The 72089-nt window shown below is 39.7% G+C and overlaps 1 protein-coding gene across 1 annotated transcript; it reads right to left on the reverse strand.

Moving 5' to 3' along the window:
• Positions 1-5972: 5972 nt before the first annotated feature.
• Positions 5973-49099, reverse strand: LOC115359546 (sodium- and chloride-dependent taurine transporter-like). Its single transcript, XM_030052087.1, has 15 exons — positions 48886-49099; positions 33059-33288; positions 32499-32633; positions 27797-27885; positions 25654-25799; positions 24782-24914; positions 22236-22370; positions 21499-21602; positions 21244-21368; positions 18077-18189; positions 15969-16106; positions 12729-12831; positions 11427-11527; positions 10951-11121; positions 5973-10559 (listed from the first exon to the last, which is right to left on the reverse strand). Exons 2-15 carry the CDS (start codon positions 33285-33287, stop codon positions 10401-10403), a joined length of 1881 nt encoding a protein of 626 aa, XP_029907947.1. The 5' UTR covers position 33288; positions 48886-49099; the 3' UTR covers positions 5973-10400.
• Between the last annotated feature and the right edge of the window lie 22990 nt (positions 49100-72089).

A 72089-nucleotide genomic window follows, 5' to 3' on the forward strand; every position in this document is an offset into this window, starting at 1 on the left:
AGACGACGGTGCTTCAAAGACATTAGAAGACATTAACCTCACCTCTCATCACAATCTAACAGTACACTCCAATAAAAATCAATTTGTTTCAGTTCTCCAAGTGCCATTGTCTTAATACTAATGGAGTGATGAGTCTTATTTTGCCTTGCTTCAAAATGTCGAAACAGGCTGATAAATAATTGTCAGCATGAAACAAGTGAAACTGCATGGGAAAACACAGATTATGCCACAGACAAACTTTTTCACTGTCATTGTGATGAATACTCTAAGACTACGGCCAGCACTGGCAGGGATGCTTGGGCTTTGGGTATCTGAAGAGGGAAGAAAGTTAGGGGTTGGAAACATTCCCATTGCTACAACTTGCAAGTGTTTGCATCAGCTGGAAAGTTGAGCAGGAAAGTCCAGAAAGTCAGTGTCACAATTCTTCAAATCTATAACTAACTAACTAAATGAATAAATAAGGAAATTGTTTTTATTAGCAATGCTGGTTTTAAAGGAGCAGGGATGTGCAGAGACATTTTGAGGGACAGGGGCTCAAGCAAAAAAAAAAAAGGGCACTCATGCCACACTTATGTTGCCACACCACCATTTATAATGACACAATATTCATAATGCGCCATGTTCAAACACTTAATTCGTTGAATAAACCACAGAGTTGGTATGTTTTCATGAAAGTCTTTCACTGTTCAGTTGTTTAGATTGCAATTGTTTCTTCCAGACAGGAATATTAGGAAGGATGCAATTTAAAGGCATCCAAACAGATTTCTAGTATGCAATAGAGCCTGACTAATTTGTAGTATTTTTTTTTTTTTTATTATTTAATTTGTTTATTTTATCATCTACCGTACCGTACTGTCATCTGCCGCTTATCCGGGGCCGGGTCGCGGGGGCAGCAGTCTGAGCAGAGACACCCAGACTTCCCTCTCCCCAGACACTTCCGCCAGCTCCTCGGGAGGGACACCAAGGCGTTCCCAGGCCAGCTGAGAGACACAGTCCCTCCAGCATGTCCTGGGTCTTCCCCGGGGCCTCCTCCTGGTGGGGCATGCCTGGAACACCTCCCCCGGGAGGTGTCCAGGGGGCATCCGAAACAGATGCCCGAGCCACCTCAACTGGTTCCTCTCAATGTGGAGGAGCAGCGGCTCTACTCCGAGCTCCTCCCGAGTGACCGAACTCCTCACCCTATCTCTAAGGGGGTGCCCGGCCACCTTGCAAAGGAAACTCATTTTGGCCGCTTGTATCCGTGATCTTGTCCTTTCGGTCATTACCCAAAACTCATGACCATAGGTGAGGGTAGGAACGTAGATCGACTGGTAAATCGAGAGCTTCGCCTTTCGGCTCATCTCCTTCTTCACCACGATGGATCGGTGCACCGACCGCATCACTGCAGAGGCTGCACCGATCCGCCTGTCAATCTCACGCTCCATCCTTCCCTCACTTGTGAACAAGACCCCGAGATACTTAAACTCCTCCACTTGAGGCAGGACTTCTCCATCAACCCACAGAGGGCATGCCACCCTTTTCTGGTCGAGAACCATGGTCTCAGACTTGGAGGTGCTGATTCTCATCCTAACCGCTTCACACTCGGCTGCAAACCGCCCCAGTGCCTGCTGAAGGTCCCGTTTCGAAGGAGCCAACAGGACAATATCATCCGTAAAAAGCAGAAATGAAATCCTGTGACTCCCAAACAGGACTCCCTCCTGCCCCCGGCCGTGCCTAGAAATTCTGTCCATAAAGATTATGAACAGAAACGGTTATAAAGGGCACCCCTGCACTGGGAACAGGTCTGACTTAATGCCGGCAATGCGAACCAAGCTCCTGCTCCGGTCGTACAGGGACCGAACAGCCCTTAGCAAAGGGCCTTGGACCCCATACACTCCCCACAGGGTACCACGAGGGACACGGTCGAATGCGCTCTCCAGATCCACAAAACACATGTGGACTGGTTGGGCAAACTCCCATGAACCCTTGAGCACCCTCTGGAGGGTATAGAGCTGGTCCAGTGTTCCGCAGCCGGGACGAAAACTGCATTGTTCCTCCTGAATCCGAGGTTCAACTATCGGCCGAATCCTCCTCTCCAGTACCCTGGCATAGACCTTCCCAGGTAGGCTGAGAAGTGTGATCCCGCTGTAGTTGGAACACACCCTCCGGTCCCCCTTTTTAAAAAGAGGAACCACCACCCTGGTCTGCCACTCCAGAGGTACCGTTCCCAACCGCCACGCGATGTTGCAGAGGCGTGTCAGCCAAGACAGCCCCACAACATCCAGAGACTTGAGATACTCAGGGTGGATCTCACCCACTCCCGCTGCCCTGCGACTGAGGAGCTTACGAACCACCCCAGTGACCCCGGCTTGGGTGATGGGTGGGTTTATTTATCTATTTTCAGGCAAATTTGAGCCAAATTTTAGAGAACAGTTCACCTGTTTGACATATGGGGGCCTCTCCTGTCTGTACATTGCACTGCCATCAGCAGATGATCAAAATGAATAACTGATATGTTTGGTAAGGTGCTCGTCTCTAACACAAATGAAAAGCCTAAGCTTGGACCAAAATTCCAACAGAGCTTTTATTATGCACATTATCCATATCCATCTATGTATCTTTAGGGTGTACAAATACGAGGTCAGTATGCTCCTCTCAAGTTTTTTCACAACCTTCAACCTTTCATGACTTCCTGCTTCTGGAGATGGTAAGAGCTGGGTGTTTTCCATGCATAATAATGCTGATGTCATATTTTGGAGGGCTATTGTTCATATAGTAACAGCAAAGTTGCAACAAGTTTTGTAGCATAGTATAGCATAATCCGTAAGTAATTGGCATTAAATTAATTATATCCTTTAAGTAAACTATGCAAATGAAGACAAGCACTCAAAATAAAGTCACCAGGTGCTTCTCTAGTTGTAATGGTGGTTGAAGGCATCTTAACTGGCAAAGGAATGACTGACACTTGCAGCTGCGTTAGGGTTAGTGTTTGGAAAAGTGGCTTCTAATCGTCGACTCAAGTCTTGGAACAAATTTTGGTGGGTAGGAATCAAACCTGCCGGTCAGGCCAGAAAAACTATACCAAAGGGCCAAATGGTGGCGCTATTACAAGTAACAGTATGTTTGAGCCAAGAACTCCTGAACTAGAATCAAGAGCCACCTCTTGGCTCAAACCGATTGCACTACAGAGGATTCAGGTATCATTTGTTTGGTCCTTCAGACACACTGGTGGCTCAGTGTACTAGGAGGCAGTCCTGCAGCGACACAGAAAAAAACAACTGAGGCCACATGGACAGCAAACAATAAACTAAGTAGAAACGTCTGCAAAAAAGATGATTTAATTAGAGGTGATGAAAGGATGAGAGGAAAAGAAGAAAACATGACAATGTAGTTTAGTTTGTTGCTTAAAAAAATCTAGATTACTAGTTATTCAAAGCAGCAACACTGGAGTGCCATGTGCACAGTTGTGTGTGCATGTGTGTGTGTCTGGACGGTACTGTTGCCATGGTATTTACAGTCATATCATAACATCAGCTCATGACGCTAAACAACCATTCAGAACACAAAACAACAGAGATCTCATTTTCCGAAGACAAATTTTTTTATTAAGAAATAAAAAAGTTTTACATTTTTGTAAAACCAGTTTAAATACACATCATTATTTTTGTAGCTTACAGGTTAGCCATAGAAATAAAAAATAAAACCTTTCAAATTCTTTTTTAAAAATGTTTTTTTTTCTTCTCCAAGAATTAAAAACATTTCCCCTTGTACATTCTCAAAAAGGAAGGGGTGGTATGCGGCATAATGCAGGACTGAGAGATGCGTTGTCATTGGAGAGCAGGACTACAAAGGGTCTGTCAACAGAAAGATGGGGAGGATGAGCAGGACTCCATTTCTTAGAAGCCTTAGCGCTGACATCACAAGACCGAGTGGAAGAAAAGATTCCTAAATTACTCATAACTTCTCGGTTTTCCAAAAGTTCTTAGTTCAATTTTTTTTGTAAATATGGCCAAGACAGTTTATAATTATAGACCTTCACAGCACCAGGACAGTTCATTTTTGTTAACTTCTTTGGAAATAACACTTACTGAAGGTAATCATAATTTATAGCAAAGAAATCAATCAGAAATAGGGCTGTCTTACTGCTGGTGTGCTAACATACCAGGCTTTTGGGGGTAAAAATCTCATAACTGAATGGAATTTCTGTTGGCTTCTAAATTCCGCTTATTGCATGGCATTGGAAATGTCCACCAGCCTCTGTTTCATAGCAAATATTTTTCCTCTCTAAAAAACTTTGTTAGCCACAGGTTAACAGGAGCGTTAGGTTACCATGTAACCATGGTTCCCAGAGAGACAAATAAACTCTACCAAAGAACAAAAATCATCGTCAGGCTAAGGATGATTCTGAGAAACGGAGCCCCAGTTCTCTGCCTTCACAGCCAGGCTACTGGTGACTCCAGTGCTAAAACTGACACATCACCTCTACATAGCCTATAAGTCACATCTGAGTGGTCTAATGCTGCCTCTATAGCTACATTTACATAGGAACAGACAATCTGATCCTGAATCACACAGATATGATGGGTAAGTAGATGTAAAACAGCAATGACAAGAAGTACAACAAATAAGGGCAACAGAGAGTTAAAAATCAGGTTTTCTGTTCCTGTATAGATGCAGTTTGTCATTTGGTTTTCAGGTTCTTTGATAAAGCACTAGGAGGATTAGAAACTTAAGGTTGCAGGGTTGAGTAGGATGGGATCATAGATTCCTTACACAGAAACGTCTGAATAAGTGAGGCATGGAATTGCATACGAGATTTTAAAAGAAGGCCCACAGTTGATATGGTGTAATCTGGTAGATCTACTGCTTTGGTTGTTCGGGGCAGGCTTCCCAAAAGCAGCCTACATTATTGCAAAGTGTTTGTTCCATCACCAGCAAATGTTGAGAGGTGATCTAAATTTAATCCAGACTTATTCATGTGTTTCACTGATGTCACTCATTTGTTGTAGGCACCATAATCAAGGCCAATGCTATGGTGATGTGGTGGTTGCCGCAATCACGTTGAACTTGACATTGTTAGATTCAGCAGAAGATGCTGAACGTTTTTATATTTAGCGTGTATGTCTGATTGAAACTGTGGGAATGAACGCAGAAATAAAGAGCCATTCAAAGCTGGTTTCTGCTGGGAAAGCCCGTCTTGGACATGGCGGATTTTCAAAAGAGAAGACATCACATTGCTTTGAAGCCGACCCAGTTAGATTCAGCAGAAGATGCTGAATGGTTTGATGTACAATATGTGAACATTTGCCACATATTTGTTATTCTCTCTGGGTTTTGGGGGGATATTTCCCACTGGTATTAGCTACATGCGTCATCACAGTCGGTCCCTAAGATGGCGCTGTGTAGACACAGTGACATCAAGAGCAACACATGAATAGGTCTTCGAAGTTATTGAACAGATACTGCAGATTTTGTTTAGGTGTTGTGCTAATGTAAAGCGCAAACTTGGGCAATGACTTGCTTTTGGAAAACGAGGCCCTGACTAATTTTAACAACACAGCAGTAGACAGGCAGGCAGGTAGGCAGTTAGGAACAGCTAGGTAGAAAGACAGTGGGCCTCGTGGCAGTGTTACTATGTCCCATACCCCTCGCAATCTAACAACTTAGCAGTCTATCACAAAAAACAAAACATCCATTTACTTAGCTATCAAATTCCGTACATTTCATGAAAATGTTCTATCATTGTTTTATTCTCAGTGCATTTCAAATCACAAGATCTTCAATGAAATAGCGGTGTCTGAACAGAACAGCTTGGTTTGGTTTCAAACTGCAAAGCATTTTGGGGTGGCTTTTAATTCAAATTTCCCCTAAAATATTTTTTTTTTCTATTTTAAGAATTCACAGGCTATTTTCTTAGTTCCAAAGGTGGTACTACCTCTTGGAAAAACAGCATGAAAAAAATACTTATCGTACTACAAAGTATTGCACATTACAAATTGCAGCTTTTTTTTTCATTCTTTTTTTTTTTTTGATTGACAGTTGTACATGATACTCCAATGAAAGAGGTTCAAATACACTATATTTGGAATACAAAAGGCAAATGTGATTGACAAACAATCAAAAATAAAATAAAATGAGAAACTGTTGAATTTAATAAAACTTCAAGAACGCTAAAACAAAAAGAGACTAATACCCCACCCCCCACCCCCCCACCCAAAAAAATAAAAAAATTAAAAAAAAATAAATCTTCAGAAACCTTTGCATTTACCCTAGGGCAATTTCACATTTTGACATTCCTCGGTAAAAACTTTAGCTGTGGATCGTTAATGCTTAGACTTCTTGAAAATTTGTCTCTGAAAAAAAAAACGTGTTTTCTTTAAAAACAAAAAATAGGCTAACAGATTTGAACAGGAAGCTTTAAGTAGGCTGACTTGATGGGGAGTGTGAGAAGGCAGAGGGAGTGGATCATTGATACACAGATATACATAGATAGGCAGAATAAATCAACACACGACTGAATCGGTTACTGTCTCTGATCAACGATTCCCCACCAAAAAAATAGCATCTTAGCACAATGGAATATTGTTATTAGATTATGAGCTCAGTTGTATTTACATGGTTACAAACTTGAGTTTAACATTATGTGACAAGAGAGTTAATTTTATATGGCTATTGACAGCTATTCCCCCTGGATTAAGCACCTAAATAATGTGGCTTCTCGCAAACACAAACCAGCAACCCTCAGACACTGAACACGTTGAAAACCTGGGTGAACCGCCAAAGCTGAATTGGAGATAAATGAGACATATGTACATGTGTCAACATTTGAAATAAACACCGAAATTTCTAATTTTTCAGTTTCAAATTTGGCAATGCGTGACCAACTCCTGCGTGACCAACTCCTGCACGTCACCAAACTTTTGCCTAGAAAGAGTTAAAAGTCTAATCTGTCCTATCAGCATTAATCCTGTTTTCCACGCTAAGGTTAAGATTGGTGCAAAGGTGCTTTGGGGGGAATCGAGGGCCAGAACTGTACAAAAGTTAAAGAACAAATCAGACTGTATATATGTATATATGTAAAATAGGCAGAGTCTGCAATTGGAGGTTAGCTGTATGAAGACTGGTTACCCACAGTATGACGAGTTTGTTGCTGTTTGAACATATATGTCTGGTCTAGATTTGGCTTCCCAAATCCAGTTCGATGATATGATCATCTTTATTCTACTGAAAGCAATGCAACGGGATAATATCATAATTGCAAAAAAATGAGGTCCTGGTCTGATGTGGTGTAAACATTAATTTGCCATGTCCTATATCGTGACTTTATGAAAACTCAAACTGTATGTTAAGTATGATTGAATGAAATCCTGCATTATATTAGTATATATTTTGGAGACGTGCTGTATATGGTTTGAGGATCTATTTATCTATTTGAATATGTTGGGCAAAACAAATGCACTTACAGCTAATACATTTAGTGTTGTTAACTGCCTTCTAGTTTTAAAAAGGTGTGGGCCAAAGACCCACAACCAAAAGCTGGCAGTGTTGTTTTTTGTTGTTGTTTGTTTGTTTATTTGTTTGTTTGTTTGTGTTAATTTCTTTCTTTTTTTGGCAGATAAATTGTGTGTTCACTCTGTGGCAAAGATCTGAACCCTAGTTACACAGACACATTAAAATGATTGTAGAGGTGTTCTAATCATTATCATTATGCCTATGAAAAAAGCCTGATAGTTTTGGATACTGGTTCACATTGCTGTCATTATGGCCCTCTGCAATCATGAAGAATGTAAAGTGGCCACAGTTTAACATATCGAGAGTGTTGATATATTGTAGGGCATATTTCAAATCATATTTATCAAGCCATTGATTAAAGAGTTTGGGTGCGGTCTTTTCAATAGCAGCCATATTTGCATGTCACTGTGATGAAGCAATGGTTGGCATTCTTGTAAAATTTGCAGCAAACACTCGGGGAGATTTAGTCCAACAAAAACTACTGATTTGGGTGATCAAACCAGAACATCACCAGAATCTGTAATCTGTGTTAGTAAGTCTAATATACAGGAAATCCAGGTTGCCATGAGTTATCAGTTAGCCAAGTCAGCCAAGGACTTAAGTTACTTGATTTCAGGTTCTTAAAACTCTTAAAAAAAATCTGAAAAAAGCTAAATGAAAGGCTTTGAAATTTATTAAAACGTCTTAAATACAGGTATAACAGGTCTCCAGTTTCACAACTTTTATTAGCTATCAATCCGAAATAGGCTGGTTTTGTCAGTTTTGTTTATTAATTAATTTATTTTTATTTATTTTGGTCTAAGGCTTAAATTCAAATTAAAGAAGCAGTGTGAGAGATTCTTAAAAGAGGCCTACATGTCATGTAATGAATCCTGAAACCTGGTTTTAAATCTAACATAATTTGTTTGGATTTTGTGCTATCAGTCATTTGTTTTAAAAGGTGGACATACATTTTTGGAATGATACTCTTAACCAATTACTTCTGATGAGGACAAAGTAACGCATGTCCAAACAATGTTGGTGACATCTAGGCCAGTGTACTGCATGATATGTCCGTCTGACATGTGGCTGCTTGGTCGATGAAATGTCATCCAACCATGCTGAACCTTGGTTGAAGACATGTCATTTAACACTTGGCTACAGTTGGCTGCAGTTCACATGAATTACAATACAGTCCCTGCGATATCTACAAAAGCGCTGTAGACAAGTCAAAAGCCCAGATGCCTACAAACTTACAGATGAAGCCATTGTAGAAGTCCCATGACAAAATATTTGGAAAAATCAGGTTTTGCTCTTTTTTAGCTGTTAAGGGTTTGTTGATGGATTCATTCTTTTCTTTCTTTTTATAACATATTACTTTGGCTCTCCTGTACGATGTTCCAGAAAGAACTGTCTAGTGCTGTATAAACACATGATGGCGAAGTACTACAATGGCTGCCGCTGTAATTGTAAGATTTTGTGTATGTATAACAGCCTATTATTTTTACCAAATGAAAAAAATCTTCTATTTAAAACTACAGCAATTATCATCAATAGTGAATACCAATAACAATATAGTCTTAATAAAAAAACATTATAAACATTGACAGAGAAAAAAGAAAACAATAACAATGTAACTTACTCTGTAGGAAATTAATCAAATCCAAAACCATAAGCCAAGAGCGCCTAGTGCTGTCACTAATATAAACTGGTCTAGGACAGAGAAAGATAGATAGATAGATAGACTGATTAGCTACTACTGTACAGTACGCCACAGACAACAGACCTCAAGGGTTCAACCTCCACACTTCAAATCCTTTCAGATACCTCTCACACTGTGCAGGGAAAGCCTTCCCCTACAACTGTCTTTGTCCCATACTTAGTCAACAGAAGACCAACAGGTATTTTTGTTTTGTTTTGTTTGTGCTAAGGTGCAGTATGCCAGTTTGATGAAAATTGTAGGTAGTGGATACTGAGGGGGTATGATAGATGAGAAGCGGTACCATCAGCAAACCAAAGAGTCTGGTTTATGATGCTTTCTACCGAAGAGACGGGAGAGGACAAGATCTTACATTGGACATAGCACTGCTCACTGTTTCTATTTCACTATGAAGTTCTGATTCATTGCTTCCTGAAGCAATGAAGCTGACACCAGAATTCAGTTTGTGCAAACAGGATAAATGTACAGGATTTCAACTGTAGTGGATTGGGTGTTCTCCTCTGTCACGGCCATATTTATAATTTAAGATGAACAGCTTTAATAGCATGCAGCATGCTTTTCAGATTTTCTGCAGGCCGTGCCTCCCTCCCACTTGAACTGTGGTATTTTTTTAGGATCATCTAAGTTATTCAAGTTGTGCCAAAACCATCCTCTATGGCACTGACCCACCTCAGGTGACTCTATTCACTGTATCCTATTCAATCACCACATGGCCGTCTTCTGTGTGCATTTCAACATTAGCCACAAAAGTAAGGTTATTGTAGTGATCCAACAAGCTGACAACAAGTTGATTAATTCCAAGATTCAACAACCACTGCTGCTGAATCTGGATGACAAAGTGGCTGATGGAGCACATACACTTACTTTTAATAAAATCTACCAGCATTTGTCCAGTAGCTGGTGATAATTTCACACTCCGTCTTGAATCAAGACATTTAAGTATGTAGTCTGAAGAATATTACAAATTGCAGAACAGCTTGCAAGTAATTCAGAAACAGATTTAAAATAGTTAATCTCAACAGAAAACTAGCATCAACAGATTTCCTTCCAAACTTCCTTGCAAAGATTTGAAATGGGAAAGGTTTTCCTTATCGGCCCACCAGACAGACAGTATAACATATAGATAGACAGAAAGCTAGCTAGCTTGTAGAAGTGTTTTGTGAGGAAAAGAGAGGAAAGCGATCTCATGGAGAGCATCCACCTCCTTCCTTTACATCATGGTTTCTACTATGGTGTGGGTGGGACCCTTCATCAGCAGGCCCTTGTTCCCATTGGGGTCCAGAGGGTAGGAAAGCTCCTTGGGGCTGCGGTGGTCTGCTGGCCGGGAACTGGCCCCGCCGCGAACCGGGGCCGCCACTGCCTTAATCCTCTGCAGCAGAGAGGAAGCAAGGAATTAAGGAGGGAGAGAGGGGGAATATGAAAGGGAGAAAGGGTAAAAGAGAAGATTAAAAAATATACAAAATCAAGAACAATTACATAAAAGCAAGCTGACAAAAACATTTTTTTTTTAATTTATTTTATTTTTTTTTTTAACAAGTGATTTAAGAATTTCTTGAAGGAATACATAGACTCTTAGATCACCAACATCTCCACCAACCATCAGCGAGCAGTGCATCAGTAACATTGATAGTGACTACAAAACTACATTAAAACATGAGACCATGCATTGCTAGACCATGAGTAAGCCTATTTTACAGAACCAACTGGCATAGGCCAATGTTTTTCACAAGACAGGTACAAGACAGCATATTGCTACCTACCTCAATGAGTGGTCCATCAGACTGGATGATCTTGATGACAACCACCATGGGGATGCAGATCATGGAGGCTAGGGCCAGGGTCCAGCCCACTCCGATGGACCAATCAGGATACTCGTAGACCTTGTTGTACGTCAACGGCTTGTATTTTACCAATGAGAAAACAAAGCAGCCCTGGAGAGGAAGGGGAAAACATATATGAATAAAGGTTTCCATAGAAATTCTTATCAGGGAATAATTTATTTAAATTTTAGTTGGTCATTTGGCTTAATCATTAAGGGGGTTGCAAAATATAAAATTCAATTTCAAGAGCAATAGAGCACAGCAGAGGGATTTTTACGACAGCTCTACAAGTTTCAGGAAGCAGAAAACCTACTTAATAACATGAAGTAGAGGTTGAACTCTAGGTCAAACTGTTTGCTGGTAGAAAACAAACAAGTTGTTGGTGAATTATGTTGTCAGTGAAAGTGAGACCTTACCATGCACAGAAACGGAGTGACAATAGTCCAGCTCCATTTCATCCAAGGATTTGGTCTGTAGCCAATCATGTCCTCAATCGCATCATAGAAATTATCAGCGCCTGAAGGAGTTGAAAGGAGAGTAAAATGTCTTCTGACTGCCTGCTCTTTAATCTCATTCCAGTTAAAATGCAATGCACCATCTGTTTATTTCATTGCCATGACCCAACATGCATACAGACTAGGGCTGAATGATTAAGTGCATTAGCGATAATATAGCGATATGAAAGAGATTTTCTTTTCTATTAAGAGAAAGATGGTGCTCACATTCACACAATTGCATCAGGCTAATCAGTTTAAAGTTGGTAGACGCAGTGCTGATGTGAATGTGCTATCTGGGTTGTGGTGTGGGGGCCAAATTAGTAGTTAATATGAGTTAGTATGAGCTAATCAGATACTAAGATTAGCAGGCATGATCAAAACACAAAATCAGTCAGAAGTGTCGTTGATAAACTGATCATTTCCCAGTCAATAACAACACAGAAATTGACCATGTGTTTTAAAGTCTTCTGAGAGGTTGTAGAAATTCAACCACACATTGGTACTCAAAACTGAGGACCTCCTACACAGCCGCCAGAGGAGCGTTACATCACCTGAGAGAGCCTCTACAGGTTGATGGCTGATAACAATCACATATTTTATACACTCTCTCCAGCACTTGTGTATATAGCAATTAGACAAACATGTTAACAGGTCTTTTTTGCTAATAAATTCTAGGAAATGTTTGCTAATATTAGTGCTATTTTAGGCTCTAAATGTGTAACACTTTAGACTCCTTGTTGGTTTTTCTATCATATCTTTTCCCCTGGAACTAATAATGCACCTTACATATACATACACACACAATTTGAGACTGGGCCTTCACTGGGAGTTTTACAATCTAACTACTATACAGTGCATGAACAACAACACTTTATGGAGCTTTCCACTGACCCATTTTTACAAGTGCAAAGGAACACCAGTTAAGTCAGCGCTCAAAGATGGAGCTGTAACCAGCCTATGATCATTGACTCTCACATGCAAGTCATTTGATGTCAGTGGACAGATCAAAGTTCTTGCAGGAATCCATGTCACTTTAAACAGAGTGCATTCAGCTTGGAGTTGGGAAGTTCCAACTCAGAAGTCAGAATATCCATCTGTCAGGGGAAAGCTCCATTATATCCAGTGCAAAGGGACAGACTTACATAACAGATCTGACATGTCATGGACAAGTCACACAACAAAGCTGACAAATGCATGTATATTTGGTCATTTGGTACTCACCATAAACCCAGGCTACAGCTATACATTCAAAGAATGCCACCCACAGGAGGCACACACCACTGGCTGCATAGTAATCAAACAGCTGGAAAACATACATGCCACCCTGCAGAGGGACAGAGAGAGAGGAAGGGAAAGGAAAAGAGAGAGAGGGTATTTTTAGACTGACTATTACCATATGTGAACAGCGGATGTATTTCTTGTGAGCATACCATTATGCATGACTGTGCACATGTGATTGTGTGTGTGTGTGTGTGTGTGTGTGTGTGTGTGTGCCCAGTGTGAGAACCCTTCAATATCTCAGGGAATCCTAAAGTTGAACCAGGCCATTGCAGCCATAAAAAGGCATTATCACGGGAACAACAGAGAACGAGAGACAAAGATGAGAGGAAAAATAGAATGAGTGCGAAGGTCAAATGCTAAAACAAAAGGTGGAGCAGGGAAAAGGGCGGGTGTGGTGTGAGAATAAAAAGACAGAGGGAGCAGAGTAGAGGAGAGAGTGGGAGGGTTTGAGCAAGTTGATATAAGTATAAGAAAAAGCTGATATAAGTATAAGAAATGAATCACTGATGCTAATTTTCAAAATTGCATGGGTTTATTGAGGCAATAGTTTTAAAATAATGGTTATTTTGCTGGCTGATATAACAAAACACTGATTCAACCAATAGACGGTCAAACTTTAACATCTGCTGTTCTAAACAGTCACTGTCTAGGAGCTTTTTCCTGGGAAAATGCATTTTACATGAATTTTACATTTTAAGAGGAACTTCTTAGTTAGTGTCACCCCAGAAATATGATTTTGGATTCTTCCAGAACATTATGTGTTTGGTTTAACAGTCAACTAATCTCCACGGATGGACTAATGCATACACATACACACCTAAAATGCATAATCCATATTGTATGCCATCACGTTATGATGACAATGTCAGTTTTAAGGACTAACAACTCTAAAACTCATCTTCCCTTCCTTCACATTCCCTAACTAACTCGCTCACACACATCATTCTTGAAGCCTCAGCTACGTGAAGCTTTGACAGGGTCATGAATTATCTGATGTAGAACTACATACCTTCTTCTCAACTCACAGTACGTGTCTCTCTCCCCCTTAATGAGTATCTTAATTACTAAAAATGCCTAAATTGTATAAAAATATATATTTTGACTTGCCTAATGATTGTTAACCTTTGCTAGGTTTCAAAATCAGTTAGCTGCTTGGATTTATAGAGGAAATTAGAGCTCATATTAAATCGCTCTATCTTTCATGGAGTCATACTGCCATCTAGTGACAGTTTTAGGTAACAATGTTAAAGACCGTCTATGCTTTAATGCCTTGAGCTGCTGTAATATTTAACCATTATTTAGCTATGACTTATTAGATTACTGGAATCATGTAGGAATTGAATATATTTCAATGTCAACTTAATTCTTGACTACGGAATACATTACAGAAGTTTTATAGATTTTATATGTGTTCTTGTCTGCTCTTATGCAAATTCTAAGTGGTTGACCATAGAGAACTACATGCTGTGTCTGTATTATCAACAAGAATAAGTGAATATCTAATTAGAAGCATGTAGCCTTAAAATATTTCCCCTTTAAAAAGGATGAAATCATTCTTGTTCACTTGAAGGCAAAGACAGTTTTCCCTCTTCACAAGGAAATTTATTAGTAAATGTAGGCATTCCTTCCAAAACCCACCAAGTCCATAAAGCCCTTCTTTCAAACTATAAATGTTTCCACCCTAATTTCTTGGGCTTTTTGCATTGCCAAGAGCCTTGCACTCCATGTCCAGGGTTTGTGCTAATCCCCTAGCTTTAGACTTTCTAATTTTCTGCCGTGCCCTTGGTTCCGTACCAAGTGTTCAAAGACCGCAAAGAAAGCCAAAACATCAATCTTGCTTGTTGTTTGCCACATATTTTGTAACCTTCTATATTATTACCTTCTAGTTATTTTTGCATTGTATGCACACAAGACAGTTTATTTTATAGTTAATTGGAGTTTTGTCTCCCAGTCTAACAAAACTGGTTCAAAACCTTTTCAGTAACTTTTTGTAGTCAGAGTAGAGCTCCTTGCATCAAATTCTGCTGCCTGCTTGTGGACTGACCGGACTTCAAAGTGCGTGTTCCTTACAGTGCCACCTACAGAAACTCAACTCCATCAACAGAGAATCCAGGTCCCACCCACAATGTCTGACTGACAGGTGATCTCTGGGAACTGCAGTACAGAAAACACCACAGCAATGAGTGTTTAGCCCCAAAGACTGAGACAAAACATTTCGTGGGCAAAACATGTTTCACCTGTTAATAGGTAGGGAGAGGGAAGGAAGGATGGAAGAAAGGAGGGAGGGAAGGAAAGAAGTAAGTAAGTAAGGAAGGAAGGAACAAAGGAAAGAAGTAAGGAAGGAGGGAAGGAATGGAGGAGGGAAGGAAAGAAGGAACAAAGGCAAAAGAGAAAAAAAAAGCCAGGAGAAACCAGAAAGAGATATAAGGACAACAAAATAGAGAAGGGTTGAGGTGGAAGCAAATGAGAGGGAAAGGAGGAAGAATTACAAGAGGAAAGAGGGAAGAGGGAAGAGGGAAGAGAAGGGGAGAGTCAAGGGAACAGCAGACATAAGACGGAAAAAACAGAGGAGGGATTTAGCGAAGCTAAGTCAGTCCTGCTATTAATATCACCGGAGGGAAGGGAAGTTCTCATGACTTGACAGTATAAATAGACCGTTGTCATTTTCCCCAGGGACTGACAGTAATAGCTATCTGCAAATTGTCTGCACATTACATTCCTGGTTTATTAAACTATGGGCTTAAATCCCAAATTAGGGCAAAGGCTTGCTTGTATACATGTATATGCTATCACCTGAGGTTTATCCTTCTATATTTCTGGAAAAGTTAGTATTTTGTCAATCAAGAATTTAAAATAACCCATACTGAAAACTACAAAAATGTACTGTTCCAAATTGTTTGTGATCTTAAAAGCAGCTTCAGGAAAATCACTCTTTGAGCCGAGGTACGTGGAACATAAAACCACTGCAATGTTTGTTGTGTAGGGTGGCCATGGTTAAAGGGGTAGTTCACCAATTTTGAAAAATATGATATAATTTCACTTTTCCCTTAGTTGTTATGTAGGACAGCAGTGGTGGACTAACTGTGAAGCTATGAAGTGGCTATCTTCTTCTTTTCCTCCACTACCTTCTATTATGCATGTTAGCTTTTAGACAATCTGCAGTAAATACAGTATTGTTACCTTGGTAACCATGGTGAGGCCCAGCAGGTAGCTGATGCAGCAGATGACAGCGATGAAGACCTCCCTGCGGTAACCCTTCCTTAGGAAGGACGGATACAGATCCACCAACGATGTGATCTGCCCTTCCACCTCCACAAACTGGAGAGGGAGAGAGAAAGAGAGACATTATTTAGCTGGTATTTGGATTGTTGAAGTATTGATTCCCACCAAGAACATGATCTGCTCTCCTATCCCCACAAACTAGCCTATATGAAACAGGTTAAAAGACTTTCAAGCACTAAGATTGTTAAGCCATGGATTTTGCTAAAAATAATCCTATCAAAATTTGTATGAACCATTATCTGAATGTAAGTTTGACTTTCTCTAATGTAAAGCTTCACAACGCAAGAGTTCTATTTAAAAATCCGGCCATCTTATCAGCTTAAATTGTTAAGTACAACATAGGCATCCCTTCACCAGTGACTGAGACCCTTTAGATTAGATTAGACTGGGCCAAATGAAATTTGATGGCAGATATGGACACCACTCTGGAAGTGATAATTCAAAATTTATAAAAACATGTAAAGCAGTGGCAACACTGACATGGCCAATGAGTGAGTGGGAATCATGGCCAAAGAGCAAGTCTTCAGTGTGGTGAATGTACAGGCCAGTTGCACAGAGCTGCTCATGGATGAGACATTTTCTGTTAATGGTTCAAGTACACTGGTTTGTGACATACTTTGTTAAAGTTTGAGAATTTGCTGCTGTTTGCCAATGTCACAAAATCAATTTTCTCCAAACAGAAATAGCTACAGTTTTGGAAACAGTCTCTGTGAGGCATGTGATTAATGGATCTTTCCACTGACTGTCCGATGTTCCAACTTCCAAGTTGAAACTTCCCTCCTCTGTACTGGATGTTCCATTGCAACCGACACGGACGCCCGCAAGAGGACAGAAAAACTTTGATCTGTTCACTAATAGCAAATGACTCGTTAACCAGAGTCAATGATAGGTAACATTAGCTAGGCTAGCTACAGCTGGCCATCTACAGTGCACGTGCTAGTTCTGTTCATCAAATGAACAGAACTATAAATCTATACCATCATAAAATAGACTAGAGAATGCTAGAATGAAAAATCCAGTCTTTTTGCTTGTTAGTTAGTTTGTTTATCGTTGACTGTGTTTGCCATTTTGTAGTGACACCATATAGATATTTTGGCAAACTCTGACCTCTCAGATCCTCTCTGTAATTCTGACTTGAAGGCAGCCTCAATGCACGTGTGAAAATTGCGTGGCTTGTCAGTGATGTGTCAAATCTGTTATGTAAGTCTGTCCCTTTGCACTGATTATAATGGAGCTTTCCACTGACAGTCGGATGTTCTGATTTCCAAGTTGGAAATTCCCATCTCAGTGCTTCCGTTGAAAGTGACATGGATGTCCGCAAGAACGTTGATCTGTCCATTGACAGCGTATGACTCACTAATGAGACTTCCATGTAGGAAGTTGTATTTATCCCACTTTCAAGTTCAATGGAAAGCTAAGTAAGACATTGATTTGATCTTACAATAAGACCAGCTACCACCATCATGGTTCCACAACTCATGTGGCCAATTATTATTTTTCAGCACAGGACAATATGATATACAACACCAATGTGGCTTGATTTTTCATCCTTGAACACACACATTTTCTTTATAAGAGGGAGATATGTGAAATTATGTCAAACTGACATCACAACCTCATCCTCACTGTGAGATGAGTCAAGCTATTAGTCGCATTTTGCAGCATTTGAAGCTTGTGGACTGGGACAACTACAGGACATACCATTCAGGGTGTCTTTGCTTGTCCTTGCTAACCAACTAGTTACCACACATTTGCACAAAACAAGTCTGTAGGGTGTGTAAAACTTTTGTCACCACACATTCAAGACATTTTGAATGAGTAAATGATACATATTATATAGTTTTCAAGTTTTTAAGTGTCTTGCTTAAGGGCATGGCAGTGACTACTGAGAGGGTGTGACCATGCTTAAGGTAACATGCCCTCCTTTACAAACCTCTTGGCTGCTGCCGCCCACTAGCAGCCCTACATGTGTGAATGGCAAGGTTTGTGTGCACACATCTACTAACCTGACTGTCGAGGCCAAGCAGCAGCAGCATAATAAAGAAGAGGATTGCCCAGAAGGTAGGAAGAGGCATCATGGATACAGCCTTGGGGTAGGCAATGAACGCCAGGCCTGGACCTACATATGGAGGAGGAGGAGGGGTGTGGGGGATGGGGCAAAAACAGACAGAGAGGTAGGGGGGAAGGAAAGGCACATTAGTATTGTACAGTTGGCTCATCTGATCAGCATCCCTGTCGGGCAAAAGGCCCCAATCAAAGGAGACGCAAGATCAGACATGAATGCATGAAGAAACTGCACTACCAGGAATGGACGTGTGTGTGTGTGTGTGTGTGTGTGTGTGTGAGAGAGAGAGAGAGAGATAAGTTTGTGTTTATATCAAGCTTGCAGTTTGTCTGTTATACATTATTACTTACTTGTTACTTCCTCACAGTTGCTATATGCAACTATGTCTTATGATTAACAATAATCCATAACTTGAAAAACATAAACTAAAATGTACCTAGTACGGTAGTGTTTCAGTAAGTCATGGTAGAAATCATACTGTATACTATAAAGGGATATCAACTGGATCCTAACTACTAAATGTGTTGTGCTGAGGAAAGTTACCGTAAGGCAGTAGGCCACTGTGAACATTACAATCCTAGGCAAAAATATATTTGGAAATTATTTCAAACATTTCACCAGCATAAGGCGTGCTTGATTGTCTTAGCCAGGCAGGTGAGAAGCCTCAAACCTGGAGGCAATCAACTGCAAGATAAGGTAAATCAAGTGCATATTTGTTTCTCAAATAATTCAAATATGTCATTTTTTTTTTCTTTCACTCGAGCCATTTTGCATCCCTGAGTGAATTCCACATGATCTTTTACTAGAAGGGACGCAAAATGGCCAGTGCAAAACAGCAGCAGATACAAATATCAGCACTTCAGGCAAAAACAAAGGATTCAAGACCCAATTTGACATTACTGCTACGTTGTAACCTGTTCACAACAAAAGTCAAGAAACACAGAAACAGTTGAAACAGCAAAACAGCATTGCGACTGATACCCAAATAGGTAGACATTCAGTTTATGTTGTGAATTATGACAAGGCATCCAACCAAACACCACGTTGACTCAGAAAATAACCCTGGGAAAATACAATCCAGTTCCCTGAGAGAAGAGATGCTAGCAACATGTCAAATGCTAACTACATTAAAAAAACAAGTCTACAGTGCAACTTAACCCACATATGATATTCCAGGTATTAGTGTGATATATTGTGACCTGGCTGCACAAAACATTAAATATTACATTGCAAACAATTCCATTTTTCTATATATAAATATATATATATATATATATATATATATATATATATATATATATATATTTTTTTTTTTTTTTTTTTTTTTTTTTAAGCAAATATAAGCAACAGAGGCCATTCTGTTGCTTCTTACAATACACTGTCAAAACCACATGGCACCCTTTATGAGTATTCACTCATGAAATGTGCTGCAGAATACATTCATTTATCTTAGAGCTTTACAATCAAGCAGTTACAGTTAAGGCAGACAACTTTTCAGTTTCCCAAAGTGTTTCTTCTCTTCTCTTTTTTTTTTTTTTTTTTTTTAACAACCCACGTAGCATGGACAGCACCTGAAACTAGTGTTTAGCTAATTTCACTTCTTTGAATCTCTCTGGTCTTGGAGCGAAAGATGAAGCCTGGGATTCAGAAAAACAGAGACAGCATACTATATTTTTGCTTACAATAGCTTTGTTCTTATTATGGAACAAACCAGGATCAAATTTAAATTAATCTGAATTCTTTGTGCCATATTGTTTCAAACCAGCTGAATTGCAACTGCATCTATATAGGGCCATGAGCCTTATTTATAGGTATGTAGTGTATCTTCCCAAAACAGGACAATCAGATTTTCCACATTACTCCAGAAGGTAGCTCTGGAGAATAAGCAAAGAATGTTTCATGATAATACAGACCCATATCTAGAACAACCTTTTCACTGTTTTGGGAAAACACACATAAATGAAAACTTTTTGTGTGAGTCTTTTGAACAGCCAGACACGAAATCAACCTGAACTTGTACTGACTTGGTCTCCTAACAAAAAGACATTGATTTTGTAACTTCACAGAATGACTGTACATTGTAGCAAGGAGCCATTGATATAATATACATTACTTCACATGATAATGCACATTACATATATAATTGTAGTGCCAGAACACATCATGGCCTGATGTGGCCATCAACAAAAATCTGGTAAACCTGAAGCAAAGTCTTGCCTTGCTTTTTCAAAATTGTGTCACCATTCCTACATTTTCCATGGCTTTTTTGTGATTTTGTTACCTCCTCTTATCATTACACCCTGCCACATGACTATACAAAGTATAGTCTTCACTAATGTATGTCTCTGATATGAGCATAAATAAAATACTCCAAATATGATAACCAAGAACTGCCAAAATGTAAAAAAGATATTTTCTCAAGACAAGTAATGACCCAAAACAGAACACATGCACCTGGAGCTATATTTAAGATGCAGTTCCTCTATGTCACTGTTGTACAAAAAAATAGGAGCCACAACAACAGTGGAAGTTGTCACTTGGACATGTACAACTAGATAAGATCTGCTGAAACTACTAAGAACCAAATCAATGACTGCATTTTTTTTTAATGAGCTGGCACAAGATAGCTCCACAACAATTTTCAATTCTCGATCTCTCCAATGTTTGTTCTTCCAAAAAAAAAAAAAAAAAAAAAATGAATCAACCCCTGAACTACTTTCCCAAACTACTCCTGCTTTACTTTCAACTCGATCAATGCATCTTGCCTGGCTAATAAGATGTGCTAGCCAACTGAGCACAAAAGTTTCTGTCACTTCAATGTTGTTACCTCACATTATACTTATGTCAAGGAGTGTTTGATTGCGGAAACGTCCATACTGCGATGCCATCTCTTTAAATTAATCAGGGAATTAATTTGGTTGCAACTGAGAATCCAGTTCAATTCAGTGCACTGGCCAATTATCTTTTGTATTTCGCTGCTTTACTCATTCCATACACGATTATTGCTCATTTAAACTCTTGTTGTTTTTCTTTGCAATTACTGTTATTTAATTTGTTTACCAGGAAGCAGCGCCCACCATCGCTGCCGCCTTTTCAGAACCCTCGTACCTGACTCTGCCACATCAGCAATGTCCACCCCTTGCTCTTGTGCCATGAAGCCCAGGACGGAAAATATTGCGAAGCCAGACACAAAACTGGTACCACTGTTGAGGGCTCCCAGCAGCATACAGTCCCTATGTCACACATATGTCATGAGGAGGATTTGTTAATGAACACACAAGGATCCCGTCATCCCCCTCCCCGTTACAACCCACCCTGCTCTCCCCTACTGCTAACCCCCTCCCCCAAAAACAGACGCCTCACCTATAGCAGTTGTATTTGTACTTGTTGTAGCTCCCCAAAGACGTCATGGCGCCCAGGCAAATGGCATAGGAGAAGAAGATCTGGGTGCCGGCATCAATCCACACCTGCAAAGTTGGGTGAAAGCGTGGGGACAGAAAGGCTGAGGCCTACTGGTTTAAGGGAAGCACGAGGCAATGTGAAAGACTTTGAGAGGCAAGGATGGGATAATGCTTCACATAAACTAAGGGAGTCAGGGTTTGCATGACTAAGACAAACTAGGGGAACCTAGGGTTTGTCTAACAGAGAAAGACAAACCCTAGAAGACTGGGGCTGAGGTAGTAAACAATTAAGTTGGGGAAGACTGTGTCTGTATAACCAAGAAAGACTTTCTTGTAGAGATATTAGGGTAACTTGTTAGGGTGACTGTTTCAGTAACCACCAACTGGACTGTCAAGTGGCCTTATGATATTATATTCCCAGAGTTATATTGCCAGAATTATTTGCAGCCCCAATGCCTATAAGGTGAACATGGGTGTGTGCCCTCACTGGCACACGCACACACTCAAATTGAGATTTTCAAGCAAAACATTTCATATGCAGCCACAGTAAGACTAGCACATTACTTACTTTGAATGGGATGTATATAAGAGAGAAGAAAGTGTACTTAAGCTTGGCTAGCTACTGTAAGATAGAAAGATTACATACAGAGCCAAGTGAGGTTTTTTGTTGTCCATTTAGGCAGCACCTGGGACACCTACCTCAGGATCCTTGAGGCGAGCCACATCGGGGTACAGGTAGAACTTGATGCCCTCAGTGGCGCCTGGCAATGTCACACCACGAACCAACAGCACAATGAGCATGACGAAAGGGAACGTAGCTGTGATGTAGACCACCTGAAGGGAACAGATACAGGTCAGAGAATAGAGGCTTTATTCAAAGCATGCTGGTATAAGCATCTTATGCATTTTGGGAAGAGGCAGCGTTGTTCACATGTAACCACTGGCACCTGTTGCACTGAAGTCTGCATCGAAAGTTGGAAAAGGTTTAATCATTTAGACCCATGAGGAGCGACTACATGCTTGTCTATGTTTTCCATGTGGAGACAGAAACAGTGGTGAATGTAAAAGCTATGATTATTTCAGTCATTCTTTTACAATCTATAAATGGGATTGTTTCTAGTAAATAGTGAAAGTAAACTGACCCTTATTTTCGCAGGGGCCATCTGGGGATTCTTAAAAAAAACACTGGTTTAGGGGAATGTGATACTTAGTTGTAGATAGAATAAAACTTTGAATGGCTACATGGGGAAACTGGGTAAATATGTAGGGTAAAAAATGTAATGGCTCATAGGTTATTGTAATATTAACATGTCTTGCATTTAGATACTTAACATCAGTATTTGGAGACCAGTGCCCATCCTTGTCCCTGTAGGAGCCACTTTATTTCCCAGTGTAATGGATTGGAGCAACCAGGAAGCATAAATCAAACCAAACAAATCAATAAATAGAGTTCAGGCTATAAAAAGAGGCATCTGGGATTGATTGAGCCGCCTGTGGTCTCTGGGGAGTTGTTGTTGCTGTTATAGTTGTTGCTGGACAAGATCTGGCTGCTGTGCCAAGACAGTTAATTTTAAAGGTTGTAGTTACTGTAGAAGTCCTGTGTTGTTCCTTCTACTCTACTGCACACAGCAGCAGGAACTGCACAAGTCTCCTTTATGCAGTTTTCTTCTACTCATTGTTCATTAGTAAGTGTAGATTTTTTTCTTGAATGTTCAAGAGCCAAACCAACACAGTATATTGTAAATCAAATCAAATCAAACTTTATTTATATAGCACTTTTCATACATAAAAATGCAACACAAAGTGCTTTACAAAAAATAAAATCCATTTACCAACAAAATGAGACACACACACACAAAAAAAACACAATTCAAACACTGAAGACCCACCCGTCCCACCTCCCACATATATAAAAACACAGACACACATACGCACAAATGTGCACGCACGCACACGCCCACGCCCACACACACCCACACACACACACACACACACACACACACACACACACACACACACACACACACACACACACACACACACACACACAGAGATCACACACACACATCACACAAAACAAAACTCTAGTGTTCTGAAAATGCAGCTTAGTCATACTAAGGACACTTTCACATATACAGTATTTTGAACTGTTTGAATCGAGCTCTTGTGCAGCTTGTCCTTTGGTGTGGTTCATTTGAGCAGCTAAGGCCAAGGGCAGCTCTTTCAAGCGGACTGTGGTTTGAAATTTTGGTGCAAACCAGGGCTTGGTAGTATTTGGACAGTGACACAATATTTAGAATTTTGCCCCTGTACACTATCACAGTGGATTTGAAATGGAGTAATCAAGACGACAAACAAACATATAACAAACCACTGATATGGCTACTCAAAGTTATTGCTATTTGATTGATTTTATTTGCTTTTTTGAGTCTAATGATGGCCTCCTTCACCTGCACAGACACCTTAATTTGTCATTGAATAATGAGGGAAAAGGCCACACCTGGCCATGAAGCTGCTTTTTAGTCAAGTGTTCAATTACTTTTGAGCCTCTGAAAATGGGGTGACAATGTATAAAACCGGCTAGAATTACTGAGAGGTTAATGCCATATTTTTGTTTTGTTCAACCCCATAAATTAAAGCTGAAAATGCTTTTGCTTGTTTAGATGTTTTTAAGTATCCGCAAAAGAAATCTAAAAAACTTGTGTGTGGGTATGTGTCATAGAATAGACAAACAAATGTGGGATTCAGACCTACAATGTTACAAGTTGCAGCTGCATGCATATTGCCGCTGCCACAGCCCACTCAGATACTGAGAAAAATTTTATGGCATTCAGTCTGAACACAACATCCTATTGTTCTTTTGGTCAGACCCCAATGAAAACATATTATGCGGGCTGCCCTGAAGAAGGGAAATCTTTGACACAGGCAACATGAAAATTTAAAGGGATAGTTTGCCCAGTTTGAAAAATCTGATAGTATTTCCCTTCCACCCTAGCTGTTATGTAAGACAGTAGTGGTGCTATCTTCCTCTCACTGTTACTAAGTGCTGGATACTGGCTGGATGCTCCAAATGCTAACTGTTAACCTCCTGCCTTCACGCCCAGCTAACAACCACTTTAATGTTGGGGCCTGTATAATGGTCCCCCAGCAGTCATTGTCCTTAAGGCTAAGATTTAATAAATAAATAAATGAATAAATAAAAAATACACAAACATACACATGCATATATAGACATATATATTTACCTTGCCGGTGGACTTGACTCCCTTCCAGATGCAGAAGAAACAGATGATCCAGACGGCGAGCAGACACAGAGCCAGGTCCCACTTAATGGGACCTATCTCCTCAATACCACTGGTGATTCCCAGCACATTACGTCTGCAACATAACGACAGACTCTTAGATGTGTGCTTGTACTTTTGTAAAAGTCACTTCCAGAACTCAGGAATTTAAATACGGAGCTGCTATTTTATTTGTTTCAGGGGAAATTTTAGTGTTCTATTGTATAAATGAATTAAAATTGCAAGCAGTGGGGAATGTGTGTCTGTGTGTGTGTGTGTGTGTGTGTGTGTGAGCCACCAAACTAATGAAGTTTGAGTAGCTTACTGCTTGCATCTGTTCGTGGCTTGAACAGGATGTCAAATGATCACCTGCAACACCATCTTTTAACTTCTCCAAAAGATTATAACATGTGACTGTTGCCATTTTGCTATTTGCCTGTTCTAGCCTTGCTTGTTCGGGTTTGTTTCTGAGAGTGCCGAAGAAGTTAGCATTGCAAGGTGGAGTCTTTCAGGAAAAATTAAATAGTCTGTACATAACACGCCCTTCAATGGCCTCATACTTCCCAAAATGTCCCACACAGCAGTTTCATTACCAAAAACAGCAATTTCTGGATCACTTAATTTGGACAGAAGTCACTGTACATGTGACCTGATGTTAATTCATTTGTACACGTGGATTCAATGCAGTATCAAAATCTTTAGGCAAGATCCATCTGCAGCCTCATCACACAACCCCAGTGTGAACACATCGTCTTGGTGTACTTTGTCCAACAGCATGACCTTAATGGTGTGTCCTAAATTGTGTACGTATTCACATGTATTTCTGTATAACTTACTCCCAGAACTCAGTGACAGGGGAGGTGAAGTTGGTGGCGTTGGTGGCCAGCCACAGGGTTTTGTTCTTGCGGTAAGTGTCCTCAACGCAGCGCTCGGTGTTCCATGGCTGTTTACATTTAGCCCAGGGAAGCTCCGGCTGGAAACACTGAATCACACACAGGGGAAGAGTTAGTCTCTCTTTAGACTGGGAGAACATTTCACCTCCCTTTTCCACATGTTTGATTGCTTTGTAAGAAAAATAACAAGATTATAATTAGGGGTTTTGGTCAACAGTGGAAAAAGTACTTAAATCTTTTACTTATAACTAATACTTCACCCAAAAGCTATGTATTTTGTATCATGTACTCATCTTGAGTGATTTTTCACATGATAGAAATTTTTCACAGCAGCAATTTTTACACAAATAGCAGGTTAACACAGATGTTAGTAATAATATTGATCAAGGTTCTGTTCCAAGCCTCACAGAGCCAGGGTCCTGGTGTTGTTGATGCTAACTTACTGAAAAGACAAAGGTACACACACATTTTCTTCCTTTTGCTGTTGTTTGTGAAAGTTGCTGATCAGTTCCATTCTTACATACGTGATTAAAGTTTTGGAACAATTTTTACAATTTAAACTTTTTCGTCAGACAGTCAGGACGACTCAAGGAGTGTACACAGCTTTGGGGTTAAATATTACTATGAATAAAATAAGCAATATAGTAATGGAAAATATTAGTAAAAGTCAAAATTTTACTTCTAAGTGGCCTTATTTATACACAAGTAAGAAGGTTATGTTTGTTAGCCAGATATTTATCTTAAGTGGAAGACAGATAGTTCCAAAGAGCAGTTGATTCTATTCCGGTGGTGATGTGGCTTGGGGACTTCCGCAATTATTTATGGCTTGAACTACTGTGAGTGTGCATGTACATGTGGAAGAGTCTGATATCTCGTGACATCCTGGTAAACAGCACCGTTTCCACAGGTTATTTTGCCAGAAATCATCCAAATAGTAAATTGATATAAACTGTTATAGGGCTCGCTACGGTTCAGTCTCTCATTCATACATTCACTCATGCAGCCAACAGCATGAAGGTCAAGCTTCAGATGTCACAGAGGTCTGATAAGAAGGACTTAAAGTGGTGGTGTTTTCGGGGGCAGCTGAGGTGACCGGAAGTATATCTTATATATCTTTTTATTGTGTTTTGAAATAAAACTAGTTCTACAATAGATAACAATACTATACTTTCAATGAAATAATTTCAGAACTGCATGGTAAATCTAAATTGCTTGATTTATTTACATTGTACAACATGCAACACTCCACACTTCTCTACACTCAACACTTCTGAAATGAACTTATTCTCAAAAACTCAATCATTGTCTGTTGGTTTCAAATACCATTTTTTCTTAATAGTAATGGTGTTTATAAAAATGTGCTTGTGGCATTGTTGCTTAAATGACAGCTGTTTTTCGCAGCTATGGCATCAATACCTACATATTTCTGGCCATCCTTGTGATCATAGGCTTATCGTGCCAAAGGGAGGTGAAAATAAAACTATTAAAGGACCATCCCAGTGATTTTGAATGTATTGCACAATCTACAGTTTACTCGCATTGTAGTAGATTGCAGCAAACCATTTTGCAAATTATATGGGGGTACTAACAATTTTGCAACATGTAATCAAAATCCATCAATTTCAATTTTTGGTTGAAATACCCACTTTATATTTTTCTGGTTCTGTGACTAATGAAGTTGCTGCCATTCATAAGCCACAGAACCAATAATTCACTGTGTAACACAAATATGGCCATGGGACCTGTTTTCCAGTGGAAACACCGTTTCACTCCACCTAATTTCAAGTCATCAAAACACAACAGCACTGCTGCTTTTGGGAAAACTAATTTGGATGACTTGATGGAATACTGGTGTGAAGAAAGTCTGAAGTCTCTGAAAGTTCATTTTCATATCATAGTGAAATGAATGGAAACCAGTGACTGAATAAAAAGTAGGAAAAATTACATCAGATTTCTAAAATATGCCTGTTTGTTTGGGAAAGGATTAAGAGAAATGTGACATACATACATTTTGTAGATATAACACTCAACATGCAATATCACTGGTATTAGAAGGATTTTGTGAAAGTTGGTTTCCAAAACCTACCTGGAACAGGTAGTAAAGGCCCCAGGCCAGGATGACAATGTAGTAGATGTTCAGCAGGGACACGATCACTATGGAGGCATAACCAATACCTGCATGGACAGAGGACAAGTCAATAGTCTCACAAAATGTAGTAAAATACAGCTAAAACTACACTGTGTTGTGTCAGAAAGGAACACCTCAGTTATAGCAGAAAACCTTGCATCAGTTGAGAACTGAACCCGTGTTGTCACCACACTATTTCAGAGGCAAACTACTTCCTGTTTCTAGCAGATTCTCTTCCAGCTAATCATTTCCTGGAACGGGAACATGTTTCTCTTTTTTCACACCATGTTGACAAGTGAAGACATCACAGACACATAACAGCAAAAAGAAACATGTTGTTCTGTCTGCATCATACATTTATAACTCTTCAGTTGTTTAGGCATTATTGTCTTGTTTGTTTTTACTGTATCATCTACTTTACTCTTTTGCATGTCTGTATTCTATTTGTAGCTGTATTCTGTTGGTTTTGCTTGTGCAGCAAATTAATTTCTCAAGCAAACGTGTCTGTGTGTGTGTGTGTATGTGTATGTGTGTATGTCTGTGGATCACTGAGCACACACAGCCAACAGAAACCACTCTTCTAAATTAATGTTCTTCAACGTCATTGGCCATCTGTGTGCATGTGCGTTAGAGGCCCTCTTTGTGTCGATCGTTCACATGAATATGAGTGAAAGTTCTTCAACCTCATTTGCCATCTGTGTCTGTGTGTTTGTGTGTGTGTCAACATATCAACCATTTCACCTCCCATCATCCCCTTTTAATCACTCAGCTAATTAACAGCTGCCAAGCATCTACCCCTCCACAGACACAGACACACAGACACACACACACACACACACACACACACACATACACACACTTGCCCAGATCACATGGAACAGTGCTGATCAAACAAACAGATGCATCCTCCTCCATGATGTCATTTCCTGTGCTGATCCAGTGACCTCGTCTGACCTTGCAAGATGTGTTTAAATTTACATTTTCATTTTGGCCGTTTACACATACAACCACTGTAAAAGATTTTTTTTCAGTTGATACTACAGTCAAGAAAGATCTATCTTATTGTTCTGTTACTAAAGGAGAGACTGACAAAAGAGATACTGGCCCTTATTCAAAATGTAGATATTAGCCAGTCTGCCTCTGATATGATGGCTTTGATGCAGTTTATTTACTACATTACATATGTATACATATATCATATGTAATATTATATAGATGGACATGCAACTGCAGAAACAACTATTTACTAGTTGTTCATGGTAAGCACTTAATCTAAACTGACTCCAATGCAAACTTTATGAAGAGGTTTTAAAGAGGTCATGAAAGCTGTATAATTCCAAACTAGGGTTACAGGAATGATGTCTTACACGAAGACAGGGCAGGACCCAAAAGAGCACTTTTAGCACATAAATGAAAGCAAAGAGGATTATGCCAATATAAAAACCAGTTGCGTCCTGGTATCCATTTTTGAGGAGATTAAAAATCTCTTTTCATGTTGCTTTCCTATCTGAACTGGAAAGTAGGAACCTTGTGCCAAAAAGTAACAATTTGATAATAATTTTACGAATTGTAATTAAAAATGGCTTGTTGTTTTCTAAATTGTCATAGTCTGCTTTGTTTGTGTTAATTAATGTGCTGAAACTGTTATTTTGGGACAGCTTTTGCTATTGAGGTGAATGGAAGTGCTGAGGATATTTCATCACCATGCAGATTCTTATAAGGCCCAGGTAACTATACAATGCAACACTATACCAAAAATTTTGATTAATTTAAATGTTAGAAAGGAGCACTAGAACAAAAGATCTACCAGGCAATAAGGGTGACTTTGGTGTCTTTTCCCTTGATGGTAAATTGGCCAATGAGCCAAACTTCCCAAAACGTGGTGGTTAAAGCTGCCAACTTCTCACATAAATAAATCAAACTAATATTTCTGTAGTATTCCCGTTGTAACTGCAACATGCAGACACACAACCACCTTCAATATTTCTGTAGTATGCCTATAGTAATTTTCGCATCTAGCATTAAACAGAATGTGTTTAATTTCACAGGGGAACAAAATTTAAGAAAGGTTGCAACCCCCCAATATCATATGGAAGAAAAAACCCTGCATATTGTCGATATATATTTTGGAGACTCCCCAAAATTTCCTGCATTATGTTTTCAGGTTAGCTCATTTCTTATTTAGGGAAGTTTTTACACATTAACCAGCTGCTTTATAGCCGACCTGCGCTTCAGTTTGAATTTAATCCATCAGCTGGCAGTACAGCTGCACTGGGTAGGGTCAGGTAATATATTTCTCTATTGGAAAACTGATGATCTGGCCGGCGTCGAGGGTGTTGACCTGAACAAGACAGAGGACGTCAGGTCCATTCAATGCGTCCTAGGACACGTCTGTTTACACCTCTAATGGGATACGGACACAAGTGTCCCAGACCACCTCCGAATGCGTCCTGAGATCCAATCACCCAGGACGCACTGAGAACACATTGCTGCTGTTTACACCTGTACTTAGAAGTGGCATCTTGTGTTCGGATTTCTCAGGACGGATGTTAATACCAGGTGGGAACAAGGCCATAATGACTGTATAATCCTCAAATGAGCTTTAATCCCATTTAAAGTGGTGGATCATGTTGCTCCTCTTATCTCTTTTTTCTTTTATCTTCTCTCCTTCTCCTCCTTCTGGCTTTCTCTTTTCTACTCACTCCCTTTTCTTGGGTAGCTTTATTTTCTTTTCCCCCTCTCTCTCTTTCTCTGTTTTCTTCCTTCCTTTTATTTTTCTTCCTCACCTCATCTGTATCTCACATTTATTTTTCATCTTCTCTCCCCCTCCTCTTTCCTTCCTTCCTTCCCCTCACCTGTCTTCCACTCTCCTTCCTTTTTCTTCTTCCCTCTCCTCTTTTCCTATTCATTTTCCTCTACTATCTAAGCCTCTTCTTTATCCTCCCCTCCATCCATCTATGCATCCCTCCCATCCTCAAATCCTGTTGCCTCCTTGCATTCTCTCTCTCTGATGTGTTGCCGTGCCGTTGCCATGGCAACATGAAATTCGGCACACTCTGTACACCGGCACGCCTTTTTCTCAGAGGTGTATGTGTGTGAGTGAGAGAGTGAAAGAGAGAGTGAAAGAGAGAGAGACAGAGAGAGCAAGAGCGAGACAGAGAAAGAGAATGTGTTTGGAAGAGAATGTGTTCACACGTGTTTGTGTGTGTGTGTGTGTGTGTGTGTATGTGTGTGTGTGTGTGTGAGAGAGAGAGAGAGAAAGAGCAGAGAAAAAGTAAATAATACAAAATTATTTCTCAACTCAGTGTGGACGGAACATATAAACTGTGTTGCATTTTCAAGATGTACATTGCATTAACAGTACCATTGGATTTAGAGAATAGACTGAGAGAAAGACAGAATAAGCCAGAAGAGGCATTAAGTCTGTCCATGATGATCCTCAATATGGATATTAGAGCACTGGGAGGTGAGAATTGGAAAAAAATCCCAGCAAGAGCAGATGTAGACACACTGATGAATACATCAGTGTGTCTGTTCAATTCGCAGCTAACCAGAGGAGAGGAGAAGGTGGTGAGGAGAAGAGGAAGAATAAATTGCAAGACGAGGAATAAAGCACACGAGATAAGAGAAGAAGAGAGCAGATGAGAAGTTGCCAAGAATGGATTAAAGAAGTGAGAGAAGAGGAATGAATTGGTGTAGGAAAGAGAGGAAAGGAAAGGAAAAGATGAGGTTAGGTGAAATGAGAGAAGAGACAGACGGAAGCAGAGCAGAGCCTGGTTGCCTAGTAACCGAGTGGCAGAATAAGGTCTCAGCCATCCGATGGGAGCAGAGTCTGACTCAGCCGGCATTTCACGGGGAATCACACCTCCAGCCCCCTTCAATTCGCTCACAACTTCTGTGTCCTTCTGTCACTGTCCTCTATTGATTTAAACAACTTTGTATTTTAATTAAATGACAAGAAACTTGCCATTAAATGACCATACAATTACTGAAAATAAATTAATTAATACATTTTATCTATTTATTTATTTTTGTCATTCATTTTTCAAATCTTATCCTAATAAGGGTCATGGGGTGTTGGAGCCTATACCAGCACTCACTGCACAGGGGGCGGGGAAATACTGTGGACAGGTCACCAGGCTGCTGCAGGGCAGACACACAGACAGCCACTCTCACAAAAGGCAATTTAGAATCTCCAATTCGCCTAATTTGCATGTCTTTCGGCTGTGAGAGGAAACTGGAGCTCCTGGTGGAAACCCTTGTAGATACAGGGAGAACATGCAAACTCCATACAGAGAGGACCATGGCTGGCCAGACGGGACTCGAACTCAGGACCTTATTGATGTGAGCTGACAAAACTAACCACTCTGTCGTCATGCCAGCCCATTTTAACACCAGAAAATTTGCATGAATTAGGTTTAAAAAATTATACCAATAAAATTGTTAACATAACACAAAAATAGAAAACCCTAAGCCTAACCCAAAGAGAGTTATCACATTAAAAAATGATAAAGACCAAATACTTCCCCAGCCAAACAAAAAAAAATATACAAAAAAAAAATAGAAATAAAAATAAAAGCTGACAAAATAAATGTATTTTCTGTTTACTGACACGCAGGCACCCCAGTGATCCTCCACAGAGCATTACGTGTGTGCGTACCAGTAAAGATGGGGCAGAGCTTCTCCCAGCAGGTGATGCCGCCCTCGGAGGTAAACTGACCCAGGGCGACCTCCAGGAAGAAGACCGGCAGCCCACCGCCAAACAGGAAGATGAAGTAGGGGATGAGGAACGCACCTGGATGGAGGGAAGCAGAGGGAGACATGGATGGGAGGAGCATCTGAGTAATAAAGGGCAGGAATGAGCAATGACAAAGTAAGTGCAAAAATGATGAATAAGATGGTTTCACTTGCACAATATCTCTAAACCACTAGGGAGGGAACCTTTTAACTCTCTGAAATGCTATTCAGTATCTGACACAAATATTCATTGGACATTAGACTGTAAAATCAAAATCAATCTGTCCACTTTCCTTTTACAGGGATTCTGAACAGTGAGGCCTGAGGGTTGTCGGTTCCCAGCTAAGAAAATCTTGTACTGGGCGACTCCTACATAAGAATGTGTGAAACTGCATGAATCTGAAGCGAGTGGAGCATACATGTTAAGCATACGTCCTGTTTATGAATTAGTATAATTTAAAAAACAGTATTTTAAAGAATTACCTCCACCGTTTTTATAGCAGAGGTATGGGAAACGCCAGACATTCCCTAAACCCACAAAGCCGCCGGCCACAGACAGAACAAAGTCCAACTTGCTGGCCCACTTCTCCCGCTGGGGGTGTTTACCCTCGGCTTCATCTTCGGGCCGGGTGCCGGGGCTCTTACCAGGAGATGGCTTCAGAGTGTCCTTATGGAAGTCCTTTAGGCATTGGAGTTTCTCTTTTTGAGCCATACTATAAAGAGAAGAGAGCTCGGTTACAGTTAATCAGTTAATTTTACAGGTACTGTTTGTAGCGTTTTCTGTCTCTTACACACAAGACTGCATTTCCTATCAACCCCTGGTGCCACCTGTCACCAAGAGGATGTTGCTGCTCCTCTTCCCTCACAAGAAGAAGGATAACATCTCCTAACAGTATGCATTCAGACTGGATAAGATAATGTCACTTTGAAACTAAGCATAGTGAAACTGGAATTGCTGCAATGCTGCGTTCACTTCAATTCAGAGTTGTATATTTCCCACCTGAAAAACAGCTTTGCTTTTAACATGACCATCATATATTTTGTATGTGTGTTTGAAACAGTTTTAAAGCACATATAGTACAATGCACTTTTCACTTTTCACTGAAGTGAAACCTGAACTGGGGAGTCGTGAGGCTTTCACATGACTGCGCTGTTATCTTGTGCAAACTCAACACAAGTCTTATTCCCCTTTTAGAATGAAGCTTTACCTTTTAGAGTTTAGTCGGTTAGCTGCCACAAAAATAGGGTGACTTAAGATGAGTGCAAGAGTAAAATAAAATTTAATTCCTAGATAACCAACATTATAAGGAATACTCTAGTAAGGAAGTGAAGGAACAGGGCCACATTCCAGCAAGAAGACATGACCAGGTCAGAGAGAAATGCGCAGACAAAAAAATCTAATTGAACAATAACTGAAGTAACAACATGATATGAGATGAATTTCAAGCAAAAAGGAAAATGCATTTTTTAATCATATCTCCGGCTGACACTTGAGGCCTGTTGCTGTTAGCATGATAGGCTACTATCACTGATAATTCACACATATGTGCGTGAATCAGCCAAAAGGGCTTGTATTTCTGCCAGAGAGGTTAAGTTTAACCAACTTCTTCAACTCTATTACACGTGTGGTTCGAATTCTTGCTCGACTGTGGCTTTAAAGCATGTTGTTTTCACATTTTACAACCCGCTATTTAAGCTGTCCATTACCAAGTAGCCAGAAGGGCTTTGGGTTCAAGCTGAGCCTTGTGGCTTGGCTTCTCTCAGGCTCTTATTTTCATGCCAATGAGGTTTGAATGCGCAACGCAGTAACACAGAGAGGGATAAACAGGCTTCCCACAATCATGTAAACTGTTTTCGCACGCCGTCGCAACATCATTACATAACCACAAAAAAACCTCTCTCCTCCTCTCTCCCTCCCTCTCTGTCTCAAATCTATTCAAGTCAATCAATAACGCCAATGTCACTGTTGCCAAAACAAAATAATACAGCTTCTAATAACATGCAGTTGAAATGTGTCTCGGTGATATCTCATATTGTCAGCAACCTAGTCCCAACACTACTATATGGCTACAGTATGACCTGTCAAACCACTGAAACAACAACATTTTACCTAACACTGTGCCCGCGCTGAAGCCTCCAGGTGCACACTGCAGCACTGACACAGAATGACAAGGAGACTCACATTCTGCTATTTTCAGTTTAGTTTAGTTTAGCTCAGTTTAGCTTAGGCCAGTCAGTTCAATCTAGTTGAGTTGAGTTCGGTCCAGTTTGGTCCAGGGCCCAGTTCAATACAGTCTAGTGTAATCTATCCTAGAATAGTCCAGTTCTGTTAAATTCAGTTCCATTATTCTATTTTCAGTTCAGCAGGATTAAGTCAGAATTAAGTCAGGGGGTGTTGCCCTGTTTGTTGTAAACATGTGGGCATGTAAAGCCCTATGAGACTGTAAACAGAGATACTGGGCTCTAAACATGAACTTGAAATTGAACTTCAATCCAGTCCACTCAGTTCAGTTCAGTTCAGTTCAGTCCAGCCCAGTTCAGTCCAGTCCAGTCCAGTCCAGTCCAGTCAGTTTAATCCAGTTCAGTCCAGTTCAGTCCAGTCAGTCCAGTCCAGTCCAGTCTAATCCAGTCCAGTCCAGTCCAGTCCAGTCCAGTCCAGTCCAGTCCAGTCCAGTCCAGTCAAGTTCAGTCAGTCCAATTACGTTTGGCTTAGTTCAGTCTAGTCCGGTTCAGGTTAGTCTGGCCCAGGCAGTTGAGGTTACTTCAGTCCAGTCCAGTTCAGTTCACCACAGTCCAGTCTAGTTCAGTCCAGTCTAGTTCAGTCCAGTCCAGGTCAGACCAGCCCACTCCAGTGACTCCAGTCCAGTTCAGTTTGTTCAGTTCAGTCCAGTTTAGCGCTGAGTTCAGATGTCAGCAGAAGCAATCAGCTGAAGACTGTTTAGTGACACAGAGGGTGACAACTGACTTTCCCTCAGACATCTTCATTATCCTCTCAGTCACAATATGCTTATGTAACATTGACCATCCTGTTTCTCTTAAGCCAACCAAGCTTGTAGTTTTCATCCCCTGCTTATGTCACCGTCTCGTTAAAGGAAGATTTCTGAAAGGTAAAGAGGGTCACCTGAAACGGGGCCAGCTATTATAAGCGGCCTAACCTTTGTGTCCCAAGAAACACAGACATATGGAGGTGGAGGGGTGGACACAGGTTGTAGTAATGACTTGGAAAAATCTGATTGCTTGGCTGGCACTAAGTGATATGCTTTAAAGATGGGAAATAGATGTAATATTATCTGTTAAAACATTACTAGGAAAGCTTCTGTTGGTTGTTGTTGTTTTGTTTTTTTATGTTAATGTTTTCTGACATTAGCATCTCAAGTTGAGGCACTAACCTGATGCTCCTAGCAGATATGTTTGGTAATGGACAGGCACTAAAACAGGCAACAAGGCTGCTGACAGATGCAGAATCAAACATGGCTTTCCAATTTTAAGGCAGTCTCTTTCACCACTAAGCCACCCTAATACTAGGGAGTAACAGTGTTAATTTTGTTGACTAAAACTATGACTACAAGTATTTGTCAACAACACTTTTTCAAGGATGAAAACAATAGCCTAACTAATAAAAAAAAAAATGAACCATGATGAAATTATGACATTTGTCAACAAATAAAAAAGTGATGAAAATGCCAGAAACAGATGAATGAAAACCCAGCCTCAGCCTCTTGAGCTCAGTTTGGAAGAGAAAAGACAAACTACATCTGATATTAGTTTAAGTACAAAAACAAAAGATAGAAAAGGTCACCAGCAAATATTTTAATGAGAAATTTATGAAGAAAAAATCTAAAATATGAAAATCTAAAAATTATTCAGTAGAATTACATTGAAACTTTGGTTTTCATTAACTAAAACCACCAAAGTTTTTGTTGAAAAAAAATTGCATTTTAATCAAAAGACTAAAATAAAAAGAAGGCTCTCATTTGTGACTGACTGAGGTTTTCAAAGCCATCAAGGTAACTCTTCAAGCATTTGGATGACAAACTAAAATTAATTTGTCTTTCCTGCTGGGAGTTAAAGCACCGATGAAACCTGAGCTAGGCTAAATCAAATAGAAATTGTGCAACTTCCCCTGTCATGGTTGAGGTTAGACACTGATCACCATTCAGGAAATGCCACCATTCACCACAAGTATTTCCAAAACCTGCAGCTGTGAATTGCTGAAATTCAAACTGTGCTATTTTTTCACGGTGTATTTACTGTTGAGCAAACTGTGTCATGCAATTCAAATAGACAGATGAAGTCAGACTGAAAAAAATCCTCCTCCTCCTTTTCCCCTCCCTCCCTCATTAAGACTATTAAATGGGACTCGGTGATTGGACAGACGTCGAAGCAGAGAGATCAGGGTGCGGTGACGACCAGAGCTGTAAATTTCCACCAGGCAACGGCCGAGAAAGAGAGACAGATAAAGCGAGCGAGAGAGAGAGAGAGACTTTGATACTTAGTAGTCAGTGGATGTCTGTCACACTGTGGAAAATGTCGTCTCTTTATCTCTTTCCATCTGTCTGTTTCTCTCTCTTTCATTTCTTTCCATTTTGCTCTCTTGCCCCTAGCACACGATTATGAAGAGACAGGAGCATCGAGGACATGACAAAATTTTGGATAAACCCTACATCTTTGTTACTGCTTTATGTACACCCACACACACGCACATACACAGCACATTCTACTTATTGTGCACTTCAATTGAGTAATTTCACAGCATGCCGTTGTTACCAAAGATGCATTATCTGCCCATCGGCCCCCTGAGCCACCATAACAGGATATGCGACTTTTCATACCTTGCTTGCACATTGACATTTGTATTTCCTGTGTCATCCCAGATCAGTGCTTGGGGCTGACATGCCACCACTTCATTTTCTTCAGTGTGACACTGTCTGTATTCAGATTTTCCTTCCTTCTTAGCAAATACTTACTATGATTACAGTAACAACAGTGTGTAAAGCTGCAACCATCAAGGTTTTATATGGGAGGTACAATGATCTCATCAAACCACAAAACAAGGCTGTAAAAGAAAAGAGCTTCCAAAGGATTGATTCGAAACTTAAAGGGACAGCTCGCCCATTTTGAAAAACACTGTTAGTGTGATATACAGTTAGGCTGCAGCCATGCTGATCTGCTACTGTACAGTCCACCTACATGTCTGTTTTGGAATTTCTTTGACATACAGAATCTGATTCGAACACACCAATCTGTGTGACAACATCAAAAAATGATATTATTGCAGTTCCCCCCAGCTGTTCTGTAGGACAGTAGTGATGCTCTCTTCCTCTCATTGTTACTGAGTGCTGGATACTGGCTGGATGCTCCAAATGCTAACTGTTAGCCTCCTGCGGTTGAGGTGGACTTCCCCCCAGCTAACATTCTTTAACACACATCCTTAATTAACAGCCTTAATCACAAATATACATGCACATGCACTACAAGTGTCAGAACTCTGAGAGTTTTTGTTTGTGTGTGTGCATGCATCTGTGTGCATGGTGTGTTTTGTGTGTGTGTGTGTGTGTGTGTGTGCGCGCGCATGTGGTTATTTCCTGCTTGGGGGAGAGTGGACTCCATCATGTCTGAGATAAACAGGCAACAGCAATAGACGGAAATGTCCATGAGTGATATTACTTCCAGTAAGGAAGCTGACAAATTACAGTGTATAACAATGTGGGCTATGAGGAATAAATTCTATATTCATAAACCTTGACTTTTATTGGTAGCACTTACAATAATACACCCTAATAAGAACAAGAACAAGAATAAGAATAAGAATACTTATATTGAAAGTCATTTATAGGCCATTAGTTATCATGAACTAATCACTGACAGATTCTTATAAGAAGACTGACATATTAACATATTTTATTAGTTCTTTACAAATATATATATATAGGTAATTATTATAATGTTACATATATAATATATACAATACATACAATACATGTGGGCATGTGTGTGATTAATATCTCATTAATATCTCATATTAACATCTCAATAATTCATAAATCATTAATAAATGACTTATCATTGAAAACTGTTAATAAACTTCAAGTGTGGGTAATACATACAACTTTCACTTTTCAGGCCAACTGGCCTCAAGGGAACATGGCAGTAGGCGGGACTTAGCATCATACCCACATACAACCTCCTATCATCATAAAACCCAGTTGTTTTGGTTCACTTACAGGAATAACAGAGGGTTTCAATGGCCTACATTCATCAAGTTTATGTTTTTATAGCCTGGAAGACAAAAAAACATGGAGATTTGCAATGGCTACTTTTGGAATTACAAGCAAATATCTGATAATGGAGGCATCCTACAGACTCAGTTGGTTATGGCACAATACTATGCACCTGTGGTGGCATGTCATCCCATCTTGTTATAAATAAAATTTGCATGAAGCTTATCTTTTTGTAGCTTTAAAGGATGATTTACCAGGAAGTGAAAGCAACAGCCTTATTTTCAGATTGACAACTGTGTGTTTTTTAATTATGTGATTACAGTGGATTTCATGGTCATTAGCAACATAAAATTTGCTCTAACTTGAAAAGATCATGGAAACTTTCCGTCTACTGGTCAGAGAAATGGGTTTGTGATTGGAGAATTGGCAGAATCCCTGGTTGGCTAGGAGACATCTGACTGCAACTGCTAATTTCCAACTCATGTTTAGGCGTTTTTTTTTATGTCAAAATACATTGCAGAAATGAAACTGAATGATTAAAAACAAACATTTCAGTACAGTTTATCAGTTTGTCAAAAGGAAGCATAACTTACAAAGTAACTGGCTAAAGCTGAGTACAGCTATAGTTTATTTTCAGCCAGTGCTAAACCACAGTAGTAAAAGATTTGGTATCTTCAATTCATTTCATTTTTGGCTGGTAACATGTTACCAAGTTGACAGGCCCTTTACGAAAAAAGTTTATTAAGTTCTATGATGTGTTATTCTGCAGTTCCATTCACTCTGCTGATATCTTAATACAATGGCATAGTGACTCTGGGATAGGCTTTTTACACAATTGAAAACAGGAATTCATTTGAAATCAGTCAAGTGAAGAAAGCTAAAAAAAAAAAAAAAGAAAAGAAAAGAAAAGAAAAGAAAAAAGTATGTAATAAGTATGTAGTAAAACTAAATAGGCAAGGTTGAATCTTTTCAAAATATGACAGTGAGGCCATTTGATAGGTTTTTTGTCCATAACTTCGAGTGCCTGATTGCATAGGGATGTGATTCAATGCTGTTACACACTATGAATGTATACAGCTAAGATCTCTACCCTGCTGGATGACTTTGCTCATGTATATGATGGTGTCATCAGCATAACACAGTGAGGCCATTTATAAAACTACAGAGCAATGATCCCAGAATTGAACAACTGGGAAAGACTCACTCTGTTGTTCATAAGACGTAAGCTGGGAAAGGCTCAGTTGTTACAGGACATTCAAGAGCAGAAAAGAGAGATGGAAGATGAAGAAAGAGACGTACAGTGTGCAGTAGGCTCTCTTCAGTTTTGCTTGCTTTGGGAACACATCAGAGTCCTCTAATCGACAGGGGCCTGGCAATTTTGCTTCCCTTGGAGGGTTCACAATTCAAATCTTGGCCCTACGGCATCCATTCTCCAGGTCATTAAAGTGGTCCAGCAGTGAATTATTTTGCATCTGCAGCAATTTTATGGTGGCTTCAGCAGCTAATTATTCTGTGTGGTCAAGGCAGCTCTGTAAGGATATGTGTTTACAAAGCGAGTCTATGGAGGATTGAAAAGGTTGGACTGACGTCTTCATCAGGGTAGACATATCTTATCTGACAATGCTTTGCTGTCTACCCAACTCCATGATGAGTTGGTCCAAGTACTAATATGGTTCACATAAAAACAAACCGGTTTAAACACCGGACCATACTGGCAAAATTGTAAATCGACCCAACCCTTGTGACCTCTGGGAAGTGCAGAGCAGAAATGCCACAGAAAAAAGGATGTAGCAACAAGAGTTGTAGACAAAATTGACCAAAAAACAAAAGTAACAGGACTTGTGACTTTGAATAATGGTAAGAAAAAATGCATTTAATGCATGTAAAAACACTAAAAGTCATCAGTTGTTGCTGTTGTGATCTGTTCTACAACAGCAGTCACATATTGCCAAGAACTGTTGTTCTTGCATGGTTGCCTTCATAAACAACCTCTGGCCGTGGGAACCGCAATGAACTCTGGGACGACTTAAAGCACAGGCCAAAATCTCTGTGTAAAACATAGAGAGTCTTTGTTTGGTGTTGTGTGTGTGTGTGTGTGTGTGTGTGTGTGTGTGAGATCACAGAACAAGACTCTAGGCTCACTACGACTTCAGATCTCAGCCAGCACCACGTGACACACACACTCACACATACGCACACATGCGAGCACACACTTAACTCCCTAACCACTTACATAATATGCTCTCCTATTTTAAGACCACATACATTTCCACTGAGTCGCCTGCCCATTAAAATCCACTTCTCTTCCTCCTCCTCACCTCCACGTTTCTTCTACCAATCCTCCTCCTCATCCTCCTTCTCTTTTCCTCCTCCTCCTGTCTCCTCATCTCTCTCTTTCCTCCCTTAGGGAGCTCCTGTCCTCTCCCTTTTCACCCCTACTCCTTTTCTGCCTTCGATCCTGTGCATTCTCCGTCCTTCCTCCCATTTCCTCCTCTTTCACCTCCTCATCCACCAGGTTGCCCCCTCCTCCTATTTCTCCCCTGTAACAAAGCAGTCCTTTCTGCTGTAGTGCATGACTGCATTCAGTTACAGCTTCATTTGAGAGAAACACAGAGACAGCAGTTACTGATGAACAGCACTGGAGAGAGAAAGAGAGAGAGAGAGAGCACGCATATGGCCCTTTTCCACTAGTACCTACTCGGCTCGACTCTACTCGGTTTGAGAACTTTTCCATTAGGTGGTAGTACCTGGTAGTAGATACTATTTTGGGACCTACTCAGCCAGGGTTCCAAGCGAGCTGAGTTGAGCTGAGTCGAGCCGAAATGTGACGTAAACGCTGTGCAGGCCACTGATTGGATGGGGAGCGATGACACATAAAAGCGACTCCTGCACGAAAACCAAACCCGGCATTAAAAAAAAAAAAAAAAAAAAAAAAAAAAAAAACGGCAACAGCGACCGCGCGCAATGATCATCACTGAAGTTGGCAAAGTCGGAAAATGGCAAGCAAACCGGTACCGTGGTCAAATGAAGAGGTGGAGACTTTTCTGTGCTTGTGGCGGCCCAAAGAATCCAGAGGGAGCTGGACGGTGCGCCGCCTTGCTATGACGACTCCACCCACGGTGAGCTGGTACTCAGTTGAAATGGAAAACCACCTAAACCGTGTCGAGTAGAGTCAAGCCGAGTAAGTACTAGTGGAAAAGGGGCAATAGACACTAATATTTTAAGGCACTGACCCCATGGGCCACCAAACCCCTAAATTTGGTGGTCAAAGTTCACTGTGTGTACATACAGTGTTTGTGTGTGAGAGAGAGAGTTCCTGGTAAAAAATTAACTGTGTGACAGACTGGGGGGAAGCCACATCTAGACAAAGATAAGACTAAAGGCAAGGGGACAAATTAAGAGAAGCGAAGCAATACAAACTGAGGTATAAAAAAAGAATAAGTGAAGGAACCAAAGAGCGAAAAGAGAAAGAGCAATAATGGCCAAATATGTGTGTGGGGGAAACCATCCAACAGAAAGACAGGGAAGGAAGGGGAGAAAAATAGAGAGATGCATACCTTTCAGCCTTATCTATCCTATGTCAACACAAAAGACAAGTCTGACCGCCCCTTTAGTGTGTTATTTTGGGAACTGTTTTGGTGCTCTATAGAACTGAATGGGGAGACACAAATACAGTACTTTGGATTAGCAGCCCAGAGGAGCACAGAGCAACTGAGTGTATTTCACCACCATGTGGACTCATATAACACCCAGGTAACTATACAACCTAATACTCTGCCAAAGTTCAGTTTTGCTTTCAGTGGTCTTTGGCCTTCACACTGATATACACCGCTAACAAGCAGCTTTCCATATTATATCCAGATATGATTGTATTTACAACCGATGACCCATCAGTTCTTTGTTTTATGAATGGTGACAACTTTGTCAGCCACAGAATCAGAACATCAAAAGGTGGGTGTTTCAACCAAAAAAAAAATCTAATTTGAAAATCAAGGGATTTTGATGATATGTCGCAAAATCTGTAGTACCCCCGCCTGATTTGCAAAACGGTTTGTTGAAATATAAAAAGTACAACATATTTCTAAAAAAGCATTCATTTTTGACCAATTGCAATTCTTTACTTTGTGTGTGTGTGTGTGTGTGTGTGTGTGTAAGTAGGTTAGTGGTTCAGGCTAGTTCATGCAGCAGTGAAGGCCCAGTCAGAGCTAAAGTCCAGGGCAGAGGGACATAAAACATTGATAAGAGCTTCTGCTATGGAACTGGGTTATACCGCTGTAGTATCTAACATCCTCCCTCTTGCTTTCTCTCTCTGTCTTTTCTGGTAATCAAGATGTGATGACTGGCCTGTGGCTGTGATTTCACCATCACACACACATACACACATGTTCCATTAAACGTGCCTCAGATTACTGACTTCATAAATGATTCAACAGCAAACAAACTTCATCCAGACTGCAATGTTCACTGTCAGCTTGACAGACAAAAGTGAAATGTTTTTTTTCTTTACTTTTTAGCTAACACTTGTGTGAATGACGTTCATTTACATCATCAGTCTGAACACCCATAGGAAAATCAGCTTTGAGACTACATGAGGAGTTTGCCCAGTAGAGGGCAGTGTACATTAGTGACAGGGTGTGCACGTGTGTGTGTCTGTGAGTCTGTGTGGGAGAAAAGTGAATGGAGAACTAAGTTGACCAGGATAAAACAGTTTGAATAGAAACACTAAAATATGGAGAATTAACTAGAAATAAAACGGTATAGTATTCTTTCAAATAATTTCAATAGACTATCATATTAAACCCTGTATCAGTTGATCCCTAATATAGGCTAACACAACCAAGTTCAAAGGAAATTGTACAATTTTAAGCTTCACTTTTCATTTTCACTGCAAGTCGGTGTCCCTCACACTGTGCCAATACTGTGTCAGTTTTAAAACACTGAATTCAACACAGGAAGAAACCCCATTAATTTGCCACCTGGTATCCCGTACTACTAAAAGGGCTGCAATTCACAAAATGTTCATATAAATATCCATTTTGTGCAACGGATGATCAGAAACTAAGCTGAGATGAAACTGAACTGAACAGACAGGAAGGCTGTGTACTAGCCTAATCTGAACTCTGCAGATCTCTTCTCTCTGAGGATTACAACTGTGAGTGAGTGAGTGTGTGTGTGTGTGTCTGTGTGTGTGTGTGTGTGTGTGTGTTAACATGTTCATGGATGTATGAATGGGTGGTTCAAAGTGGAGAGAGAAAGCAACAATGACCACTTTTCAATCAGTCTCCTTTGATCAATCATCATCTTGCAATCAGCAATCCTTTTTGCAGTCATACACCCAGTAAATACACTGTACCCTATAACCTATGTAATCTTATCAGTGGTGTGTGTATGTGTGTGTGTGTCGTATTTGCAATTTAAAATGTCATCAGTGCATGATAAGACACACAATGTCTCTCTCATTTCCACAGCATTGCACTACTCAAGGACGGTTTCATTCCATAACATCAGTGCTATCACATGATGATTAAAAGTCATTGTCGCCTTGCAGCACCAATTATCTCTCTCTCTTACACACAGAGGCAAACCCAAGCTTGCCACCCACAGATGAACACAGACACACAGGGATTCAACGATCACAGTTTCAGTTACTGACTTACTCCCCCAATGCGCACACACGCCACTCTGATGCTGATCCTTCTCTTGTCGTTTTAAACAAAACAGCTCAACGTTGATTCTGCTGCAGCCAGGATGAGATTAAAGCCCTGGCCCACGGCTGAAACACACTGCTTTGTGTCACTAACAGAGGTGTGTGCGTGTGTCTGTGTGTAGCAGCAACTATACTCAAAAGTTTGGCAATATATTGGGTCAATAGTGGAATTTTTTTGTATACATATAACAGCCAGTTGATGCACTGAAACTGATGTTCTTTGAAGCTTTTTCCATACTTCCATGCACAGCTGAATAGGGCTGTCAACAAACAGTCTAAATCTGAAAATTATTGAGAAAATTCAGTTGATTTGACTGTGGGGAAAAAAAGCTGCACGACTGTGGCTGTCTGCCTCACAAGTTCTCTCCAAGCAATCCCCATTTGGAATTACTTTGGATTTTGGACGGTAGATGGCAAAATTGTGGAAACTCGAGATAGAGTTGTATGAAAGCGACGTAAACTACAGTTAGCTTACCATTCCATCACTAGCAAGCTGAGGGCACATCTCAAACATGTGCACCCAAATGAGCATGGCCCGATGTCTGCAACTCCACCCAAACAGCTACGCCTGGACTCATATTCACACCGCCCGCCACAAGCTCACTATCTGCAGCATGACAAGAGGCTTGCATGAAGAAGCTTGTTCCAGTAAAGTGGAATCAGAGATTTCTGTCAGGAATGGGAACCAAGGTACCATATCCCTAGCTGTAGTACAATCACTAATAGAATCCTAGAAATGTACAACGGCACATCAGACAAAATAAAGGAATTATTCAAAGACAACACTGTACTGTTCTAAGGTTCTACTTAGGAAGCAAACACCAGACAACCCAGAACCACCTGCATTGACAGAGATGAGGACAAAGATCACCGATCTGATGAAGCGGTATAGCGACAAAAAGGACGCATTTATGCTGCATAACTACTTGTACATGTACAACTAGTTAAGCCTCTCACTGTATTGGTTTGCCCTCTTGTGGATATAATGCACAAAAATAAACATTTAGCCGAAATGGTTCGAACCTATGTTTTTTTTTTTTGTTTGTTTGTTTGTTTTTAAAAAATTTTCAAACGTCACTTTACTATTAGCCTATTAGCCATTGAGGTAGACTTCCCCCCAAGTACTAAAAGATAACTGGCAAATGATGTTGTGGCTAGCTTCTTCTTTTCCTCCACTCCCCTCTTTTGCACTCATTTCATGTACCTTTCAGGCACCTGCCAGCCACTGTTGATAATTGTTTTTTGTGTTAATGTGTTGTTTTGTTTGTTTTTTTTTTGGTCACCTGTTTATGCAATTTCAGGCTGTAAAAATGTCTCACATGATGGCAATTATTCACCCATTTTTCAAAATGGGTGAACTTTCCCTTTAAAGAGCTGCTGACTCTGAACCAGTTTCATTAGTCTGACTTTCAGTGGAGAGTTTTACTCTCATGATGGTCTAAACACTGTTGCTTTCCACCCTGACAAAGTAAAACACTGAAACACTGAACCTCTGTCATGCTCTGTCAGGAAAGCACTCATATTAAGGTATAATTTTTGTTTGTTTGTTTTGTTTTGTTTGCTTTTTTTTAGGTTGGTTACAAGCATTTCTCAGTATTGAGTTCAAAGTCCTCTGCACTACCATGCAACTTGTTACAGTTAGCAAAGTTAACTTCATGCTCAACATGCACCAAAACTTCAAAAACACTGAAAATGAGATCATTCAACCAAAACACAAGCGCTAGTTTTCTCCTAACAGGAACACTTTTGTCAGTGAGGACATAGTGACCTATAAAGCTCTAACAACAAGCTGCACCATTTTATGTCAGCCATTGAGGTGGTTAATGATTCTCTGTTCTCGAGCTTTTCATTTGAATAGTTTTTTTGGCTAATAGTTTTTTTAGGCATCCAGGAGACATCTAACCATGTGACTGGCCTTGCTTACATTACATCAATCAATGGTTTGTTACTATTTGTTTCTATAAGCATGTTAACTACTTTTTTAGGGCTTTGAACATACTATGTGTGATTTAGATCAATGTCCAGTAGAATTTTGTGCATCATGTTTTGAGATGGAGTTTTTCAGTGTTTGTGAGGCTGTAGTTACATTAAGTTCTGTTGAATCTGAGGGAGAAATGCATTCAAGAAGTTTGGAAAATGCATAATGAATGCATTTTGTGTCACAGCAATGAAAAATCATGGCTGACAAAGCACTGCTGTTCTAACTACAACGAGTTTTGAAAAAGGGAAGTCAGTGTTGAGAAATTGAAAACAACAAGGTTACATTGGTACAAAACAGAGGCTATCATTAAGTTCAGTACTGGCCTTTTTTAGCACGATAAGGTAACTTTAATCTCACTATTGAGAGCAAGTAACACACTCAAAGTCACTATGGAAATGGTATGAGAATACAGAGTGATACCAACTGGGATAAAGAGGCAGTTCATAAGATAACTATAAACTTACTATTGGGTATCACAAACACACTATGGGACACATACCATAGGGTATAAAAATAAAACAAAGTATCATCAACTCACTGCTGAGTGCCACAGATGCAGTATGAGAACATTTGGAACATTTTAGGACAAATATAATGATTTGTTGGGGGCCTAAGCCAAACCCAGGAGGAGGGAGGAGGGGGGTGGGGTTAAAGTAGGATAATGTTGTGTCACACGATGGGATTTAATCCCCTTCAAGCCTCCCAGCACAGCTTCAACATGACAAAATGGAAGAGCTCTGTTCACACCCAGCAGGCCAACATTGTTCCTCTGGCTGCTCAGCTAAATTCAGATGTGAATACGCTGTAAAAGACACAGACAGTGGATGGTGCTAGGCATGATGCTGCCATGATGATAGGCAGCCATAAATTAACTCAGCAGATACCACTTGCCAACCCCTAGCAGAGACAACCAACAGTACATATTCGGCATACATCTCAGAGCATTTTACACACACATGCACTCACACACAAAAGCCAACACCTGTGCCAGTGACATTTGAAATCAGTACATTTCAAGTGTGCTGTATTAATTTTCTTCCAATGTTCTTTTACCATTTCCTACTGTACATAGTTGTATTTTATAACCTCGACTATTATATCAAGTAAAATCACAAATCCTGAATACAGTAATTGTGAGGGTGTGAGGGTGAGGGGAGGGAGGCAAACAAGACACAGCGACAAAGACAGAGAGGGCGAAAGACAGAGAAACGAGTATATACAAGAGTGGTAACCAGGGAGAGAGAGAGATATAGAGAGAGAGAGAGAGAGAGAGAGAGAGAGAGAGAGAGAGAGAGAGAGGGAGGGAGGGAGGGAGGGAGAGAGAGGGGGACATGAAGTGGGCGAGTGAGCGAGCGAGCGAGCGAAAGAGAGAGAGAGAGATAGAGAGAGAGAGGAACTGAGATAGAGCGAGCAAGAGAGAGACGGTGAGCGAGTGAGCGTGGCGTGAGAGCAAGAGCGAGAGCGAGCGAGGGGGGAGAGAGAGCAAAGAGAGAGAGAGAGAGCAAATGGCAAGCAACGTGCGCCTCGCGAGCATCTCCGCCTTCAAGTTTTCAGCTCGAGGCTGCTTCACTTCCCTTTTCCGTTAGTCAGTAACTAAGAGAACTCATCAAATACAACGTTAAATCTAACATATACATAGGATAATATATTGTAAGATAATATAATACTCGCAAAGACAAAAAATGGCGAATTAAACTGCAGAAAATAGAAATAAAAATACAAACGACGAATGATAAAACAAACACTACATGTACATGTAGATGTACATGTAGCCTTATTGCATGAGACTGTAGACTTTAAACAACGGCGAAAAAACGGAATTGACCGTTGTGAAGCACATAAACCCAGGGAGATATCAAACTGAAGGCCAGCTGAACACAATGAAAAGCTGTAGAGGAAATGAGAAATAACACTCGGGAGTAAAAGAGGGCATATCCTCCATTCTAAGTTGCAAGTGTAAAACGACAGTTAGCCCAGGGCTAATGGGGGTTTTAGCTCAGGGCTAAGTAAAATGTGAACAAGGTTTAAGAGAGAAATCGATTGGACGGAAGGGGAAGAACAGCCTGTTTCCTAGTAAATTCTGCATCGCAGCTTCAACGAAACACGCAGCATGGAAACATCCCCTAAACAGCTTGTGAAACCATTTCTCAACCTATTTCTTTCTTTATAAACCCCGTCTAAACCCCGTGTCTAATAACGCCACTGGAGAAGCGCTGTTTCCCATGCCACAAAAATTATCCTGACTCTCATTAAGACAAAGCGAAGTAAGATGTCACATAAACGTTTCTGACGGTTATATTAAAAGAAAACATCAGTGAAACCCCATTGAGACGAGAACATCAGTCCTGCTCAGACCTATAGGTGTAGCCTCCATGTGGAGAATAATTTTGTCTCTCATTACCTGCTTGCAGACTGACTGTTGATACAGGTTTGTATATTTTTGTCCTTTTATGTCCTTTGCGCGTCCCTTGTCCTTTTTTCTTGTCCGTGTCCTCCGGTGTCGGTGAGCGACTGACGGATGGATGCGTCGGTGGGTTTTATATGCGAGCCTTTCTTTAGGACCCCTCAACAGGGCATATAAGCAATGAGTGGAAAATCACCGGCCTGCCTCCTTCATAGCAACAAGAAAGCTGTGGCTGCCGCTGCCTTTGCGCGCCGCCGGAAACGTAGGATTTTTCAAGAGCCAATCACGTGAACGACCCAACCACAGATTAATCGCTACATTTCTCATGTCGGGGAAAGTATGCATTTGGGGTGATACCTTAGGTGCTCATACGAGAGGGAAAACATGGATATTCAGGCAAAAGTGGGCAGCTAAGTGATTTATCTATTGTTGTTATTAGCATATTGCAATTCTGCGTTCATAACTACTATTGTTACTGTGCAGCAGGGGGCTCAGAATGAAAAGTTGACGATCATCAAGGGCACGGAGTCAGAGTGCTTGGAAATAAAGGTTTCAGTTTCTCAAAGGAAAAGTAATTACTTTTCAGTCATGAGCATAAGAGAAGAAAGACATACATGGGATTTGAATCTGGAAAAGAAAACAAATACAGGATTAAAATTTAAGACAAGTGAAATTAGTCTCATGTTTATCTTACAGGAATAAGAATAAAATAAAGATTTTAGTTAAACACATGGGACTGGAACTAAAGGCTAAATAAACTCCTGTTATGCCTAGTTCACACTACATGGTTTTAGCTCTGATTTTCTGGACACCAACAGTTTTGGGAGCTCCAGACAAATTGTTATTCACTTGGCACTCACAGAATGGGCTCATGCGCTGTGTGTGAACCATTCAAAGACACAAGCAAAGAGGCTTACCAATCCCAGATATCTAGCAGGCTACTAGCATTTGTCTGATTAAGAGAGATTGACAGTAGGAATAGATGGTCCTACTCTGACCCACTGGAAGATACAGTAGGGACCTACTAACCCATACTCTGTGTGAGTGATTACAACTGATAACGTCCATTCAAAGGTGTGATAACAGTTGAATCAGGTGATATAACTGAGTATAACTTATAGACTCTACCCCTGCCATGCCACTTGCCATCCCTGCCTGTTATATATTTCTAGATTTATGCTTTATATCAGTTATGTATGTGTGTGTGTGTGTGTGTGTGTGTGTGTGTGTATATATAGATAGATAGATAGATAGATAGATAGATAGATAGATAGATAGATAGATAGAGGTATATATGTGTGTGTGTGTGTGTGTGTGTGTATTCTAGCAATGCTAGAATATGAACTTCATGATTTGGTAATAACAACTTAGCATCTTATGGCTCTGTAAAGTCAATGGTCAATTCATTGGCTATGAAGCAGCCTGTGATTTTACATCCCTGTGAATTACAAATTCAAGGGAGGTTTCACTCTGATTGCTAGCTTAAGTATGCTCAGTATGTTCACAGTATGTTCACAGACGCTGACTGAAATGTCCCAGGGCACAGAAATAAGCTGTGAGGACAGGTTTGATAACCGCACAGCTGCAGAGCTGGTTTACAGCATGTCCATCTGTTATCACATATTGCATTATAGGAAGTCAATATCATCGCATAATGCATAGGAAGCGGTACGACGCCCACAGAGTCAATCACAAAGCACGACAAGGGGACACTTCTTATGGAAGATGTTGCCTGTTGTAACAATGCTCCACATGCTTTACATATTGACATCTGAGGCCAAACCTCACTGAATAAAAGATTGTCATACAATGATTAATGATGAAATGATCAAGTTACAACAAAATGAGGTTTTATTCCCAAAATGTGGACAGAATGGGCAACTTGTTCAGAGGTCAATACTGAAATTAGGCACATCACACTCCCTTGGAACATTATAAAATAAACAGGCTTCATTCACAACATGTTAGTGATAGAAATGATTCGTCCACAGACTGAAACTCAGTAGTTAGATAGAATAACAATATTTGTATTCTATGACGATGGCGGGCACATAAAAATGACGCACGGGCCACATGCACGGGTTGAGTAGCCATTATAAGATTGGGACCTTTGCTGGGAGGAAATTTTAGTAACTGGTCGTCTTTGAATTTTAATTGAAAGCCCTCGCTTTATACAAAAGACCTGCCTCACTGTCAGTGTCAGGGCTTCAGGAACTGTATTTTATTTCAGCAACTGAGTCCCTCTGCTGAGACAACATTCACTCTATCACAGCTTTTTTGTCATACTTATTTTTATTTTTTTTTATTTTTTTTTACTACACCAGTAGTGATGCTCTGGAAAACCACATGTGCTTTTTTTGAGCAAATGTGATTTTCTCATATTCTTTTTCATTTCAGTTCAAACCATTGTTGTTCCAAGAAGGAAAAGGAAGAAAAAAATAGACTTGCAGCGTGGCTCAGTACAAACCACACAATCATGATCAACTTTGCTTTCAGCTGCTGAAGTTCTTTCAATTGTTATTTTTTCCCCACCCATATTCTAGGAAGACTTGCCCCTACTTTGCTACTGATTGGCTAGTACTTGTTGCCACTCATTACCTCTGTTGGTTAGGGTGGTTAAGGTATGGGTTAGGCTGGCATAAGGGTTAGCCAATCAGAGGCTGTGGGGAAAAAAACATAATGCTTCTTCCAACAGCCTTGATTTTTGTTTGTTTTTTTCCCCCATTATTTAAAAATGTTTTTTTTTGTTTTTTTTTTTTTTTAATTATTTTCAGTGAGAATGAACAACAGCACAAATTGTAATACACCTAATAAAACATGAATTTAAAAAAGAGTGGTAACTAAGTGGCGTGCACACAAAGCCTAAGATTTACATATTTAATCCTCTTCAGAACTGTACAGTTGATCACATTAAGAAAACAAACTTTGTTTAGTTGTGCCTCCCTTATGTAGATTTTTTTTTTTTCCAAATGAAGGAAGGATAATAAATCGAGAAAGTGGGTTCAAGGGGATTTTTTTGAGTTCTGGTGTGATAAAATCTGCCTATGGGCAATTAAGGAAGAGACAGCTATGACATCAGCCTTGTTTCTATCCATTTCTATGAGTGCATTGTCTGTCTATGGCATTGCTAAAGTAACTACTGTGAGTTCAAACAATATTTTAAAAAATGAATTTCAAAAAGTAGAAAGTTTAGGGCAAAGGAAAAACATGTAAGTGTGAGAACCACATACCATATTTTCTGCATGTTTGCAGCCCAGTAATAACAACAAAGATTGGGCAGGGATGGACCTTCAGATGCACTTTTTTGTAAGATAGATCTTTTATCTCTGAGGGGATTTGAGACTAAATAAAAGAGGAAAGCAAACTATCCAGTTCAGAATAAAGGAGAGGAGGAGGAGAGAGAGAGGGATACATTGAAAGAGAAACAACATTCTAGGGACTATGTTCAATCTAATACTATGGATTCTACCTAATAATGATAGTAAATCATTGAAATGAAGCAAACCTTATTTAATCTTTGAGGTGAAGTGTTGAAAGTTGAGTTTGTAAAAGTCTGAGAGAGAACTGTAAATGCTGACTCCAAAGTATTTGATTTTTCTAGGAGAAAAACAGATGGACAAGGAGCCTGGGATGGAGCAAGGTGGCCAAATTGTTAACTGAGAAATAGTCACTCTTATCAAAATTAAGTTTATCACCAGAGAAAGACCTTGATGTGCTGAACAGGCCCATAAAATGATCAATATGGCTATTAGGATTAGAGATGTATAATAGCAAATCATCTGCATAGAGAGATAAGCACCGTGTGATTCTTCCTTGTTGAGAATGTAATTGATGATTTAAACTAGGACCAAAACCAAAATTTCCTTAAACTGAAAATAAATAGCCCTGTTCAACATGATCAAAAGCTTTATGTGTCCAAGGCAACCGCAATTTCAGGGTTATCAAAATTGGAGTTTGAGAGAACAATATTAAGGAGACAGCGTATATTTGTTGATACCTGCCAGTATATTTGGTGGACTGAGGAGTAAAAGGAAAACTGCCTAAGAGTAGGGTGTAGGAAAATGGCTTGAAGTCGGATTCGAACCCAGAATGCTGTGATCAGGACTCAGCCTTAACAAGTGGCATGCACTCACCAGGTGACCAGGTGAGCTACCCCCATCAGTAGTCTATTTGATGGCTTCAGTGAAGCAAAAAATCCCAATCAGAACCTAATAATTATAGCAAAATTTTCAAACAACAACCAGGGCAATGTACTCATTAAATCATGAATTGCACTTGTGAGGGTTGGCAGGGTACCTGCAGGAATCAGAAGGCCGAATTTAGGACTACAGATTTAAAGGACCATACCAATGAGTTTGCATATATAGTGTAATATCTACAAAATGTAAACATAATGTTTCTGCTTTTTTTCACCAAAGCAAGCAGTCGTATTTTAGAACTCCAATATGATTTTACTTAACTTTCATCCAGTATGCAATATGAAAATTAACTTTCAGAGACTTCAAACTTTCCTTACACCAGCATTCCAAAGGCGTAATAAAGTCATCCACATTAGTTTTCCTAAAAGCAGCAGCACTGTTGTGTTTTGATGACTTGAAATTGGGCGGAGTGAAAGGTGTCTCCACCAGAAAATAGTCCCCAGAGAACCATTTGCTTTAGACATCAATTTTATGGTTTATGAATGGTGATGACTTTAGTACCCCTGCATGATCTGCAAAATAGTTTGTTGCGATGTAAAATATGGGTAAATTGTAGTAAATGGGCCAAATATTGAAAATCATCAGTATGGTGCTTTAAAGCTCTATTTATTACAATGCAATGTGGTGCATGTAGAGTGAACCACAATCCAATTAGGGGAGAGTGGGGTAATTTGTGCCAAGGGGCAAGTAGTGCCACCCCTGTTATCTAGAAAACCATAGAAGAAGTTGGTCATGTGACCACATATTTTTGAAGAGGCATCCATTTCACTCATCCTGCAAAGAAGGGAGACACATGGCTTGAGAGGTAAGCACATTTCAGTTCAAAAAACATTTTTTTGCCCTCCAAAGTAAAATTTCCATGATCAAGGTTTTTTGATTGCTGTGTTTGAACAATTATCGAAAACTTTGAAAACAGTTCACACAGGTTTAGTACTTTACTAAGCTACACCATTAGTCTATACAGTTAGCATGATGTTAGCTCAAAACAGCTGGGGGATGCATTTTTTTCAAAATGGTGGGCTTGGGGTAAGTTGTGCCAGTGGCACAACTTGTGATTATATACTATATATTACTTTATTGTATTTTATTGTTATTGTACATTGTCTTCTTACTTTTGATCACTAAAACTATTCAGATTCAAGTGAAGATGATTTTCAGGTGCTCATTTTGGAATTTTTATTTTGTTCTGGGTATGTGTTCATGTGGCGCTAGACCTTGTTATAGAAAAGTGGCCTGTGAGCTTGTTAAAATAATAAATAAATGTTAAAAAAAATAATTTTGTATTGAATTTGTTTTGCTTTTATATAGCATTATCATTTGTGAGATTAAAATGACCTGTTTTTCTTCAATTATCAATGGCACAATTTACCCCAGTCTATTCTCTCTAATGGCACAATTTACCCCGCACCGGGGGCAAGTTGTGCCACAAAACCACTTTTTTTTCGAAAGCTATATTTCTCAAACAGTTTATATAAGATCCAAAGTGATTGTTCCCAGGGATGCACAACATCCTAAACTATATGTGCATATTTTAGTTGGAGGCATTACTGTAATCCCCTCTCTTTAAAGGCACTTTAAGTAAAAATTGGCACTATTTACCCCACTCTCCCCTATTTTGAATATGGGTGTAATTTATGGACATAGTTTGTTTAATTGTGAATAAACACACACCCTTGAATAAACACAACTAATAAATAGGCAGAATAAGGACATAAGTCAACGGCAGGAGGCTAACAGTTAGCATGTGGAGCATCCAGCCAGTATCCAGCACTCAGTAACAATGAGAGGAAGATAGCACCACCACTGTCCTACAGAACAGCTAGGGGAGAGGTGACATTTTTTTGATGTTGTCACACAGGTTGGTGTGTTCAGACCAGATTCTATACGTCAAAGAAACAGAAATGCAGGCAGACTTGTCATATTCCTGTCTGTACAGTAGATCATCATGGCTGCAGCCTGACTGTATGTCAGACTAACAATGTCAGCTCATTTTTAGAAAGCATCTCACTACGGTCATGCTGCAGAAGTCACCTCCATATTGCAGCAAACACTTAGTTGGCCAGACACTTTCCATTTATAGCTCTAGCAGCATTGTGCTGACAGAGAGCTGTAAACTCTGCCCCAAAAACTCTGCTTATCCACATCTTATCTTGAACCCTTCACTGCCAGTGAATGTCACCTCTTCATTGTTTGGCAGTCAGTCACTTGCTACTGCATTTATGCTGGCATTATGTAATAAATAGCCTCTGCGACATTAAGGGAAATCACCTATCAAATATATGTTAGACACAAAATAGGAAAAAGTTAAAAGAAATTCTGCTTCTTAGGTAACTTAAGTCCTTGGTTATTATCTGCCATTCACCCTGTATTTGCTTGAACATATTGATTCTATTCATTTATTTATTTATTTTTATTATTGAATTTCCAAAATAAATTAAGCAAAATATAGCAATATTTATAATTGGAAGCGTCCATGGTCAATGGAAACAATTATTTGCTGTGTTTTGTTTTATTTGTAAGAAAAAAAAAATCACATGACTTGAGCTGACTGTTGCATGCAGGTGTGACTCAGCCAAGGTCTGCGGTTGAAAGAAAGACAGAAAAAAAAGAAAGAAAGAAAATCACGATGTTAGCTGCAAAAACGCCACAATGAGCAGTCAGTCAAAATGGCTTTGTGGTGCAATTTGCAGATCCATAACATTTGCATGTATTATAACAGTGACTGGTTCATTCTGGCACAAATTATACTTTTGGACAGGTATCTGCACGCATACATCCAGATTCACATGGATGTGTGCAATGGTATGTACACAATTAAATGTCATCTTCTAGGAGGGGAGTTTGTAATACTGTACTGCAACGTGCTTGGTGTTTTGATATTTTAATCTAGGCTATCAGAAAAAAAAATAAGATATTTGAAAAATTAATTTAAAAAAGTAAATTACTGAAGGATCTGATGTTTTCAAAATATTTTAATAGACATTTTGGCTGCTATTACAGATACAAAGTCATGCTACTTGGAAGAGCCTTCAACTTGCTAGCCAAGCCTGCACATTTATTCCACTTAATTATATCTACTGAAAGCAACAGGACAGTGTCCTTGTGCTGCTGAGGTGAACCATGCACCCCAGTTAACAGACATGAAGGCTGAAGCGTCAAGATAAGGAATGGTTTCTCTATTGCTTCTCTGTAAAAAGCCTCTTCGCATGTGGGGAATGTGTTCAACTTGCTGATGAACACTGAGCGCTGTTCTATCTCTGGTTGTCAGGTTTTCCTCAGCTGCTGAACAGTTTCCTGTGTGTGACCCCAGTGACCTCTGACAACCTGTCTGTGTTAGTAAGCAGAGGTGCTGTTTCACCTCATGCTGATTTGACTGGACATCATTGTATAGCTTTCTTTATATTATTATTATTATTATTATTATTATTTGTAGTAGTAGTAGAAGTATGTATATATGTATGTATGCATCTATGTATGTATTTAATTATTTGTATTATATGTTCTACACTAATAATAATAACTAATAAACTATATGGCAGACCTACCCAGACCTACCACCCTAATGATATTATTATATTAATGCATTATTATGCTGTTAATATTACTACTACTAATAATAATATACTGTTAATATTACTACTACTACTAATAATAATAATACCTAATAATGATGGAATTTTCCATTGAACTTTCCATTGAAGCCTGAGCCTCTCGCTGCATGATGTCCCGTGTTGCTCCCCTGCCTTTCCTGTCTCTCTGCTGTCACTGTCAAATAATGCATTAAACAAAATGAATGTTCTTTTTTCAAATACAATTTTTCTGTTCATTTTTTGGTAGTTTTATGGTAATTTAAATATATAATTAATATTATATAATAATGGTAATTTTGTTGTAATCTTCTTTGAATTTCTGGCAAGTTTTCTGATAAACTCCTGGCTGTTTTCTTGTGATTTTTTTTTTTTTTGCTTGTTTGTGTTTGCTTTTGAGCATTTTCTAGTCATTTTCTTATCACTGTCACTAATCTTGTGCAAACTCAGTGTTATTTATTTATTTATCTTTAATCTTTTCTTGGTGGAAATTTTGTGGCCATGTCTCTTTTTGTTTTTTTGGAGGTGGGGGGGGGGGGGGGGGGGTAATTTGGCGGTAATGCTAATGTTGTAATTTTGACTATGTAATTGTTCCTTGTGGCTTTTGGTGGCCTTCAGACCTCAGCGGCAGGTCTTTTCCTTTTTCCAGTCAGCACACTGATTGGTGTGACATTTGATTTGATTTCCCTCGTACTTTGACACTTTGTTTCTCACCTGCCTTTTACTCCCTGTGGCTTGTGTTGCGATCCATTCATTCCTTTCTTTTGAATGTGAGATTTATTTTATTTTAATAAACTTTTTAGAGTTGACATGAACAAACCACTTAAATCTAAAACTTTTTGCCATTTGGGACAGGTAGAATACTATTTCTTTATTTATTATTAATGCATCATCCATAATTAATATCCCAACTAAAACTGGAACATTTGACAGTGTTAATCAGAGTATTGCCTTACATGGTTATTTCTTATTCCATGTATTTTCTTAATCTAGTTAATTTCAGAATATTGCAGTCCAATGTTGTGGTTTCTAATCAGGGTGTTGAAATATTCCAGTAGCATTATGACTCATGCAAACACCCAGCATCACCCGGTTAAGCCCTTATTCCAGCTATGAGAGACCTGAATAAGACAGCTGGGTTAGGTCACTCTTAACCAGGACACTTGGACAGGCTCACACCTTGCCCCGGTTACTGGTGTGTACACTTGACCGTGTGCAGGGAAAGAGAGCAGATAAGGAAACTGACAATAATCACAATAAACAGTGTGAAAACTTTCTGTTCTACATTGAGGAATACTTGCACATAAAATATGCTGTTTTATTTCAATAACCCAAACACTGGGCTACGGCTGCTGGCTTACAGGTGGGGTGGCTTTGACCTAACATTTCGTTTGAAATAGTGAGCCAGAATAGAGGGCTGGAGGTTCTGTAAATGTACCAGAATTTGCCAAAAGGTTAGTCCTCATCTGCAGATTTAATCAAATGGACTGGACAGGATGACATTAAGCAGCATTAAGCAAATATTATCATGCAGCCAGATGAATACCATTGCTAATTTTCAGGCACTGTCTGGTCTTTTTCTTTCTTTTTTTTTTTTTTTAATTAATTTTCTGGTTAATCTTTTTTATTATTATTATTTGCTAATTTTTGAATGAAATCAAGTGAATTTGCTCAGGTTTCAAAGGGTTAGGAGAGCCTTGAACAGTTACAGGGGAACGGCTGAAGCTCTGGCTGCTGATCAAATGTTCATGTTCAAACAGCTTCAGAGGCAGATTTAAATATTGTAGCCTTTTCAACTTTAAAAATGAAGATTTCCCCAAAATATCTCAAGGTAACACATAATAGTCGGGGTCTAAACTGCATAATCAGTGACACTATAAAGGTAAAGAAATACCCATGGTTTACATAGGAAACTCCATTATCCATCCTCAAAATACTTAAGACTCTTGTGGCCTCAAAAGCAGCAGATGATATTTCTATTTTTGAGGGTTTGAAGGAGTTCATTACCTAGAAATCAAGTTATGTGATGTCACTACATTGCATACTCATACCATTATTATTTAAAAAAAAAAAAAAAATTGACATGAATGATTGCATTTATATTGCAGAAATTATATTTTTATTTTGTTTTTGGCAGCATTAGTAGCAGAGCATTTTCTTGCTCTGAATCAGGACCAAGACAAACAGCGAATTTGTTTTGAGTAAAGTCTTTCTGTCAGTTTCATTTCCCATGTGGCGTCTTCTCTCTGGCTCTTATGTAACGACTAATCCACTCTGAGGGCCAAGGACCGGATTTGTTTAGGATCTCCATAAACACACACACACACACACACACACACACACACGCGCGCGCGCGCACACAAACAAAACATATCACACACTGCCTTTCCTGTACTGAGAAATGCATTAAAAACTTACTGTGCCACACACACACACACACACACACACACACACACACACACACGTTCGCTGTCCTTCTCTCCCCTGCCTCACTAAACCTGAGTAATCAAAACAGACACTCCCCTACATGCGCGCGCGCGCACACACAGACACACACACACATTCACACAAAACTTTGCATCATCCAAATCATGCAGCTCCTGAACCAAACATCCTGGCCTCTTTCCTACCATATACAAATCCACTGGTCCAGTCTCAATAATGGAGTAAGTTCAAGCTGAAGTTTATTTAGAGCCCCAAATTGATGTTTACAGTCTCAAAGGGCTTTACAGGCCTACAAGTTTACAGTAAACACAACAGGACGACACCCCATGACTTAATCCTCATAGCGGGCAGCAGTAAACTCCCCCAGAAACCCACAGACTAGATGGTGCAGATAGTGCTGTGAGATCCGCTGTGCTCCTGCATGTCATGCCCTCTCCTCCTCTTGTACTGAAAACATGGGACTTCAGCACGTCAGTCTGAATATTCCCAGTGTAACCACATGGGCATGGACAAAAGATATGGCGGTGGCCTGAGTTACCGTGTGCATGGTCAGATGAAGGGTGCTGCCTTGATATAATCACCATAAACAAAGAAGACCATGGTAGAGATGACTGGGTGCCTCCGTTCTGCTCCAGTGCTATTGCTGGTGCTTCTCAAAACGAGGACTTCAATACCCATAAACCTTTTTGCTCCTGTCACAAAGGAAACGGCACTAAGTAGTCCACTACATGGTTTATAAGCTATTTTGATACAGTTTCCAAATTCTTAGTGCTAAATCCTGTGACTCCTGTTTGCCTTGTGCTTTCTTTCCTTTTGATTTTGGTTTGTGTATGTGTGCTCTGTATGGCCCTCTTGGGCTCCTGTACTCCATCCCAGCTTGGTTTTCCCCCTGCCCTACCTTATTCTCATCAGCAATGCTGATTCATGAAGCAAGTTCATTAAAAAAAAAAAAAAAAAAAAAAAAAAAAGGCTCCCATCGCAGGAGGAAACAATTTTTAAAATTCCATTGGTGTGTTTTCCTTCCTGGTTGTTAGTTTATCAAGATGATAACTCAGCAGTGCATGTCACAGCTGATAACGAGTAAGTTTCGCCAGCTGTGCTTTTTAATTTTTCTGTGATTGCAGTTTGGACAGTGGATGAATTAACAGTGGAGAATAAACTTGAGCCAAACTACTGAAAGTTTGCACCTGTGGCCTGAAAATGTCACCTGACAAGAGTTTGACAGACTAGAGATAAGAATCTGAAGGAAAATGCATGAGACAATTTTTTTTTTAAATTGCGTAACTCTCTTGCCTTCTGAGGCCCTGGGTGTGTCTGAAAAAACATCTAAACTCAAAACACAGCTCTATAACTATAGTTTTTATGTTCCAATTTACTAAGAACAAGGTAGGTAGCTCCATATTATCGTCATGTTTGATCATATGAACGCCATACAATTTGCATATAGAGCACACAAAGGGCAAGAAGGATGACTGACTTTTATCTGCCAGTGAAACCCCAGCTCCTAATGGAAGGTCTCTGAACTGCAAGTATCACGCTTCAACCCTAAGACTCGGGATGAAAGAGAAATCAAGTCACTGATTTCAGTGCAGGTCTGACTCGATGTTGTGTTGCCTTCATGACCTTTTCTCTCTCTTTTTTTTTTTTTTTTTTGTTTTAATTTCTTTTAACCAAGTCTAAAGATTTTGTGAAAACAATGAATACCATACAGTCCTCAAGCTTGATGTCACACCAGCAGACACCCATTCATATAAACCCTTTTCACAACAAAAATGAGCTTACAGTTCCTATAATTTGAATCATCATTCCCAGCATGATCTCCATCATGTGCATCCTGGGAAGACACAAATGCAGACAAAGACTCTCTTGCCCAGCTGCACTGGTGTGCAAATGCCCTGGACTTGTCTGTAACACAATTTCAAACACATTTAATAAAACTTCCCAGTCAGTACACATGTCAAGAGAAACAATTTTTTGAAAAAATTGTTTTATATCTGGGAGGGGCACTTTTATTCTACTTTTCCTTTTTTTTTTTTCTTTTATTTTTTAAATTTACTTACTTTGCTCATTTTGTTTACTCAAGCATTTCATTAAATATGCATTTGCTCTTTTTTCTTTTTTCTATGTTGCATAATAATTTTCAAACAGTAATTTTCAAATTGAGAAGGTATTGAATAATGGCATAAAAAACTGGCAGGTTCAAGGAAAAATATAAAGTGTGCTACATCTCGCCTATAATGTTTTTATAATATGTATGCATTTGTGTACCATGTTTGCCAAGTCTACAAATTCCTGTCATTAAGTGGCCCAGAAGAACCCATGGGACCGGCCAAGAACATACATGCAAACATTTATCAACTATAACACCAAACTTGTTGTGTACCGTTTGTCCTGTATCTTTGATAAAGAGACGACCATTGCTCAGCACTTTTATAATGTGCAGTAATCTAGACAGACTTATAGGTGAAGGCCTAGAAACAATCAAAAAGAACGTTCATTTTGTTTTTCTTATTTATGTTTTTTAAAGTACTTTATTATTTCTTTTACTACTTTTTTCACTCATTATTTTTTTCTGCCATCTATACATTTTATATAGCCATCTAGTGGTCATTCTTTGCGTTTGTCACCTGTGAGTTGATTGGTTTTCTGTTCAGGTGTTTGCAGTTATCTGGTGTCTAGTAAAGGGGAAACTGTGTGCTGAGGGCACCCCGCTTGGGGTGTAACCCAGCTCTGTGTCAACAAGCACATGTAATATCGAGTGCCTTGGATGTTTTTTTTTTTTTCCTCTTTTGAACTCATCAGGATATTACATGCAAAACGCTAGCCGAGATCATTTGCATTACATACCTTGTGCAAGTCCTCCAACAGCATGGGAATCTGTGAAAAATCAGAAAACCCCAAACAAAAAGCATGTGCCTTTGACTGCATTCATGTTGATCCTACGCACATGGCATAGCAACTCATCAAGCAGTGTTTCCCATGCGTAGGCCATCATAGCTTTGCCAGGAAAATCACCACTATGATACAGAATGAAATTTTGGTAAATGTATAAAATAATATTAAAAGAAGCTGTGAATATCATCAACTCCATCAAGTAGGGCCTCTCACTGCATGCAGGGATCTGCTGGCTGGGTCAGTCATGGGGCAAGGCGCTGTCTACAAGCTCTGACAGGGATAAATGGCATTTGCAAATGAGCGTGACTTCCATGGATGATGACTCAGGGTGGGTTAAGCGTGCTTATCTAGCAGATATTTTAAGCAGCCTTAAAGACCTCAACATAAATATGCAAGAAAAGACACATCCCGGCAGTGACAGACAAACTCAGTGTTTTCCAATCCAAAGTAAAATGGTGGCCAGGCAGCGAGTGAGAGCTACTAATGGACCACAAACTGAAATTGAAATATGATGAACTTTTTTGGATTAGTTTTGACTCCTTGTGGGACATGAGTATCAGGGTGCTTTTACCCTTCCCAACCTCCAACTTATGAGAGCTGGCTCTCTCTTTTCTTGCATATTTGTCATGGACAAGACATGTGGCTGTCAGTGGAACAACACCTGTGAGTCATGTTGTCTGTCTCCCCCTGCATAAAGACACAGGACCATGTGTCCCACTAATGTGTCCAACACAGGTTTTTTTCTGTTTTGTCTTTCACTCCATTTCCCTCATGGTGTTTTAAACTGATCATTCCGTTATGATCATTATCATTACGTTGCCAGCTACCTGTTTGGTCCAAATGTAAAATAATAATAACACAGAATGAACAATGAAACGAGAATTTCAGTTATTATTATAGTTAATATTTTAAGCCAAAACAAAAAAGTCTACTTATTAGTCATGATATTTTGTTTACCATTTTGTTTGCATGGGCTTATTCTTCTTATTTCCAAGAGTTTTATCAATTATATATGACTGTTTGTTCAATGGATTTGAAGTCTGTCTTTGAAGTTTTTGTTGAATTGTAACTCCTTATCAATTTTAAGCACACATTAAACTGATTTATGGTGCACTGTTTTTAGTTTATGCTCTGAAGCTTTTTTTTTTTTTTTTTTTTCCATCTTTGAAGAGTTGGGGTGGCTTGACAGGGTGGAATATTTTCACAAAAGTCTGGAAACTACTGGCCTATCTTACCCTATATTCCCCATAGATTTCCAGTTTCAGATGTTTCCTACAGTGACTGTCCAGAGGACCACAGAGGAAACAGGCAAACACTGCGGCAGCTTTTGCCTTGTGCTTGAAGTGTGCCCCAAAATTAATTTTATTTTCATTCATTTTGAAAATTTTGTAAATTCATCTCCAGAATGTTCTCTCTTTCCAGAATGTTTTAAAACAAAACAAAAAACAAAACAAAGGTAAACAAGGTAAGCAGGTTCTTAAATAAGTAAAATATTACAAAATGCCGACTTTTTCTTTGTGCTTTCTGTTGATAGAATTTGAGTTTCTGTAGGTGGCGCTCTTTTAATTATCAGCTCAGCCATGGTGGGTATTGTTGAGTCTAACTGCGCAGTTCTTCTATTTATTTCAAACAAACTCGAATGTAAGTCTTGTTTTGTTTTTTGTTTTATTGCTTCTTCCAGTGTGAGACCTACCAGACACAGAGTGTTGAAAACCATAAATAAAAAAATTTGCCTGAACCAGATATCACTTAGCTATTGAGAAGCAATACAGGCAAGTTCCAGATTATTACTTTGATGTACAAAGCATCTACTTAACCTTATCCGGGTTAGGAGCCACAAATACATTCAACTACATGCACTTGCAGCATTGTAGGATGCTTCATTTTTGGTGCATAAACAACGCAACAACAATGTATCATTTTCTGTATATTTGTCAGTCTGTGTGCTCTATGAAACTGTTTCAGACTTCGGGGTTTGCAGCAGAGCTGTCAGATGTTTTTGACTGGCTGAGGACCAAGCAGTTCTCTATCTGAGTGCTGGCTAGCTGGGTGACTGTAAGGCTGCGAGGCTGCAGGGAGCAGCACCTGAGAGGACAGGTACTCATTCTACTTCCTCTCACAGACTTCTCACTGATATTTTCCAAATTCTTCCAGAAGAAGAGAACAGAAACAGATCCTTGCCAGAGGGAGACACTCCCTCATTGAGCAACACTTTTCTTTCCCCTGATGTATTATAGTTATGAGAAACTCACACAAATAGTTTTAGAGACTACTTGTAACACAGCATCTTGCCAAAGGCTTACTGCCCTGTAGAAAATAACCCACGTTTTGGCATGAGACTCATCATTTGGAAAAAAGTGACCCCTGCTCTAATAAAATGATTAATAGCACACAACATTTCACAGGCTGCTTCGGGACACCACTGCAGTGTGGTTATAATGTAAATTTAATACACTGCACATTGACAGTTTTAATCTGGACAGCATATACTTGCATGTAATACTTTATAATTTCCCATAAATTACTTGGGCACTGTATCCTATCTGTTGGACTCCAGAATGTGTATATTACTTGTCATTTATGACTCACATAGTATCCGTCTGAATGTTGGTCCCATGGCCTTGGTCAAATAAGGTCATGGGAGTTGGCTGAAAAACAGCATGGTTTATTTGCCTGGTAACTATTAATCCTATGGTGAGACACACTCATACACACAATAATTACAACTGAGGTTGATGGGGAATAGGATTTAAATCACTAAATCACACCATTTAAAAACTACAAACTACACAACCTTTCTCAGATTTGCTCCAAAAAGCTATTTTTTGCGTAACCCAATTTTTGATACAGATTTATTCGGAACATGGACTAAATCTGCACTCAACAACTGTTGTTTAGAAGAGGGATAGAAACCCAATTAAATGACCTTAAAAACAATGTGTTACCAGTGTTACCATAATAATTCACAATAATAAGTCACCAAGACAGACCAATATCCAGACATAATCTAGAAACTATTCTTGCACCTTTTCTCTCCACTGTTTCTTAGAAAAATAGAAATCTTTCCCCACTCGACAGTACCTCATCACATTAGCTCTTATCACACTTGTTGTGAAGGAGACTACACCCAATGCTCCCACTACCACCATGTTATAAATTTTAAACTGAACATGACTAACATAAGCCTCAATTTGGCTCTGTAACAGAGCTGGATAGGGGTTATGTTTAAGAGAGGGTAATTCTATTTCTGATTCACATTGACGAAGTTGGATTCATCATTCATCAGAAAATATGTTAAGACTTTTTAATCTAAAGATTTGACAGAGTAGGATGGCCCTTTGTCCTTGCTGTATTGAACCACATTGGGGTTTATATTTTACATAACTCCCTAAGTTTATCTCAACAAAAAATAAATAAAATAAAAAATAAAATAAAATAAAATAAAATAAAATAAAAAATACGGCTGTATCTCCAAATCCTTCATCTCCAGACAAGGATGTCCATTGTCCCTTTTGTTCTTCAGCATTTCTTCAACTCAATCAACTTAATCAACTTCAACTCAATCAACTCCCAAAGCATGGGAGTTGATTAAATTGTAGCTTGGTCAAAGTCCGAGCTTCTGCCTCTGCCATTGTTCAACCAGCGTCTGAGGTTGGCAACTTACCATTCTGCCAAGCCACAGCATTTATTCAATATCTTGGAACTTCCAACTAGTTTCGAAAAAGTTCTAACACATCTGTGTCCTGATTGATTAATGATTATTTAGGAAAATGTGACAAATTTCTAGTTTCTCTCTTAGGCTGAATTTCTATATTTAAGATGAATATAATCCAAAAATTAAATTACTTGTTCACTTTAACCTTTATACATCCACCATCAAACTGGTTCTGTCTCAATTTTTCAACAATTGACAAAATAATTGACAAAAACCCTGGATCAAACTATCCACTTTTTAGAAATGTAAACTGAATGCAGTACACATAATGTTTTTTTACTGTCTCATATCAATCCAACTGCAATCAGAAAATGGACAGAGAGAAGAACTTACCCAAGAACTAGGAACAGAAAGAACAAGTCCTCCAACCCACATGAGGGTTAGGAAAACGTCAGGGTTAAGGTCACAGTGATAGCTAGCTAATATATGTGGATGTTCACTACTATTAGATTGTTAACTTGTTAGTAAGCTAAAAACTTTTTTTTTTTTTTTTTTTTTTTAAATTGAATTTGGATGTGAACTCAGTTCTGCTGAGTGAAAGGACACTCAACAGAAAACATTTGTTTCACTGATAAAACATCAGGATTCATAACTATCTAAACTGTTCTGCTCTATTTCTTGTCAGCTGCTGTAACAGAAATTTTCATGATGAGGTTCATTAAAGTTTATTTTATCTTAAAACTAGAAACAATAACAGCCTGGTAGTCCTCCAACCACACATCATCCACCTTAACACGTGTCAGGCATTACCCATTGTTTTAAACCATTATGGAGAGAGCGATGAGCCAACAGCCTAAGGCATCTTTCAGTGTGGGTGTGCTCATGGCCTTCAACCAAATCCAGAACAAATACAGCTTCCAGGATCTCTGCCACAAGCAGTGAGCCAAGTGCTCGCATGAAACAAGCATCCGGTAGGGATAATGTATTTTTTATGAGCTTGAGTATCATCCTAGTAAACTGTATCTATATCCATACTGGAGATCAAAGAATTATTTATTTATTTAGTTAGTCATGTGTGGCTGCAGGTGTATATGTGGGGTGCCAGGGATTATTCTATCCATTAAAACAACTTTTACTAGTATTTTGGTTTATATGCACATTTTCTTTATACATAATCCCACTCTGCCCCAAAACAAGAGCACAGTACATTAAAAAAAGGCATGGGAAGTAAAGTTCAGTGACACCCATCATCAATCGACCACAAACAAAGTTATATATATGTTATGGTTATTAAGGAAGCTATCAACAAATCAAGAACGTACTTTGTTCAGCTGACATTTCTCATCACATGATCTCTGTTGTGGCCACCATACTGCCAGTCAAACTTTAACAGCAGGTGAAGGTGATCTTGGAGCACAAGGGAGCACAGGTAACTACATGCTTGGAGTAACCACAAGAAAAACCACTGTATACACTATACAGTGTCTAGAGCATGCATTCACCAGCTGTAGCAACAAACTTGTGAGGTCTGGGAGTGTGAACCAGTTTCTTATGCTGCAGGGTTGATGAGCCGCTGGATGACAGATGGGCTGATGAGAAATGCATGGCAGGTGTACTGGTGGAACAAGGAGCCGGGAGAGTGAGTCACTAACGAGAGGCTGAGACACCAATGCCACAAAGACACACAGAGACAGACAGGGGAAGCAAGGAGGCACGAAAAGCAGGGAACACAGGAAAACACAAGGAAAATATTGTATGTCTGTATTGTATTGTATGTACTCCAGTTTCCTACAAATGGAACCTCAAACTTTGAGGGTTGCACTGTTACATTAATCTGTACAAGGTAACACTAAGCTAAGTCTATGCGGTTACAGTTATGTTAATAGTCTTGGGGGAGAGGCAGGGATCACAGTCAGATTAAAAAACAAGCCTCTGTCTGTGTGTGTGTGTGTGTGTGTGTGTGTGTGTGCGTGTGTGATATAGACAGGGCAAGACACGAAATCAGTTCACTTTTATTGACAGACTCTGAAGACGTCTGACCTCAGCTAGAGCTGCCAGCTCCTCCTAACCCTCTGTCCCACCCTGTGTATCTGCTCACACACACCGTGCTCCCTGCCCACATGCACCACTTCATCTATCACCTGTCTTCCCTTACTTCATTTCACTTGTCACCAGTCTGTATATTTACATGTCAGTGTTCTTCAGATCTTTTAATTTTGATTTGTGACACTAAGGATCATACTTGAGCAGAATTAGCACCTGTTATGATTTACTCCAGCTTTTCCTTTAAAATTATTTATACTCTTTAAGGGAGACTCTGAAACAAATTCCAGGCAATTTAAATTTGAAAATGAAGAAAGGAGGCCCGTTTAAAATTATATTGGCAAACAAGGGCAGCTGACTATATAGCCTTATGCTTCAACATCCCAGAAATAACACAGCTTCTCTAGCGCAGTTACAGTCACATCCAGGCAGTGATCACATAAACAATACATTCTCTCTCCATTATGTGCATCAGGTCAGGCCATTAACAGAATAGAACATAAATGCAATGCTGCATGAGTATTGACTCTTCCTCCATTCCCCATACTGCAACAGGAAATGATGCCCGGGCCAACTCTATACAAATCCAATGCCACGTGACTGAATTAGTCCTGACTCCATTTTCATGACAGATTCAACAGTTTCTGTGACAAGGCAAATTAAGTGTTACATGTACTGGAAAACAACCTGTAGTTTTCAGTGGCCTGGTGAAAAAACAAACTTTTTTGTTGAGTCCAGCTGGGGGGATTTAGTCCACTCCTGAACAGAAAAAAGAGGTATTAACCCACAAATTTTGGGTGGTCCTGAAGTTTAAGCTGCAGAACTATTAGGTCATGTCCACACTAAGCTGGCTAAATAAAAAAAAGATAACTTTTCTGAGTTTTAGGAATCCGACACATTATTTTTGCATTTTCTGCCTATGAAGATGGACCTTTGGAAAAACATTCTCCAAGGTGTGCAAATCTGAAAACCCCCAGCCTGGCATTTTGTTCTGGACAGGAAAATCAGTGCCTTCTGAAAACTATGACATACATTTGTCATGTGATCTTGTAGAGTGGATGTTTTGTAGATGCATGCATGTGCCATTGGTTACTTCCATGCGTTTTCTTGTGTTTCACTGTGGATGGTAAATGGTGTGAAAACCCTAGTGTGGTATAGTGTGGATGGAGGGCCGAAATGCGGATTTACCTGGCTTAGTGTGGACGTGGCCTTAGTGGTGGTGGTGACTGGGGGCTTGGTTGGGGATTAATTGCTGTTTAAATGGGAAAGTTCAAGTTTCATTAAGAAAATTGGTGCATACAAAGCTGAATTCATTACTAAAGCATTATATCGGCTCAGGAGGTAGAGTGGTCGTCCGGTAACCGGAGGGTTCTCGGTTCAATCCCTGGCTCCTCCCGAGTGTGCCGAAGTGTCCTTGAGCAAGATACTGAACCCCTCACTGCTCCTGATGGACAGCAAGGCGCCTTGCATGGCAGCCTCTGCCATCAGTGTGTGAATGTGTGTGCGTGTGAATGGGTGAATGTGAGGCAAAAAACATTGTAAAGCGCTTTGAGTGGTCAGTAGACTAGAAAAGCGCTATAGAAATGCAGTCCATTTACCATTTACCATACTACACATAATTCGCAATTATCAGGGACAAAGTACTTTTTTGTTTGTTTGTTTTCTCCTTCACTGACTGGACCGCATTCTGTGGTTTGGATCTAACTCATTCAGTGGACAAGCATACTACTGTGCCTAACTTAATTTCCAGGACTGAGTTGAGTCTTTTCGTTCATTCGTTCAAGCATTACCATGCAGCAATCATACACCTCACAGACAAATTTAAAAGTTTGATTTGGCCTCAGATCATCCAACAGCATGACTGAGAGCAATGATTAGCCCACATATGAGCAATTTAGATGTGGAAGTGAAACTGGAGGTGATTTTATTTTCAGATGAAGGTGTAAGCAAGCCCTGGACTGATTCAAGAGCCAGCAGATATTAGTTCCTTCTTTTTCTCTCAAATATCTCACAGGTGTATGAAACCTCCTGGATTGTGCGGCCACTCTGCTGATGTCAGGAGACGAGGGCATGCTCGCCGTTACCTCCTCCTGCTTCACCTCAGGGAACTTTGAGGGATTCCTTTTTCCTGTAGGTGGTCTGCTTGCATGCTTTCACTTTGCGCATGAGCACATCCATTGCCTTTGCAGAGAAGTGTTCCTTCTAACCTGACAAATCCACCAATATAATAGCAATCCACCAAGGTGCAAGTGTACCTGGATTTTAAAGGGAAAGGGAGATAGCACTCTGATTTGCTTATTGCATTTTATGCCCAAATACACCCTTGATTAATTAAAAGAACAAGTACAACCGCTTTGTACCATGTGCCTGGTGCTATGACCCTTTTCCACCATTAAAATAGGCGAATAAAAAAGTGGACTTAAATACACTTTTAGTTAGTTAAAATAGAGCCAATTTTCTCATAGATAGGCCAGCTATGCAATGCAGTCCCAACAACGAGATGCTACATTAGAATTTTACTATATCTGTATGTTTTGCAGGTTTTACATTCTGCGATTCTGTGCTGTTTGATGTTGAAAAGTTGAAGGAAAAGGCATTTCATATTAATTGGCCACTAGCCAATCTCACTGTGAAAAAAAGTCCAGCTTCACAAGTGTATTGTTAAACCCTTATAAGCAAAAGATTTAAAGAGAAACTCATGAGCAAGGGTGTGACAGAGAGAGAGAGAAAAAAAAAAACATTGGGAGTTGAAACACCTCCCCTTCTGTCTCCATGACTTCTTCATCATCATCATCTCCACCTACCCCCTCTTGTTGGGTCCAGGGCCTCCTTAGTGAGGGAAGTGTGTTGGGTTTTAATCCATTATTACTGAGCAGGCAGTCAGTCAGGCAGGCCAGAGATTAGCGCTTGTCATCTGACCGCCCCGGCTGGCCAGGGAGAGGGATTAAACTGAAATAAACACACCACTTCCTAGTAAATGCCAGCAGCGCAGGCTGGGGTCTGAAGTGGGGGTGGAGGGTAGTGTGGCTATAAAAAAAATAAAAGAGAGGAAAAAAGAAAGCATTAGTTTCCATGCATAGTAGGAAAGTGTTTTATAATTAGATGGGCGTTTAGGGTTAAGTGATCTTTTTTTTTTTCCAGCAAAGAGTACATCCATAAAACTTGGTCATGTGCTTTACACAGATCAGAAAATGGGGGAATGAGGAAAAAAATATCTACTCACTGGATTCGATAGAGATAAATAGACTTGTGAGGAAAACTATAAAAACAAACAGGTCAGCTAAAGGTGACAGACATCTTTGACAACTCAACATGGGCAAAGATAGAACGCCATTACGTGACTTGTGTGAGCCAGGCAGGAATAACTGAAATTTGCCTGGAATTTCGTCCTGTACCAAAGTTTGTTATTTTGGTTTGGTTTTTATTGAGTTCTTACTGTGAAAGCTGTCAGATAGACTGATAGATCTTAATAGAAATGCGGGATGCTGGATAGAAACAGTAGCTTGACTTCAGCTTGCAGTCTGTCTGCCGTGTAAAGGTTAGAACCCTTATCCCCCGTGGGACTAAACCCTCTCTCTCGCCAGCACTTAGCACAGAATCTCATTAGTCTGCCTGTCTCTCCATCTCCGTTCATGCATGGCTTCAGGCACCTAAGGGCGGTTCAACAGCTGCACAGACGGACAGGGGGAAACTGTCCCGTCATCACATCAGCATTATTTAATTGTTCATTTTGACCCTGCTTGTTGTGTTTATGTCATTTTGGTTGTAATTCTTCCACTTGATCATTGTGGTATTTTGTTTCTCTGCAGCTTTTATCTTGATACTGTCACCTTAGCAGATCTTCCGAGAAGTATAGATTCTTAAAATGCTGGCTTTGTTAAGTTGTTTAATTTTGTGCTGCTTTGAGAAAGGATCATGGCCTGGTGGTAAGAGAGGCCATCCTCTAAATGTCAGAGGTTTGGTCCCTTAAAAGACCATTTCAGTCATTTTGAATGCTTGGCCCATTTACCTCAGTTTACCCACATTATACTTGGCAACAGACCATTTTGCAAATCATGAGTGTGTCCTAAAGATTTCACAGCATGTAATTGAAAAATCCCTCAATTTTTATATCTGAGTTTTTGGTTGAAACACCCTCCTTATGATTTTCTGCTTCTGCGATTAACAATATTTTCACCATTCATAAACCATAGAACTGATTATTTGCCTTCAACCTCTCCCTGGGAACTATTTTCTATGGTGGAGGAGCTTTCTCACTCTGTTAGTCATCATCATCAAGTCATCAAAACACAACACATTAGGAAAACTAATGTGGATGACTTACAGTGATGGTATACTGGTGTGGTGAAAGTCTCTGAAAGTTCATTTTCATATCAT

The sequence above is a fragment of the Myripristis murdjan genome, chromosome 5 (genome assembly GCF_902150065.1).
Source record: "Myripristis murdjan chromosome 5, fMyrMur1.1, whole genome shotgun sequence".
Classification (NCBI taxonomy): Eukaryota; Metazoa; Chordata; class Actinopteri; order Holocentriformes; family Holocentridae; genus Myripristis; species Myripristis murdjan.

What these genes read in the sequence shown, in the direction of transcription:
- LOC115359546 (XM_030052087.1), bottom strand. Translation starts at nt 33,287, where the DNA reads ATGGCTCAAAAAGAGAAACTCCAATGCCTAAAGGACTTCCATAAGGAC. An exon ending in CTCGCCTCAAGGATCCTGAG is followed by an intron (nt 21,603 to 22,235) that starts GTAGGTGTCCCA and finishes CCAACTTTGCAG; the next exon opens with GTGTGGATTGATGCCGGCAC. An exon ending in TCACTCCGTTTCTGTGCATG is followed by an intron (nt 11,122 to 11,426) that starts GTAAGGTCTCAC and finishes CTTCCTCTCCAG; the next exon opens with GGCTGCTTTGTTTTCTCATT.